Source organism: Triturus cristatus, chromosome 7 (genome assembly GCF_964204655.1).
Source record: "Triturus cristatus chromosome 7, aTriCri1.1, whole genome shotgun sequence".
Lineage (NCBI taxonomy): Eukaryota > Metazoa > Chordata > Amphibia > Caudata > Salamandridae > Triturus > Triturus cristatus.
In genome coordinates this window covers 1,624,212,859-1,624,284,947 of record NC_140590.1, presented here as the reverse complement: position 1 = coordinate 1,624,284,947, position 72,089 = coordinate 1,624,212,859, and positions in this window count along the sequence as shown.

Genomic DNA, 72,089 nt, shown 5'->3' with positions numbered 1-72,089 from the left:
TAGAATTATCTATGTTCACAAACTGGGCTGACTACAGAGGTTACTCGTCTACCCAAGTGGCACTCTGTGGCACTGCAATTGTTCTGGCCAAAAGGCTGGGGGTTGAAGTGGTGGGTTTTGCTAGTGATAATAATGGGCGCTGGTGTTGGGCGAATTGCTGGGTATTTTCCAGGCGACTTACATTGGTGTGCCTGCATGCCCCAGTGGAAGATAATCCTGGACCTTTTGAGGAACTTTTCCAGTCATTATTGCTGGTTCCAGGTGAAATTATTATGAATGAGGATTTTAACTTCCTGCAGAACCCTAGAATAAATTCCTCTGCATAAACGAAAAAACAGTTAAAGCTTAAAGTTGCAAATGTTTTTGCAGAATGATCAAAAAATTCTGACACTTATTGATCCCTGGAGGGAGGTTTTTCCATAAAAAATTGACTACACATGTTTCTCTAGCCGATTCCATAGTTCTTCTTGGCTTGATTTTTTCATATTCTCAAGGGCCCTGGATTTTAAGGGCCAACGGTTACTTCCTAACGGCTTGTCAGATCATGCAATTCTTGTTGTGGAGGTGCTGGGGGAGAAAGGTACACCTCAAATCAGGAGATGGGTGTTTAATAAATAGTCCCTACAGGAAGATGGATGGGTTCAGGTATGCAAAGAAGTGATAAAGGAGTTGTTAAGTAGGAATCATGGGTCGGCCCCTCCAAGTGTAGTGTGTGATGCTTTAAAAGCGTATGTAAGTGGGCTCGTGATAGAAAAGGTTTCCACCAATACTAGAAGTAGAAAACAACAAAAGCAGATTTTTGAAAAAAATACTCAGGATAGTCAAGATAGATTTTTAAGGCATCCTTCGAGGGCAAATAGGAAGGTGCTGGACTAGACTGAGTGATCTGTATTACAAATGGGGCCTCATTTGGATGTCGGTTGGAAAGCCTCCGACCGCTGATTGGAGGCTTACCGACCGACTTATTACAAAGAAGGCAGTCGGAGTTTTAAACCGGACGGTCAATTCAACTGGCTTCCGACGGGCTAAAGGAGCCCGTCGGCCAGTCGTAAACTGATCACAATCTCTAATGGATGGCGTTTCCGCCATCTGGATTTTGATGTTGTTTTCCGACAGGCTTCCCATGTCGGGCTTTCCGACATGGAAAGCGTGATGGAAACCAACTTTAAGACTCCCTAGCAGGGCCCCCCTCCTTACGCGGCCTCCGGTTGTGGGCCGGGGGGGCATCTATGGTGCCCCCTTGTAAATCCCTGCACAGCGTGGCCAGCACTGTGAGGTGCCTGCCACACGGTGCAGGGATTTACAGTAACTTCTATTTCTATATGGGAGCTTGTTCTGCGGCCGGTTCCGACCGCTGCACAAGCTCCCATAGGGTAATGAGAGTTTGCGGTTCCAGACCACCAACCCAAGGTCGGTCGGATCCGAAACCGCAGAGATGTCGGTCGGAGACAACTCCGACTGACATCATAATCAGGCCCTAAGTGTAGTGTAGTATGCTTATACGCAGAAGGTTTATGAGGACATCAATTTAACGGGGAGATTTTTAGCTTAGCAGGCTCAAGAACAGGTTGCTAGCAATATGATTTATGCTTAGAAATGCCCAGGGAAAGTGAGTAAAATTATGCTCGAGCATAACAGACATATATATAGTCCGAGCCAAGCAATGAACGAGGAGGCTTTGAGGAACTTTTTTAATGGGCTAACAATTTCTACTTTATCGGAGGAAGATATGAAAAGTATTATATGCCCCTTCACCAAAAATGAACTGGTGCAGTCGGTCAAAAACCTCCTGAATGATAAGGTTTGTGGTCCAGATGGCTTCCCCATGGAATTTTAAAATCTTTTTTAGAAGTATTGGTAGACAATTTTTTATTGGCTGCCAATGCAATGCTGATGACGGCCCTATTCTGGCATCATTCAGTTCGGGGAATGTTGTCAGTTTTCTAAAGAAAGGAAAAGATGGGGAAGACCCAAACTTTTACCGCCCAATAACGCTGCTCAACTCTGATTATAAAATAACTATGAAACTTTTGGCAAATAGATTTAGGGGCAGATTATGGGTCTGGTGGCCGCCCTATTCTGATGCAGCCATTCGGACCACCACCTCTGCACCAGAAAACCACAGTTTCCCGACGGTGGCACAGCAGACAGGGGTATCCAATATGCAAGGCGGGACCGCCGAGGTCCGCCGAGCATATTATCAGTTTCCCCACCGCCAGCCTTTTAATGGTGGTGAACCCACCATGAAAAGGCTGGCAGTGGGGAAACAAAGGGGGCTCTACAGGGCCCCTATACCCCTGCCACCATGGCAATGCACATGTGCCCTCCTGTTTGCATGCACCCCAAAGTTGCAGCACAGATAGACTTTACAGTCCATGCTGTGCTGTAACTGCTTTTGCGTTCCCTTTGCGGTGTCCCTTTTCAGGGCACTTCCGTGGGAATAGCAAAAGAAAAGTCCACCAGACACGAGTTGAACTCGTACTCTGGCGGGCGGACCATGCACAGCTTTGGTGGTGCTGTGCCGGTGCAAAGCTGGATCAGCACTTCCAAAGCCGTAATCGGGCCCTCAATCTGATAGCAGCAAAAGTAATTCATCAGGACCAGAATGGCTTGATTGCCGGACTCCAGCTAAGCACAAATACACATTACTTAGCTGAAGCACTGGATTATTTCTCACTTAACAGTACTTCTGCCATAGTTCTTTTACTCGATGCAGAAAAGGCATTCAACCTCATGGTGTGGGAAATGCTGATTGGTGTTTTAGCCAACTTTGGGGGGCCCTCCCTGAACTCGGGGTTGGTGCATAGGATGTATCTAAATGCTGAAACCAATATTATAATCAATGCCACAGAGGTGGGTACATTTTCAGTTTGTCAAGAAGCCCAACAGGGGTGCCCTTCATCCCTGATTATGTTCCCTTTCTTTTTAGAACCATTGGTGATTGCAATTAGCCAGAATATGGATTTTCGTCCTCCCTTTGTACAGATGGGGAAGATAAAACTGTACTCTGATGACATCATGCTGATTCTCGATAGCAATCTAAGTTTGCAGGAAAAAGCTTTTGAGACTTTTTTGAGGAAGTGGGGGCTATAAAATCAATAAGAAAAAACTGATTTTTTTTTAATGTTGGTCTAGCTCAGACCGATTAATCCCAGAAATAGTCTCCTGTATAATGCTCCTCCAAAAAGGTACCTGGGTATTAGTAACTCCTCAAAGATCGATGATTTATATGATCTTGATTTTGCCCCTATGCTTTTAAAAGTACAGGCTATGTTTGCACGGTGGAAGTCGCTTCCTTTAACTATCCTTGGGAGGGTCGCTCTGATTTAAATGTTGAGTCTTCCATATGTATGTTAACTACATCCTTTTTTAAGAAAGTAGAATCAATGTTCATATCATTTATTTGGCAGAATAAAACTGCCAGATTCGCATTAAATACTTAATATGAGGAACTGGACAAGGGCGGTATGGCATCTCCTAATATAAAAGACTATTATTCCGCATATTTTGCATAATATATGTCCAGATTTAATGCAAAGCTTAGATTAGGCAATCTTTTTAAGAATGGTTTTATGGAGCTGATCCTCAATGAACATGATATTTGTGATGTATTAAAATGAACAAAATCACCCATAAAAGATTGTTACAAAAGCTTAAGCTGTTTTTTCAGGACGCGTACGGATCTCTATAGGAGATGCGCTATTCCCCATATTAATGTGGCTACATCTTTCTCAGAATTGGCTGGGAATCCCGGTATTAGGTTGGACCCCATTTTAGTGCAAAAATGGGAAATAGTTGGATTCAGGAAGGTAGCTGACTTTATTTGGGTAAGAGGTGGAAAAACCTTTCCGAAATGTGAAGCAGTGCAAGGCGATTATCTGCTACTTGGTTCCTTTTTGTGCATTGCACAGTATATTTAAATATTTAGACTGTGGGCAGATCTGCGATCGACAAGAAGTAGGAACAGCATTGGTGAAAGCATCCGGCTATAAGCGAGCTGGAGAGTGAAAAGTTTGCCAGCCTCTTTGAAGTGCCCGGGTCTCTGCCAGAAAGCAAGTAAAAAATGGGAAAAGTATGAAGGGTTAGACTCAACGAAAAAGATGTGGGATGACATTAATATGCTACATTTTAGGATTTTGGGAGGAACCAACTGGTGCAGATTTTTTTTTTTATTTGTTTTTTTTTAGTAAATAGCTCCTTTACAGAACTCCACAGTTTCTAGCTCAGGTTAACATTAATTGGTCTGGTCACTGTTTCTGGTGGAATTTGGGGGATGTCAGAAATTGGTCACATGTTACTGGTTTGTGTGCCCCATTCAAGAATTCTGGAAATAAATATTTAAGTACTTGGAGAGGGCTTGGCAGATAAAACTAGCCCCAGGTACTTGGTGGATAGTTATGGATTAAATCTTGCTATTCGATCAGCCCCAAATATGTGAATCTATTACACATCGCAGTGGTAGTGGATAGACTCTTATTACTTAAAAGTTGGCAAACACAGTCGATCCCCACAAAAGGGGAATGGGTGATAAAATTGAAGCAATAATAATAATAATCTTTATTCGATCTTCCAAAGACAGATCATAAAAGAAACACAGATAAAAACATACAATAAAAAGACAAAAAGATAAAATATCTACAATAAAGTTCATTAAAAACTTCCACTTGAAATGAAATGAAATAGAATTTATATAGCGCAGTGGCTACCCTGAGGCCTCCCAGCGCTGCGGACTAACACAGAGAGACAGGCAAGGAGAGGATTAGGTACAGTCATTGAAAAGAACGGTTTTTAGGAGCTTTCGAAATACCAGCAGGTTAGGCTCCTTCCGCAGATATAATGGGAGGGCGTTCCAAGAGTTGGCAGCGTTGTGAGAAAAGGAGCGCCCACCCCATCTGGCTTTCCTTATTCTATGTGTGGTAACTAAGAAGGAAGACATAGAGCGGAGATCTCTAGGAGGTTGGTAGGGGGTAATCATGGATTGGATTATCGCAGGGCCCTTCTTCCAGAAGGCCCTGTGGGTCAAGCACATGGCCTTAAACTGGATCCTCGCCTTGATTGGCAGCCAATGCAGGCTCCTTAGTGCAGGTTTTTCAGATTGCCATCGGGGGATCTGAAGGAGCATGCGGGCAGCACAGTTCTGAATGATCTGGAGCCTATGGATGGTATATTGAGGGGCTCCCAGATAGAGGGAGTTTCCATAGTCCAGGCGAGAGGATAAGAGCTTGAACCATTATCCTTCTCGCTTGGAAAGGGAGAAGGGGAAGAATCTTGCGAAGCATCCTCAGAAGGTTGTAGCAAGCAGCTGAGATTTTAGCAGCCTGATGATTGAAGCTGAGCGAGCGATCAAGCCACATGCCAAGGCTCTTAATCTGGATCTTCAGATCTGGTACCGGACCGAGACAATTAGGCCAGGCCAGAGCAGCACAGGATTGAAGGAGGGAGAGTTGCCGAGGAGCATACGCTCAGTCTCATCCCCATTGAGTTTAAGGCAAGAGAATTCCATCCACTTGTCAACTTCCTCTAGGCAAGGGCCTAGGCGGCTAGGTGACCTCTCGGGGTGGTTCAATGCCACCACGAGCTGCGTGTCATCTGCATAGGTGATGACTTTGATGCCAAATGGTTGGACAATCTCTGCCAGGGGTCTCATATAGATGTTAAACAGCGTGGGGATACGAACTTGGAGGGGGTAAAAGGGCATGGATCTTAATTCAGCAGCTGAATAAGTAACTAGCAGCATAGAATACAAATAGACTTACTACCAATATATTTATATTAGCATTGACTTCCTTCACAAATTTCATTGCACAACATCAACTTTGGGGAGTTTAAAATACACAATTTAAAGTTCACCATCATAGTAGAAGACTAGCAGCTCAAAGTGCAATTATATATACAAACACTATATTTAAAACAGCATTCTCCTCCTTTGTGTTAAAATGCTCTTCAGAAAACAAGCAACTAAGTAGCATGTGTCATAGTCATTAGGTTGCTGTAAAAGAGTAGGGCGGCTTTGCACTTAGAACATTTATACCTACGCAACAACGGTAATAAAAGCCTAATTGTGAACGGCAAATAATAACCACAAAGGAAAACAAAATTGACTTGATTGCTCATAACATGGGCATGTGCTGATGTCTGCGGTAGAGTATTGTCCTTATGGAAAACAAAGCAGCCATCATATGGAACCTAACCTAAATCCAGCCAATAATGTTCTCTCATACACATTTGTCTTAAAGTGTAAATAGGGAGCAGTCACAGGCACCGTCTGGATTACACAATAATTTCTAGCCCGGGGTTTAGCCACTTCCACTAACTCCCTAGTGGCCTGTATATGCTTAGTAAAGCTATCTAGTATTTATCTTTTTTCATAATGGGCTCGGGGTGCCCGAAAAATTGTACAAAAGCCCAGAGGTAAAAAGAAGTCTTTGATGTATTTTAACCATGCAATTGTCAGGCTATGGGTGCAAGACAACCACTCTCTATTGACTGCCCGGTTAAGCTCAGCTTCCTTGTTTGCCTAAATTCAGCACCAAAGGACCAGTATTAATAATATCTTGCACGTACTTCATACCTAGCTTCTGGTCCTGAAGTGTTGAAGGGGAAACTCCTAGTAGCCGGCGGCAGAATCTATTCTCCGCCTGCATTGCCCCCACATCTCTACATCGGCAAATATCCATACCGTATGTTAGAATTAGCAGGCATTTCCGGTTGTATAGCACTAAAATCGGGGCGATCGTTTTTTTGCCAATGGATGTGGCGAGCAAAAAGATTGTGCTTAGTGCTTGGGTATTGCGGATTATCCTACTTTTTTATGGAGGAGGACCAGATGCACACGTTACCGAACTCCAGGCCCAGGTAACAAAATGAGCTCACCCTATCCAGTTTTTTCCACCTATACGTAGGGTGCGAGTTTTTGTATTTCTAGGGACTTATAACATTGTGTATGTTTTAGTAAAATTAGTCTCCAATTCCAGATCTCTCATAAATCAACAAAATTAGAAATTAAAACCTTGAGAGCGTCGGCCGTTCTGGCAAGAAGAACCACGTTTTCCCCATAGTTGATGTTGTGCAATGAAATTCGCGAAGGAAGTCAATGCTAGTATAAATATATTGGTAGTGAGTCTATTTGTATTCTATGCCGCTAGTTACTTATTATTAAGAAAAACAAGAGCGACCCATACGTCCTTGTGAGCTGGGTAAGTACACTAGTACAAAAAACAATGTTCACAAGAAACTAATTTCTCTGAAAAATTAAAAGATCTGCAACTCAAGTGATTGCTCAGATTAAATCAAAACAGAAATATTGTATACAGTTATGACCCTCTATCGAGTCCAAGTAATATTTACATACCAATTAATCAAAAACAACCCATACACATTTTGTCAGCAAGACTACCTGACTTCAGCCGAAGTAGGTAATTTAATTATGCAATAGCAATATGATTACATAAATATCCACATTAAATATTTCAGTGTGCCCCAGTGAAGTGACCATAACCTATTAGGTGAATATTCAGTGACAAGGTGAACAAACAAGGGAAAAACAGGTTATTGGTGAAGTACAAAAGGATGAGCTAAATACATTTAAGATTATTTAATTTTTTAAGCTCTCTCTTTTGTCTGTAGTCGACGGCGTTTCGACCCTCTCTAGATACGGGGTCTCTTCAGGACCAAGTTACTGGGGTATATAGTATGGCAGAGTACATCCAATGTAGTGTCATCTGTAGCGGATCAATGCTGCGATATTGGTGTGATGGTTAACCCAACAGCCCACATAATGGCTTCATCATATCAAATAGACGATAGCGAGACTTAGTCAGACGATGTTAAAAATAGGTCAACGATGTCCATTCCTTAATAGGGAAATCTGCGATCAGTTGACAAAGGTAAGGAAGTCGATTGTGACTATACGAGCGGCGGCGTGATATCAAAGCATTGCCAGCTATATTAGAACCTATCCGTGTCTCAATATATACAATTACTTTGTCAACTGATCGCGGATTTCCCTATTAAGGAATAGACATCGTTGACCTAGTTTCAAAATCGTCTGACTAAGTCTCGCTATCGTCTATTTGATATGATGAAGCCATTATGTGGGCTGTTGGGTTAACCATCACACCAATATCGCAGCATTGATCCGCTACAGATGACACTACATTGGATGTACTCTGCCATACTATATACCCCAGTAACTTGGTCCTGAAGAGACCCCGTATCTAGAGAGGGTCGAAACGCTGTCGACTACAGACAAAAGAGAGAGCTTAAAAAATTTAATAATCTTAAATGTATTTAACTCATTCTTTTGTACTTCACCAATAACCTGTTTTTCCCTTGTTTGTTCACCTTGTCACTGAATATTCACCTAATAGGTTATGGTCACTTCACTGGGGCACACTGAAATATTTAATGTGGATATTTATGTAATCATTTTGATACTGCATAATTAAATTACCTACTTCGGCTCAAGTCAGGTAGTCTTGCTGACAAAATGTGTATGGGTTGTTTTTGATTAATTGGTATGTAAATATTACTTGGACTCGATAGAGGGTCATAACTGTATACAATATTTCTCTTTTATGATTTAATCTGAGCAATCACTTGAGTTGCAGATCTTTTAATTTTTCAGAGAAATGCTTTCCTTGTGAACATTGTTTTTTGTGCTAGTTGCTTATTAAGCTGCTGAATTAAGATCCATGCACTTTTATCCCCTCCAAGTTCTTATCCCCACACTGTTTAACATCTATATGAGACCCCTGGCAGAGATTGTCCAACCATTTGGCATCAATATCATCACCTATGCAGATGACACGTTTTCCGGTCCTTGGATGCTTGTTTCCGGTCCCGTGCTCTCCATGCCACTGGAATCAAGCTATCCAAGGCTGAAGAGGTGTGAAACCACGAAACCGGTCCTAAGATGCTGGTTTCCAGTCCAGGGAAGACCTAGCTTGGCAGTTCGGGCTGGACTGTTCCCATGAGGCACAGGGTCAAGACTGATTTGCATATGGCTGGGTTCAAAGTGGAACAGCATGGTGAGCAAAAAAACTATGGATTTAGGCCCAGATCTCTGTACTGGGGTGAATGTATGACATTGTTCTGCATTCTGTCCATCAACTGTTGTTTTTGCATTTGTCACCCCGAGTGGGACGGGTATTCCCAGACGTGGGTCCCGTGTTCTCCATTCCACTGGAATCAAGCTATCCTGGCTGAAGAGGGGTGAAACCCCGAAACCGGTCCTAGGATGCTTGTTTCCAGTCCAGGGAGGACCTGGCTTGGCAGTTCGGGCTGGACTGTTCCCATGAGGCACAGGGTCAAGACTGATTTGCATATGGCTGGGTTCAAACTGGAATAGCATGGTGAGCAAAAAAATGATGGATTTAGGCCCAGATCTCTGTGCTGGGGTGAATGTATGACATTGGTCTGCATTCTGTCCATCAACTGTTGTTTTTGCATTTGTCACCCCGAGTGGGAAGGGTATGCCCAGACGTGGGTCCCGTGCTCTCCATGCCACTAGAATCAAGCTATCCTGGCTGAAGAGGGGTGAAACCCCGAAACCAGTCCTAGGATGCTTGTTTCCAGTCCAGGGAGAACCTGGCTTGGCAGTTCGGGCTGGACTGTTCCCATGAGGCACAGGGTCAAGACTGATTTGCATATGGCTGGGTTCAAACTGGAACAGCATGGTGAGCAAAAAAACGATGGATTTAGGCCCAGATCTCTGTACTGGGGTGAATGTATGACATTGTTCTGCATTCTGTCCATCAACTGTTGTTTTTATCATTTAATGTATGCACTGTAAATAAGTTATTTCTTAAACTATTTCCTCTCACTGATTCCCATTGAGACGTTGTTGCAAGTTACTATATAAATACCCAGCATTCGACAGGGACTACAGGTGTCTCCTGTATTTTTTAACATGAGCATTGTTGTATGCCATGCCTGGATGATGCCTGATGACCATGCCCTGCGGCCAACCCCCACTGCACACAGATGAAGGCCGAGTGAAGCAGGGGTTGGTGCCTGTGAAGGGTTGTGCATGGCCTGGCCAGAGGCCAAGCCCTTATGTTGACTCCCACAGTCGAAGGGGGTTTGGTACCCTTAAGGGTTGAGGCGGAGCCTTGCCTTAGCCAAATCCTGTGACCAACCCATGGCTGTGCACAGCAGGGGTTTGCGCAGGTGTAAGTTGGGTGCAGGAGATTGGTGGAGGGCAGGCCATGCGGCCAACAGCAGCTAGCTTTCAGCTGCACACAGCCCGGATGGCCAACCAGAACTGTCTGGGTGCAGAGCCTTGTCAAAGACTAGTTCCTGTGCGCAACCCCAAAGTGCATGGCTGGATGCAATGTGTAGTGGGGGTTCAAAGTCTGGTTCCCTCAGGCCTCCATCTCCAGGGGGGCGTTGAAGAGCTGCCGACTACACCCTGTGTCTGCTCCCATTACAGATCAAATCTCGTACTGAAGCATTTAATTGTCTGAACCAGGCAATCAGACAATTAAATGTATTGCTGTAGGTACATTGTGGGGTTTGAGGGAAATGGAAACAATGTCAGATCCATCATACATGAAACTCCGGTTACAGAGAATATGGATATGTTGCCTCCTGCAAAAGACCTCAAAGGTATGCATAGTCAGAGGCTGCATATTAAGTGCATAATAAAACAACATTCCTATCGCTAAAACAAAATACAGTTGGGTATTGTTCTGTCTCAAATAGGACAAACCACTGAAATTCGCTAACTATGGTTTACGGCACAAACCATAACTCATGCTACCCCATTGTACTGCATCTGACATCCCAAATTACATCACTTATGACTAGGGCTCCCAATTTTATGGTATATATTTTTTAATGTTTCCATCTGTATTTATCCATATTTATTTTTCGGCCACCTTTTGATGTTTATCCATATTTGTTTTGAGTTTCGAAAATAAATGGAGTCATAAAATGGTATATTTTCACATTTATTTAACTGATAAACATGATCTCATCCTTTCATACCTGTCACGTTTTAGCAAATTAAGCATCCAAATATAACAAAACACTACACTCAATGGTAAATATCAGCTATATATACAAATATATATTAAACATATGCTTGTGTTTAAGGAAATCTCATCCTGATTTTGAACTCTTTATGATGTCTATCTGCTCAGCGGTTGGGCTGGAAATCATGAAGGGCTGTATGGACAGTCATTCACAAGAAGGATAACGTTCTGTATTTTTCCAATTTTAAAAATAAATGCAGACAGGAAACACATTGTTTTCTTTCTGTATTTATCTGTAAAATCTGTAAAAATGGAAAACTGGGAATTTTTCTTATGAGATCCTAATTGACATTATCCATTTGACCACCAATGACATCACTAATGAAATCACTGGATCTAACAAAGACCATCATGGAACAAAAAAAAAGTGAGATAGCCATCGATTGGATTGGGTACACTGAAGCACACAACCCATCCGATCAAACCCCCGATAAGCAGGTCCGCGAATAGAGTTTTTGGTCACCCAACACCAGCTGTGCATGGCCATTTGTATTAAGTGTTGTTTGCCTATTGCAGGTTGGACTTAGGGCCTGACTAAAGGCTAGACCCTGTACCAAATGCCCCCACAAAATGGCTCAATGGGCAGTCAAAGGCTGTGCAGCAGGAGTTAGTAATTAAGTCCATGAAAAAAAATGAAAACTACACAGCTAGTAGTATGATAATAAAAGTAAAGGATACAACCAATACATTATTTTTTAATAGTACACACTTTTCAAAATGGAAATAATTATTTTTTTTGTAATAAGCTGGGTACAACCACCCACAACAACATCTGAAGTGAAACACAAAGCGCGCAAAAAGTAAAGAGTAACATTATCACCCACCAAATCTGAAAATGAAATAATTGTACACTTCACAAGATGTATACAAAAGCAGAAGAAGCATTAGGGTACTTGCACAACTACACACAAAAAACATGAATCCATATTTAGGGATATGAAAGCAAGAAAAGAATGAAAGAAAAAATTAGAAGAAAGGTGTTCAAACGGTTATTTTTTGTAATTTGGCATGGAACGTGGCAATTTTAAGGTCTGAGCTCAAACCCATAAAGCATCTGTCCCCCATTTATAATATTCATTTGTATTTGTTTATCTTTCCAAGCTCTGGCAACAGCTGATCTGGCAATGCCAAGAGAAAAGCAGAGAAGCATGTGCAACCTCCCATCTCTATTAGCAGGATGAGCTGTAATCTCCAAGAATGCTACTTTTAAATTTTGCTGTAGTGATATCTTCGCAACAGGAGCATTCAAAATTATTGTGCAAATGGAATTTACATACTTTAAAAGGAGGTAGATAAGTGTGATAGAGCCAGAGATCACCGTCAACTTGTGGTTCTTCAGTCTTCCACTGTAACATCAAAGTTGTTTTCCATTTCCCCAAGATCAATATTAACTTGTCATAAAACTGAGAAATAAAACCTTTTGTGTCTACAGATATTCATTAATCTCTAAATGTAGTAAGACGCTTTCTAGCTGTGGGCAATATAAATGTACACTTGATTTAATTCTTCAAAATTGTAAATGCTTATAATTATCAAAGACCAACTCAATTTGTGGCAATGTCTTCTTCATAGTGGAATTCACTTGGGTCTTAAATCCAGGAAAACGTGTATTTCCTCATGCTAGGGTATGGTGTGTAAATCTCGGCATTCTAAACACCTATTGCTTATCTCACCTGACATGGGTCATATCCTACGTAATTTTATATTTCTTTTTTCTAAAAACTTTGCGTTATTGTACTTAGGATGATAAGTTGTTGGTGCTAGGAGATATATAATGTCATGAAATTCGAGTCTGTTGCATCTATTGCAGTAAGAAAAAATTGAATGCAATGTAACCTGGTAGCTAATATTTCTGTAAATATGGGTGCACTAATCCTGCTCCTTTTAACTTCCATGATAACTTTCTGTGTGCTATTCTAAGTACTTTATTAACTCTGAAATACGGGACAATGTTGGTTGGGAAGACTAGAATGCCAACCACCACAGATGGGGCAGGAACTTCTAGATCATGAATTCACTTCCGGGTCATTAGTGGACAAGCATATTTAACTTCGCTTCAAGTATATATCCTTGCCTTCCAACAATTCTTAGTTGTATTGCATCCCTGCTTTCACCTAATTCTTACATCGATCCAACATTCAGTACCTTTGATGTTTTTTCCCTTCACAACCCTTACCTTTGATTTTTTTTTATCCTTCTCAGCTACCTCCCATTAGGCTTTACTAGATAACATTTTGTCTTGTTTCTTTTTGTCTATATTGTGTATTGGAGAACATCTTTTTGCTGCCATTCGTTTTGTCTCCATTTCCTGAGTGTCCTGGAGGCAAGAAATGCTGTTCTGGTCGATGTCTGATCTCGTAACCGTATCATCTGCCTTGGAGTCAGGTAAGCACACTGACTAAGTTGTGCTAATACTTCATTAACTATGATGTATCTGAGTAGTACCTGCCTATTGGCCTTTTCCATCTTTCTCGTACTCATTTAGCACTCTTTTAGTAAATCACCAGAGAATAAGTCAGCTCCCAAATCCTTAAGCAAGCGCTATTGCATCATTTGATAGCAAGAGCTCATGTGTTTTCTCTTTCTTTTCTCCATTTTCCCCTTCTTTCACTTGTTAGGGTATTCAGGTGGTCGATATCTATGGAAACAATATTTCTGGATAACTCGATGACAGCTGGCTTCCTATGTCGGAGCCTCTTCGAAGCATCTGTCGATATTGCTATGTTATGCAGTGCACTGATGATGACGGAAGTTGTAATCTTGAGGAAACCAATAAAGTTTGTTTAAATCTAAAAAACAAAAAAAAACAACAAAAAAAAACTCGATGACAGCTGGGGCTCTCAACAAATGTACATCTTTTACCATTCCAGACACATTCTAATTTAATTGTCGAATAAGCTTTTCAGTATGTAAAAGATTTTGGAAACAAGATAATAGTTTTGGAACAATAGTCATCATAATATTCCCAATCAGTGGAATGGTAACTTTTGAATATGATCCAAAAATTGCTTATTCCTAACTACTTAAAATTAACTTCTTTGGGATTATCACTCTAAATTTCTCACTCTTCCTTGGTCTTTGGTGGGAACCTCGTACTCTTGCAGGTTGTAAAGCATAATCCCCCTTTTATCAACATGGACCTTGTAGCCTGAAGTTAAACCAAGCCACTCAAATGTAGCTATGAGTTCTGGTGTAGATTCAGGATTCAACATAATACCAAAACATCGTCTATATATACCTTAACCTTATTTTCTTCGGTGTCCTTTGGAAGGTGTTTGGACAAAATATCTGGAAAAAAATATTGTGATATTAACATATTGTGTCAAAAATTTTGAGGTTTCAAAAATATCATCGACAGGACTACTGAAGGTAAAAATATCATTTTAAGTGGTGTTTTTAATATACTTGTAAAAAATATCGATTTATAAAATATCATTGTATGTGATATCGTTTCTAAGTGTTATTTTGTATGCAATTTATTGTAGTGTGTTTTGTATGTTTATGTTTTTTATTTTGTGTTTTTAGTAAGATGATTTATTAATGGAATTGTTGTAATGTGTGCTTTTAGTTACATAATGGATTTATAATTGTTTTTAGCAGCGGGAAATTGGGTTTTCAGGAGCTAAAGGTGGGGAGATTTCTAAAAAGTGGATATTTTAAAGTAAATTGAATGTTAATTATGTTATTGATATGCAGATTCATTAAAATGTATAAATGTATTTTGTTACAGTAAAATTGTTTATGAATAATAATTTGTAATTCATGAAAATATATTAATTAAAATAAATGTAAAACATAAGTATTTTATTGTATATAATAAAACAAATAATTGAATAAAGATACATTTAGAAAGTAATTATTTTTATGTTAAATACATTCCATACAGTAAATTATTTTGAAAATGTTTTACATTAAAATAATTTTGAATGTTTAATAAAAATTATAATTAAAATGTTGTTAATTTTGTATGCTGAAAATTGTCATTGTAAAAACGTTTTTTTTTACATTATAATATATTAAGTCTTACATATATTTTATTATTTTATGATTGTTAATTTTGGATTATAATTTCATTTTTTATTTCATGGTTACAAGTGTGGAACTAGCTAAATCTGAATCAAAAACCAAAAGCTGCTTGTTAGTGATGGCATGCAACCTTAAATCTGTTTACAATTATCGGCATAGGTTTGTTCTGACACGATTAAGGGCCGGCCTGATTACGACTTTGGCACAGTTGCGCCGGCTCTCCACTGGTGGGGCTGCGCCAAAGCCGCGCAACCACCACCCACCTGATTACAAGTTTTTCTCGTGCAGGCGGACAGTCTTTTTGCCGTTCCCAGGGCAGTCCCAGAAAATTAGGCACTGCAATGAGAACGGCAAAAATGTTACATCACAGCATGCATAGTGACCTCCATGCCGTGCTGGAAGTGAGGTAGCAAGCACATGTTGTGCCCCCCCCCTTGAATGCATCCCCATGAAAAGGCTGGCGGTGGGGAAATTTGTCGTAATAAGCTGGGTGGGACTGTGCCAGTCCCGCTCAGCATATTGCATTGCCCCGCCGCTGTGCCACCAACTGAGAACAACAGTTCCCTTGCGCAGCCGACGGTCCACCGCTGGAACGCTCTGCCATTTTAACTAAATGTCCATGTGATGATTTAAACAACTAACTGGCACATGCATCAACAATGCCAATTGCGATTCCTTATTAGCGAAAAATAAGGATTCGGTAATAAGGAATAGCAAAAGGCTATGCATGTAGAAATCGCTTACAAAATAGCGATTTCTAAACATTCCTTAATTGCGATTCGCAAATTGCGAGTCGCAAGTAAGGAATACCTCCCCATTTATTCCTATGGGCCTAGAGGCCCATAGGAATGAATGGGAAGACTTTCTCAATTTGCGACTCTCACTTAGAGAATCGCAAATTGCTCATGCAATTTCAAGGGTGCCAGGGTGTCAAAAGGACACCCTGTTGCACCCCTGAAATCTGCATATGAGTACATCTTGCACACACACATGCCCCAAGGGCATGTGTGTGTGTGAAATGGAACTTTGAAAAATGCACTTTAGTGCATTTTTCAAAGTTTTAGCAAATTACCATGAAGTTCAACTTCATGGTAATGTGCTCCCCATATTAGAGAAATCGCTAATATTTTTACTTTAATGCATTGCATTTAAGGAATCTCAATTTGGGATTCCTTAAATGCAATCGCAATTTAAGTAATTGCAATTTAGAGATTACTTAAATTGCGATTTTTACATTTGGGATGATGCATCCCAAATGCAAAAATACCGGTCACAAAGGGGCAGATTCTGAGAATCTGCCTGTTTGCGACCGGTTTTTGCTTTGAGGCATGTGGGCCTAAAGCACTTAGCACATCATTTTTTTTGCACATTTTACAAGACATCTCCAAATTATTTCATTCTACCCATTTTACGTGACCACAATTTTAAACAATGTTGCCCTGCCATATTGGTTTTGCAACAATTACCTTCCTTACCAATTTGTTGCAAGGTATCTAGTTATATGTGGTCTGTGATTCACCTTACCAGATATGAAGAAATGGCTCCCTCTACTCTGTGCAATATTGTCATGCTGTATATATATATATATATATATATATTTTTTTTTTATAAACTTTATTTTCCATTTTCTTCATTTCAACAGCATTACACATGTATGTTCGTACATCATTTCGTAGTCAATAATTGTCTTATCAATTCAAACTGAGTGTCCTATGGATTATACAAATCGATGCGAACAGGCACCAGATGGTAGAACCAACAGCATTAATAATCATATGTTACATTAGGGTCCAATTTGTATCCTCCCCACTCTCAATTATAAAAGAGTTCAGCAAATACAGCCCTAGTTTCCCCACAGCAAACACACATCTCGATTTGTCATGCTGACCGTTGTACACTTAAAACCACTGCAAGCGGAAAAACTGAATCACCCCACTCCCTCCGGGACAATGCCACGTTCCAACTGTCGAAGGGTCTCGATGTACGACCTGTAGGGTCCCCAGATGTCTTTGGGGCGGGTGGTACTGGGCATCATACTTGCATAGAGCTCGCTATTTACATTGCAATAGGCGTGACTGTGTAGCCAACTCTGGGTATTTGGGACAGTCTTCTGCCCCCAATGCAGGGCCACCTCTTGCTTTGCTAATAAAAGACCCAGTGCAGCGAACCTACGGAATTTTTGGGGGAAGTTAACTGTGTACCCTAACAGGGCAACTTCTGTAATTGGAGTCAAAAGGATGTCCAACATCTGCCCAAGCGTGCAGTGTACATGTTCCCAGTAGTCGTGTAATTTCGGGCATGTCCAGGTGAGGTGTGCGAAGTCCGCGTGTGGTGCGGCACATTTACGACAGTTGTGTGGCTTGGATGGGTCTATTTTGTGTGCAAGTGCTGGAGTAAAATAAATGCGGCGTATGAATTTAAAATGTAAAAATTTGTGCCTGCTGTTCAGGGAGACATCCTGTGTGACTGAACAGCATTTGACCCATTGCTCATCTGTAATTGTGATTCCCAAGTCTTCTTCTCATGCGCTGCAAATTTTGCTGTTGTGAACAGGTTTCAGTGAGGCACATGCCTTGTAAAGCTTAGAGATCAAGTGAGCGCTGTCCATATTTTCTATGACCAGTGTTAGGGGGGGAAACAAGACCGGCTCTAATGGGAATGTCGGGAAAGTGGAGTGTAAGGTGGAGTGGATGCGGCCCAGGACGAATTTGTCCATGATGCTACCAGAGATGAAGCGTGTATCTTCTGTGGGTGAATATTCTCATGCTGTATATTAAATAGAATATTATTACTTAATATTGCATGGATTTTAACACATTTTTGTAATACTGTTTTATTTACAATGTATTGATATCGTAATTTATTGTATGCTTTTATGATTTTAAGAAAATTAAATAAAGCAAAGTATTGATTGATTGAAATGTGAATATATATGTTTGTATTTCTCGTTAGTGTGGTTTTTAAAGTACATTTTCGTTTAATTTAATTATTCTAAATTTTGTGTGAGTATGGAGTAATGATTGTGTATATAAAACTTTTAGGGCCTGATTTCAAGTTTGGGGGTCCGTAGACTGCCAAACCCGGGGTGGCACAGCGGTGGCGGTACAGCTACCACTGCACCAGCGGTCTGACTGCCGTATTACAACTTTGGCAGTCCGACCGCCATGGTTCCGCCGCAACCGCCGGGATCTGAGATCCATTATTGGTGGCGCTGTGGTCTAGGATGGCAATATGCTGGTGGTGCCCTGTGGCACTGCCAAGCATATTACGACTTTCCAGACCTCCACACTTTTCATGGCAGTGAGCGGTCAGGAAAGTAAGGAGGCCATACAGGGCCGCCTGGTGCCCCTGTGCATAGGAGTGCATGCAGGAGGGTACATGTTGTGCCACCCCTGTGTGAATGCACCCCTGTTCCTACATGGCATGGACTGCATTGTCCATGCCATGCAGGAAGCGGTTTTGGTGCTCCCTCTGTGCAGATGTCACATATGAGCCTTAGAACTGTATTGCTGCAGGACCACCATAGCACCACCAGCCAGACCACGAGGAAACTTGTAATCTGGCAGGTGGGCGGAGGCCAACTTTGGTGGTGTGGGAGTGGGGCGCTGGCTTGGCGGATTGCTCTCACATCACCAAAGTCGCAATCAGCCCCTTAGTTTATAGCCTCTTGCATAAAATGTTTTAGACTGTTGTGGAAATAGTCAATTTCACCCCTGTAGTCTACAACACGTTCCCCAGTTTGGCTTAGATTGGAGTGGGACTAATATATGTCACCCCTATAGTGTCCAACACCTTCTCCAAATTGGTATAGATTGGAGTGGGAATAGTACATGTCATCCCTTTCGTGTCCAACACCTCCCACAAATTGGTATAGATTGGAGTGGGAATAGTAAATGTCGCCCCTTTCGTGTCCCAAACCTCCCACAAATTGGTATAGATTGGAGTGGGAATAGTAAATGTCACCCCTTCAGTGTCGAACACTTTCTACGAATTGTTTTAGATTAGAGTGACAATAGTAAATGTCGCGCTTTGAGTGTCCCAACGCTTTCCCCACATTGGTTTATATTTGAGTTGAAATAGTAAATGTCTCTCTTTTAGTGTTTAACATCTTCGCCAAATTGGTATAGATTGGAGTGGGAATAGTAATTGTCACACCTTTAGCGTCCAACACTTTCCCCAAATTGGTATAGATTGGAGTGGGACTAGTAAATATCACCTCTTTAGTTTCCAACACCTTCCCCAAATTGGTATAGATTGGAGTGGGAATAGTAAATGTCACCCATTTAGTGTCCAACACTTTCCCCAAATTGTTTAAGATTGGAGTGGGAATTTATTATTACATAAAACATTTAAATCATATTTAAATTGTATTGCATGTTGTATATTTTCCACTTTTATCCCCATTGTTTAACATTTTTTTAACTTTTCCTTAATTGTTCCATATACATATTTTCAACATCATTTTAACATAATTTATTTTAGTATATATTAAATAATTATAAATATGTTATACTGTTATTTAAGTTATACATTTTTTTACATGTTTTACATGCATATTTAGTATTTGTTAATATTTTTTAATACATTTGTTCAACATTTTTGCATTGTCTCTCATTATTTTCTATAGGGAGATAGTCTCTTATTTAGTTTCATTTAGTGGCCATTTTTTTTTACCACTATCTTCGATTTTGTAGTCTATTTGTATCATTGTTAGTCTATTGTCTGGGATCAAGGTTGTGGAAGGTGCTTCTGTTCTTCTGAACAGCTAAGCCCTTTTTAAAGGTTATTTTTACGATTCTGAGAGCAGGCGGGTGTATAGGAAGGTCTAGAGATTAGTTATACTGTTGTTTGTGGGATTTTTGTACATTGAGGGCTCGATTACGATGTTGGTCGGAGTTGCCTCCGACTGACACCGTCGCGGTCGCATACTCCCATTTCTCAATGGGAGCTTGTGCTGTGGCCGTAAACTGGCCGTAGCACAAGCTCCCATAGAGAAATGGGAGATTCTGTTAAACCTGCACTGCATGGCAGGCACCACAAGGTGCCTGCCACGTGGTGCAAGGATTAACATGGGGCACTATAGGTGCCCCCTCGGCCCCCAACGTGCAGCCGCAGGGAGAAGGGGGCCCTGCTTTACGACAGGCTTTCTATGTTGGAAAGCCCGGCATGGAAAGGCTGTCGGAAACCAAGCATCGTAATCCCAACGGCAGAAACACCGTCCATTGGGATTATGTACCGTCTCCGACTGGCCGACAGGCTCCTTAAGCCCATCGGAATCCAGCCGGAATGACTGGCTGGATTCATTTCTGACCACCTGCATTGTAATGCAGCGGTCGGAAATGAAACGTGATGAGGCTTGGAAAGCCTTTGACTGCAGCGTTCTGAGCCTCATTGTAATAAGGCCCTCAGTGATATTAATAGTAGTGTTTTATACTAGTATGTATTTTGGGATTTTCGTACATTGTTTTAATAATGTTTCATTATGTTATGTTACGTATTTTTTGATGATCAAGTGTAATGTATATGTATTTATGGGAGTATTATGAGTTTTGTGGGTGGGTTTTCTTGTATACTTTACAGGTCAAGGAACATGTCCTATGTGCATCAGTTACCATTTTGTTTTTTAAGGAAATCACTTATAATAAACCAGTATTTTTAGCTTTGATTTCCTTTTTTTGGGTTTCCATGAGCGTTTATTTTTTAAACAGTTTTTCAGGTTTTTTATGGTTCCTTCATAGTTTGGATTGCTTTAAGGGATGTCATTTTTTGGGTGTATTTTGGGAAAATGTTATATTTTATTGTTTGTGTAAATATTATGTGATTGTTATTTGGAAATGTATGGTTAATGTGTTGTATTTATTTTACATGATGGGTTGAGTTTGTTCTTTGAGCTTTTTGATTAGTCAGGTTTGTATTTTTCATGTAAATAATTTATATATTATTTTATGATCTTAGTTCTATTTATTGCAGTTTTAGTTAATGCTTAGACTGATGTAACACAATAGTATGTTTATCATTGATATCATTGAAAATGATTTGTCATCTTGGGTTAGATTTTAAGACAGTTTTTTGGGACTTTTGTAGGTTACTACTTACTTTATACATTTGTAAATTTAAATTACATATAGTAAAATAATCTTCGCCTTTGTTTTTATGTAGAGTTTGAATTTAAATTGTAGCATGTTGTACATTCTTTTGGTTTGTTTGCTAAGTTTAGGTTTGATACGGCGAACAGATTTCTCCATTCATAGTTGTTGGTAGCTTTTCTATTTTTGTAATGATTCTATAAAGTTATAGAGTGTATGGTGAGTTCTGCTGAGGTCCATATTATGAGTTTGGTGGTCCGTGCACCGCCTTACCCGCCGCAAGCTTGTATTACGAGTTGGTCTGATTGCCTTTGCAAAAACCGCGGCTGAACCACTGACACCACCAGCACTTCGTTGAGCTCACGGTCAGGGGAAAGCAGCTGCCATAGGGCGATACAGAGGAGCCATACCGCCATCCATATGATGAGTTGGCTTTTCCACGAGCTGACCACGGTGATGCGACTGCCGTCTAAAGGTCGGCAGAAGTTAAGGATTTGGAATGCATACTCATCCCTTTCCTGTTCTTTCCAGTAGCAGTTGATGTGGATCCCTTTTTCCAGGTCCCCCCTTCGCAGCAGCTTCTTCACCTCAAGGAATAGGATCCTGTCTGCAGCAATCTACAGGTAAGTCCTTGTTGTACCATATACCTATTGCTCGGACTGGCCACACATGGGCCGCACTCCGGCAATGGGTAGGTGGTATTTTTCCACATGTATCAAGCATATGTGTGCATTCAACACACACATGGAGTCAAAATACTCACACCTGCATCGATATTTATGGAAAAGTTCTCACCACCACCACAAGACCACTGCCACAACACCACAGACACAAATGTAAAATTGTTATACGGCTGTCTGAAGACCTCCAGTGCTGCGGTCTTCTAGCGGTCGCGGTGTTCTGGCGGTCAGACCGCTAAACTCTTAATCAGACTCTTAGTTAGTGGCAGCCATGCAGGTAAGCACAGTGGGGTGGTGGGAGGGTGGGGATGGAGGGTTGGAAGTGACAGATGACGGAATAGGGGAAAAAAAAGACATTAATAAATAAAACCACTGACCTTGCGCTCGCCTCTTCGCCGACTCGGTGATGCAGCGGGTGCAAGAAAAGTGGGTTTATTCATTTATTTTCCCTATTGTGTCGTTTGTAAAACCTCCACGCTTACCTACACGGATCGCAACTGCCCTTAGAGTGGATTGGAAGGCATTGTGCCATCCTTTCACTCTGTTGTTTGTTTTGACATCCTGTGCAAGGTGCTATCATACACATTCCACCATGGTATTTGGAATTTGGTTTGGCGTATGAATCTGGAGCGATGCAGTCTTCCAACCCAAGTGTCTTCAAAATAATCCATTAGATGTTAGTTTGTCCTTGTTTTGCTGGTAGAAAGGGTTTTCTATAAGTAAATTGTAGTGCTTGGCTACCTCTGTGACAGGGACATTGGCTAGTGCTATAATTTTGTTTTTATTTTAAATGCAAATTGACTGTAGCATATTTTACACTTAATGCAGGTTGTTGGAGGTGTCTCTGTAAGCTTTGATTGAAATGATAGTAACAGCTTTGTAAGGCTGTGTGGGGGCACATTTTTAAAATGGTCTGAATCATGGCTTGTTAATTATAATTATGATTATATTTTGTGCGCAGTAGTTATTTGTTTTATGTTGAATGTGGTTTAAGGTCGTTGTAAGTGCTGCTCTGTTTATTTGGCATTAGGGCATATGCAAAATGGATATTTGTGTTTTGATAGTTACAATGTATGGTGTTTATCTAACTGAATGGTTTGGGACACATTATGAAGGTCCTATCCATCATCCAGGTTTGACAATGGCTTAGTTTTAGTGAGTCATTTGCTATGGAGAATATTTGTATTTGTTTCTCATTGTTTAGGTTGTCATAAAAGGAAATGTTCCTCGTTATGCCATTGTTAAATGTTCAGGTATTTGTATGTCTTGGTATCCTCTTGTGGCAGGAGGATAATTTCTGGTGGCTTTTTTAGTTCATTCAATTAAACGTTTTAAAGTGGGATAGGTGGTAGTTGCCCAGTGATGTGCTTGGGACTTTAGGCAGTATATGTTTTAGGATTTTGGCTGTGGGTTATAGGAAGCTTGTGCTTGCCTCTCTTATATCCTGCAGTACCTCCCTTACTTATATTTCTATCACATTAGAATAATAATTAGTATATTTCCTATTCACATTTTCTGTTGATGCACTTTCTTGGTTGTAAGTGTAACCCATGTGCCTTAGTTATTGCTTTCCTTTCTGGGATGTTATATATTTGGCTTGCTGTGCCGTTTATATGTTTGTTATTTACATATACATTTATGCAGCTACTTCTATTTTATATACGTACCTGTATATTCTTTTTAGATGTTATACACTGTTTTGCAGCTTTTTCATTTAAGGTGTTGTAATGTGGAGCAGGTGATTCCTTTTCTATTGGAAGAAAAAGAGCATCAGTTTTATTTTAAATGTTTATTTGTTGGTAGTTTGTATAGGTTGAGGTTGTTAGGTTTATTTTTACTTGCTATGAGGGTGAGTTTTTATTTTTTATTCATATTGTATGCTGGGTTGTGATTAGTGTTTTTGTTTCTGCCAGCGATTACTTTTTTAAGTCGTAGTGTTTTCTTTTAGATAGTACATGTAAAGAGAAAGAAGAAGTTGGAGAGCGTTTTGTTAATTAATTGTTATTCTATATTTTTAAGTTAATTTTCAAGTAAGTTTTAGTTTAAATATAAGTTTTACTTACTTGGTTTGTTAGTTGCTGAGATGCATATATTTCTTCTTTAAAGGGCCTGGTTAGAGACTCCGGCAGAGTTTCCTCGTCTTCCAGTATAAGTATTTCATTGCCGTTTATATTGTTGATTTAATTGTTGTCTGATTTTATTGGTTAAGATTGTTTAAAGTTTGATTTTATTGGTTAGTTTAGGTTGAATGTTTTTATCAGTTATGTCGTTCTATGTTAAAAGGCTAATTTAGATTTTCTTTATAAATTTTGATACATAGGGGCCTATTACGATGGGGGGCGGACTTTGTCCGCCCGCTACCGTAACGGAACACGGGACCGACCGCCAGAGGTGCGGCGCCGGCGGTCCCGCTAGGGCAATTAGGATGCACCTGCCACACTGGCGGGCGCATCCTCGACTTTAACATTGCGGCAGGCGGGGCCGTTAGCAGCACCCGCCGCAAGGTTAAAGCCCATGTTGTGCCTGCCACCTTGTGCATGGCAATGGTACCCCCCAGTGCAGCAACCCTCCCCCCCACCGCTCCCCCGGGGGCCTGCAATGGTCCCCCACATTGATTTCCCGCATGCCTTTCCATGGCGGAGTCTTCGCCATGAAAAGGCAGGCATCATAATATGGATGGTGCCTGCAAGCCACTGCCACCATATTGTGTGCATTTTCCACCCGGTCGGCAATCTGACCGGCGAAAAAGTGGCGGATCGCCACTGCTGGGCTGGCGGTGGCCACCGCCGGCACGGCGGTGGCGATCCGCCCCTGATCCTAATCGACCCCATAGTTTTGAGTATCATTTTATTTATATATCATTATTAATATTTAAGTTGATGTATAAATGTTTGTAGTTAATGGCTATAGTTCTTTTTGTTTTATTGTTATGAACTTAGTTATATATTTTTTGGGGTGAATTGTAAACATTCTGGTGCTGTAATATGTTTATTTTTAATTTAAACATGTATGAAATGTTTCGTGTTTACTTTAAATATTTGTTTTATGTAAAAAGTGTTTGATTTAATATTTATTTTTGATATTGTAATTATTTTGGCTATATTGTAGTCGTGTGTGAATCAATATTTTTGACATATGTTTATTTAAATGTGACAATATTTTTGTTTCCGATATTCGTGTTGTGATATGAGTAGAAATTGATATTTTTGATTCCGATATTTATTTTCCAATATTTTTGTGTTTCGATATTGTGTGCATCAATATGATGTCAGCGGTCCCATTGGAAAGCAGTTAATAATTAATTTGTACAAAGTGAAGTTGTCAAAGGTTTGATAATAAGGTCAAACAGCAATGGGGTCAAAGGTCACCCCTTCCTGGTAACATGCCTAATAAGAACTGGTTGGCTAGTGGACCCTTTCGGAATATTACACACACTGGGAGCTTGAAAAATATCCCTCACAGCTTTCACAAACTGGGCTGGATACCTGTTGTGTATCATAGTGGGTTACACATCTAACTGGCGGTCAAGGTCAAAAGCTATCTCTGCATCTACTAAAACCACTCTTACCAACATAGACTTGGTAGTTGCATAGTCAATGTAGGAACAAAATCCATAGATGTTCTTACTTATATTTCTGCTTTGAATAAACCCTGGTTTGTTGGCATCTTTCAGGTCCCTTAAATGGTCTTGCATATGATTTGTTAATCTTTTGGGATACACCTTATGATCACTAATTAATAGTGATGTCTGGTTATATGATGCCAGGATTCCTGTGACGTGCTTATCTCTATGTGTTTGTCCTGTGCGGAGACACAACTCTGAATCTCCAGATCATGCATATCATAAGGATCAGAGGAGGATGACTGAGTGCACGGAGTGTAAAGCGTCCTGGACCAAGGCTTGTGTCTCAGATGGATGCGGGGCAATAAACACCTGATTGAAGGTAATAAGGACAACGCGTTCCATTTATGACGACCCTAAGAATGCTGCTCGGAGGATAGGGAGGTTAATATAAACTTCTCGCTTATAGGTGGTCCCACTCCCTATATCACACTCCACAAGAGTAAGGAGAAACAGTTGAAAAAACATGAAGAGTGGGTGTGGGATTAGAGAGAGAGATTAACCAGGATTGTTGTTAGAAGAGCTGGACTGTACTATCTGAAGTACAGGCTTGCAAAGCATTGAAGGGGCACACTACGACTCACTGTCAAGAGAGGAAAACAGAAGACAGTGACTATAGAATAACAAAAGAGGTCTATAGCAGGTAAGTGTTATGGCGAAACTTTGATGCAGCTTACCTGAGGTGAGAGAAGGTGTTCACTGTAACTTGCCCCCGGCAACCCTGGAAACTTGCCTGGGAACCGAGGGTGACTTTAACACCTTTCTAATAGAAGGTAGAATCGTACTCGTCGAAATAAAAAGGGAAAACCCAAAGTCAAGTCTAAAAAACAGGTTGATAGTCACCTAAGTATATTCACAGGGATAACATCAGCAGGTACAAAAACTAAAGCCAAATCAAGTACAGAGGTCAGTTAAAGACAAACAAGGTTCTGTGGCAGGAATAAGAGGAGGGAAAGTGAGGGAACCTACACAGGGGAAAAACAACAAAGGTTAGGGAACCGAGTTACGGGTGAGAACAACTGATATTGCCAGACACGGTCTTCAGCCTCCACTAACATGTTTTAGGGCTCTGCCCTCTCTGAACTGAAAGTCAACAACCAGGCATTTGGTGGCTGGGGCAGCATGCTTCCGACCCTAACCTTGAAGCTATTGTCTTCCACGACTGTAGTCTCCACTGCCCCGTTTTCCCTTAGCTCAGTGTGGTACATTTCCTGACTCTTAGGTCAGAAAACTGACACGATGGAGCCAGATGATTCTCATGAGACTTGCAAAGAGTGGCAGCCATTTTAAACACTTAAGAGTATACATTCTTTGTGGTCCATAGCATCCTTGAGAGTATACATTCTTTGTGGTCCATAGCATCCTTGCTAAACAATCGTTATACATAGTTGCCACAGCTGGGACCTGCTGTATAGAAGTTTGGAATCCTCATAACCTGTTATTCTTGGAAGTCGAAAAAAGACATCTCTGGAGTCAAAGAAATATTCTAGCACAACACTCGCATAGGGAAAAATACTTACACTTGAATATTAGCTAAGCACTTCTTCATTAAGGATTTTGAACTATTCTATCGCACTTCTTTATTTTTCATAAGAAGTCATCCATTAGGACTACAAACTCTTTCTTTCCACTTGTAGCTTACATATGAAGTTATCCGTTAGGATTAAGAATCAGTATTGCGCTTGTATTTTTTCTACAGGAGGAGTCACAGGAATCTCGTTTTGCACAGACTTTATATTAGTATTTGTACGCGATATAGACCAGATAGTCACGCTAAAACGTCCCATTAACAAGTCCTGGAATGGCATGATGGACTTGGGGATTTTTAAAGATTTGTATTGATCATCTCTGAAAGTCGTGCAATAAGAAAGAGTCTATCACTCAATTTTATATTAACATAGAGGACTTAGCTAGAGGTTTTTCGTAGATAAAATCTAGAGATAAACCTGTTTGATTTGTATCCCATTTGATCATATGAAATTTTATATCACCCAATTCTTCTCCAGTCTAATTGATTGGGTTATTCCAGTACAAAAAGTGCACATATTGATGTTATGTCCCAACTCCACTCGCTTAAATTGCAGTAGTACTTTACTATGAACCTGATGAAACAACATCCTTCTATTGTAGTTATTACTCTGCTATCATTATGCATTTTGTTTGCGACGAGCCTCAAATGTAATTTATGGATTGTGTCATATTTTGTATTTACTGCTAGTGTTTTAGTATGTTAGATGTAATGCTGCTACTAAGATGCAGTGACTTACTATGGAATTGTATGTGTGCTCTTATGGTTTTTTATTAAACTGATTAAAGATTTTGATTGAATTAATATTCCTCTTAGAACACATTGTAATAAGGCATTATATGACCCCTGTATCCTTGCTCAGCAAAAGTGTTGAGTTACATGCCAGAATAGAGAGTTTTAAGATATAGATTGTCAACAGCAAATACAATACCATAGCCTTACTAAAGGCCCTCATTTGTCTTTAGAAATCAACACTCCTGCAGTGCAGCTAAGGCTCACCAGCGTGTGATGTCCCATTCCCTTTTCCTGGATCCAGTACTAGCATACATGTTGTTAGCGTAAGGTTGGAGGTGGATTTAGAGAAATGTGAAAGCTCACCTTGCTCGTATCGGATATGAATTGCAAGGTCAGTGCATGTTGACATGTGGAGAGCCCTTGAATACAGCCTTCTGACATTTACAAAAATGCAATCAGACGTAGAAGAGAAGCCAGTCTGAAAGCATTCTTGGTAAACCAACACAAAATATTAGCAATTTGATCTTGTCGCATTCCATCTCTCTATTGGTCGTTCACGATCCAATGGCTTCCCTATTTTCAAACTTATCCATTTTGTCTTTTACTGTTTTCGTTTGAAACTGGTCTTTATATCTCTGCTATAGTAGTAAGTAGTAGATGTTTATATTGTTCTGATTTAGAAAGGATTTAGCAGTTTGTTTATCAGCTTCATTGGTTTCAGAGCATAGCGGTGTGAAATATATATGCAAAGCCTATATTGTCTGAGATGAGATGCAGTATGTTATGTTTTGTTAGTTAATCTTGTAAAGCGCACTGCTACCCAAAAAATGGTGTCCTTGCTCTGTGACCAATATACCTCTCCATCCTGGTGCATAAGGGTTATTTGATCTTTAGAAATGTTTACTTTACCCTGGCAGGCATCTTTCAAATCGCATAATCTTTGCACAATAATCCCAGGATGAGCCTTTGGTATGATGTGTGTTTAAAATGGTTTGAGTTTCTGGAAACTTTGCCAAATCATTTTTCTGTGCTTCTAAGTCTGCTGTGTTCTCTAAAAAAAAATCTGTTATATAATTTTTTTAAAAGTTTTTAATAATTCCTCTTCAATTGATTTTTCTTTCTTTTTGTTTTCACTGACACATTTTATTATATCGCCCCTCAAATAAACTTTTGGCTAACCCCATACTACAAACACGAGTAGATTATAACGGATTTTAAAGAAATTCATGTGTCTTGTCTTTAATATAGGTTTCAAAGTTTCATCTTCTAATAGAGCTCACTTAAACGACCAATTGCATTCTGCTGTTCTATAACAACTGGCTTTTGGATCGAACATTATATCCATTTTGTTGACACTAATGCATATATTTTTAGTCAAAGGTGAGAAGGATAATAATCTATAATCTGAACGATCCTTTGGATTGCCCTTATTAAATGGCGTATGTGAAATTGATCCTTTCCATTGGCTCGAGATGAGCCTTCTCTTTTAGCAGGCCCAAAACAAACGCATGCATTTTTCCTGTACATAATTCAACATTCTGTTTAACAATATTGATTTGAACACCCTTAAGTCCCATAGCACCAGAGGCATGGCTTACCGTTTACAAAATGTTGTGTGCGGGCGTGAACTACTCCAAATCCCCTTGTGCTGAGTTCATGTCAGAAAAGGTCAGATTGGTGGTGTTCAAACAGTGTGGGAGCTGCTCGGTGAAACACTTTGAGTATGTGGAGAATACACTACCTGATGACTCCCCGGTGATGAACTACATTTCCCAGGAGTCCTTGAACCCTCACTGTATATGACAATGGTGGTGGCCATCTTGAATTATAGAGCTTTCCTCATGTTTCACAACGTCCTAGTTTGTCAATCCTTCTACAATGTTACTGCAACCACTATCTTGTTACTTGTTTTCAGGATTTCGTTTAGCAAAGCCCAGTCGCATCTCTGAGAGTTTGCTGGAGGATAGTATTATGAATGCATAGAAATATTCTGAAAATTCAGCTCTGTTGAGAAACGACCTTTGACCTGTTTTAAACATTTGACGTTAAGCACTGTTAAAGAGTTTGGGAATTATTTGTATTTGAACTTGTGTATTCATCCTGTGAAGAAATGTGAAGTCTCACTTCAAGAAAATGGTGGCACATTAATTTGATTATGCATAAGCTACAATGATAGGAACCACCGGATATTAATCTCTGTTTACTACTTTTCCATTAGCACAAGAGACAAATAGAAAAGAAGCTTATCTTAACGAGAAAGCGCGTAGTTGCAAAGCTTGTTATATGCTTCAGGAATATTAGCTTCATAACAGAACTCAGAGTTGGTGACATTGGTTGGCCCGAGGGATAAACAAAAAGTTTGTAGACTGCGCTTCAGTTCAACAAATGCACATACTATGCACTTAAACAACTTCTCGAATGTGAAAGGCAGGATTGAATGCGGTCTGTAATCCTGGGGAGGTGTAATCTGACCTGTCAAGCAGAGAATTATATGTGTTTAAGCTGTCAATCCAAAGCATTTAAGATATTTAATACATTTTCAGCGGTTGCGGGCTAGTAAAAAGAAATTGACTACATATGAATCAGGAAAAATTGAATTTGATTGATGCACATTTTAATTCTCAATTTTAAAGTTTAAACTGTTACTAATAATTTCTATTGATTTATATCATTGTTGAAACTGATTTTTAATGTTTTAGTAGCTCACTGTGTCTAGTTGGATTGACTATATTGGTAAGGTGTTTTATAAAATTATGCCCCAAATATCTTGATTTGAACTTGAATTCAATTGGAGCCAGACATAATCCTAATTACGTTGGCCAACTGGGTTTTTGTCAGCCATCAGATTGGATGGATTTTACATTAATAGATGTTTGAAGGGAAAACATTCATAACTCTCTGAATTATTTGTGAAATATATCTTATTTACTGTGCAAGACAATAGCTGAAAGCACCATCAAGGAACCCATCCAGAGACGACTTGAACAATAGGACGATTTGAGACTCTAAACACCCCCCACTTCTTGGGGTCAACACATCTGGACTTCAGAGGCTTTGTTCCTTTGAAACATACCGTGGTGAGCTGAGGCTATCAGTCAGCCCCTAGGTCTGTCATAGGAAAGGAGGAAAGGGCCTCATTATGTTAGGATTAATGTTTTTGCTGGGTTGTAATGCTCCACTGGAAATGGATTACATTAAATAATCCCTCTCCAACAATCAGCAGTAAAGAGCTGTTTTCTCCTGAGAGTGCTACAAGCGGTAAGGTTTTAAAGGACATACTGCAGATTCAAGATTAGCTTAGGGCAGCAATCGGGTCCTTGTGCTAAGGGCACTCCTCCGCATCGCCATGCATCTCATACACATAATGAGCTGTTTTTCTGTGACTGATTTTGGGTTCAAACTGGAACGGCATGGTGAGCAAAAAACCAATGGATTTAGGCCCAGATCTCTGTACTGGGGTGAATGTATGACATTGTTCTGCATTCTGTCCATCAACTGTTGTTTTTGCATTTGTCACCCCGAGTGGGAAGGGTATGCCCAGACGTGGGTCCCGTGCTCTCCATGCCACTGGAATCAAGCTATCCTGGCTGAAGAGGGGTGAAACCCCGAAACTGGTCCTAGGATGCTTGTTTCTAGTCCAGAGAGGACCTGGCTTGGCAGTTCGGGCTGGACTGTACCTATGAGGCACAGGCTCAAGACTGATTTGCATATGGCTGGGTTCAAACTGGAACGGCATGGTGAGCAAAAACCGATGGATTAAGTTTTTCCTCCTGATTTGGAAATTACATACAGAAGCACGTTGAGGGAGGACTATACAATTATATGCAGGTTTTTATTGGTTCTATTCAAATATTTTTCTTTCAAACTATGAGAGTTTATCAATTTGTCTTGAGAAATATGGATTCATTTTATACCCATCGAAACGCGTCGACGCCCTTCTAACTACATAATCCATGGACATGGGCGAGGAAACGAGTGTAAATTACAAAAACACCAAGTTCTGCGCCTAATGCATTGTTATATCACGGATATGTTAAATTTTTAAAGACATATGTTTTGTTTGTCTATTTTATACTCTCTTTTTATTCTTTATTGTTTATGTCCTTGGTTAAATTATTGTATTTATTATTATTATTATTATTATTATTTAAAATCTTATATAGCGCGCAGCTACCCTTGGGCATCCCGGCGCTTCCAGACAAACATCCAATGGTAATGGGGGACAGAATTGACGCATTATACAGGAAACAAAAAGGTTTTAAGACCTTTGCGGAAACGCAGTGTGCAGGGCTCAGCGCGTAGTTTTAGAGGAAGCAGGTTCCACAGCTTTGCCGTATTAAATGAGAATCTTCTCCCGCCCGTGCGGGCCTTTTTAACTCTAGGAACTAGCAAGAGATGTTTCCTCTCTGATCGCAGCGTTCTACTTGCTTTGTATGGCGTCACTAGGTTTTTTAAAATGAGGGGGCCTTTACCTGAGAGGATTTTATGGGCAGTACAAAGTGCCTTAAAAGTCACTCTCTCCCGCACAGGGAGCCAATGCAGCGCCTTCAATGCCGGTTTCGCTGATTGCGTCCTCGGAATGCCCATAAGCAGCCTTGCCGCTGCATTTTGGACCTGTTGAAGGGTCTTGAAGGTCGATTCAGGGGCGCCCAAAAAAATGGCGTTGCTATAATCGAGTCTAGATGTTATAAGACCCTGAATCAACAACTTCCTCGATGTTAACGGAAGGAGAGGGAAGATTTTCCGAGCCGACCTAAGCAAGGCATAGCACACTCCTGCTGTTTTCTTGGCTTGAGTGCGAAATGACAAGTCTGGTTCTAGCCAGACTCCAAGGCTCTTAATCGCTTCTTTGGGGGCCGGGGGATCACCCATACAACCCGGCCAGCTGAGCGAAGGGAAAAGGGTAGTTTTACTCCCCAGCAGCAGTATTTCCGTCTTTGAGCCGTTTAACTTGAGGGAGGATTCTCCCATCCAAGTATGAACATCCACCAGGCAGGAGTTCAAGGTGTCCGGATTGTCGGCCAGATGGGATAGGGAAACCACTAGCTGCGTATCGTCAGCATAGCTGACGATTTTGATGTCATATGGGGATACTACATCCTCCAGGGGGGCCATATACACATTAAATAATGTAGGGCTCAACGAAGAGCCCTGTGGCACTCCACACTGGAGGGCAATTGATTTGGATCTCTCAGAGCCATCCCAAACCTGGTAAGTTCGATCCAAGAGATCTCAGCCACTGCAGGGCCACCCCAGACACCCCTACCTCAGCCAGCCGTCGAATCAACAACTGATGGCTCACGGTGTCAAACGCCGCGCTGAGGTCCAGGAGGATCACTGCCACTGATCCTCCTGAGTCCAGAATACGTCTGGCTTCATCCACGACCGCCAAGAGGGCCGTGTCGGTGCCCTGACCTGGGCGGAATCCAGTTTGTGATGGCCGAAGGAGTCCATTCGACTCCAAAAAGGCTGACAGCTGCTTGTTGACCAACCGTTCAGCAATTTTGCCGAGGCCCGGCAGCAACGAGATGGGCCTAAAGTTCGACAGGACGGTGGGGGTCCAGATTGGGTTTTTTTAAAAGAGCCTTAACAACAGCCATTTTCCAAGTGGGTGGCACCAAACCCTGGATAAAAGAGGAGTTCATTAGATCTGTCACGGGAGCTGCAATGGTCGCTGTTACCTGTTTGAGGAACTTCATGGGAACCGGGTCCATGGGGGAACCACTTTTAATCGAAGATAGGGTTTTGGCGACATCGCTGAATTGCTTATGTGTTTATTATTAGATATTAGGCTTATGATTATACTGGGCTTTTTTCATTAATGATTTTGTGAATACATTTATTATTTTTTGCATATTTTGTTTGTTTTTCTTATATTATTTTACTGTCCCTTTTGCACTTATTGATTATATATGGTCAAATCATCTCCAGGTAGGATGAGTGAGTGATTAGAGTGAGGTTTTGAACAGGTCTCCAGTGTGACAGCCTGTTAAGTACGTAGTTGACGTAGCTTGGTCCAAAGGACTCTCTTTTTCTGCACTGGGGTAAATGTATGACATTGTTCTGCATTCAGTCCATCAACTGTTGTTTTTGCATTTGATTTTGAGTTAAGACACGCCCACAGTGTACTACTGACCACCAAACGCCTTATACAAATCAGTCTACACCACACTCAAAATGGGACATCCGGCACAAATTACTAGGCAACGTCCCCTCTATATAGGAATAGAAGCAGCTACAGACATCTTTTGTTCTTTTTTGAGCTCATCAATGAGGTGCAGTTCAAGTACCTGTGGCATAGTGGGCTACAAGATCCACTTTGGGCACACCTGCCCAACACTGTCCATGCCATGTTGTAAGAAACTGGGTTGTTGGTCGACTGGGCTGTGAACCCAGGTCAAGCAGCAACCACAATCCTTGTCAGGGTGATGCACAATCCAACCCCAAATTAACCTGTGCTCAACTCTCTGGTAGCCTGGCACAGAACAGTCAGGAATAACTTAGAGACAATGTGTAAAATATTTGTGTGATATTTCAAACAGTACTAAAGTGAAAAACACAACATAAAAAGGATCCCAGACCCACTTAGTAAAATAGAACTTTATTTAATAAATAATACAAGATCAAATTTACAAAAATCCAATTAGTAGAACTGCAGATATGCAGTTTTAAATATTTAAGTGAAAATAGCACCAAAAAGCACAAAGTGCCAACTGTAGCTATCTGGTTGCGCCAGACCCCGACAAAGTAATAAGTTCAGGCTGACCATGATGGAGCAGCCTATGCTCAGAACCCAGTTAGGCCCACTGAACAGAGTGCCTTAACTCCTGGTTTGTAGAGTGTTGAGAGGACCTGCGTTAAAGATTTGTTGCGTAGCCTAAGCGATGCATCGGTTCTGAGATGCTACAAGGCTGTAGTGCGAGGTCCTGTGACATCATCGAAAATCCCATCAACGAGGGTTTGCGATGCAAGGTCCTGCAGCGAGGATGTGTTCCACAGTGGCGGTTCGAAAGGAGGTTGCAGGCTGTAGTGGTGATGCGGGTCTTTGCAACGGGTCTAGTCCACGCAGCAGTGGCAATGAGTCAGTTGTGCATGAGGCTGTGCCACGAAGCAGAGGAGATGCATTGGTTCGGTTGGATCCATGAAGGCTGGCAAAGCACCTTATGCCCATTTCTAAGGATCCAGGACAGGGGTGACACCACCTGGCGGGGTAGACTCATAGATGGCAGAGTCCAGGTGTAGGTGCAAGGTTGTTGGAAACCTGTTGTGTCCCTGTCTGGAGTTCTGGGTTCAAGAGATGCAGGTCAGGCCCTTCTCACCCAGACAAGAGGGCAGCAGACAGCAGGTCAGCACAGAAGGGCAGCAGTCCTTCAGAGCATCAGCCCAGCAGAGGGGCAGTCCTTCCTCCTGGCAGAGTATGCACAAGTCCAGAAGTGTACTGAAGAGTCGGTGTCTGAGGTCCAGTATTTATACCCAATTTTGCCTGGGAGAAGCTTCTAGAGGCATTCCTTTGAGGTGCACAGGTGCCCTGCCTTCCTGGTCCTGTCCCCATATTTACTACAGGGGGTATGGAGCCCTTTGTGTGGAGGCAGGACACAGCCTTTTCAAGTGTAAGTGGGGCTGGGTCCAGGTCCTCCCTCCCATTCTGCCAGTGATGGCCCATCAAGTCAGACCTAAGCCTTTGTGTGGTTGTCTAAGAGGAATACACAAAGCCCAGTGGTCAACTACACCCAGTCATGTGACCCAGAGAGAGAGGCTGCAGGCACCAAATGGCTAATGCAGGAACATGCAAACTTTCTGAAAGTGGCATTTTCAAAATTGTAATTTAAAATCCGACTTTACCATAAGTTAGGATTTTTCATTACAATTCCAGGGACACCAAACATGAACTGGTTACCTGTTCCTGTTTAGAAATTACACGTATATAAAATATAATACAGTAACTCCAATTTTATCCGTTGGGAGAGGTAGGCCTTGCAGTAGTTAAAAACGAATATAAGAGTTTTTCACTACCAGGACATGTAAAACATAAAAGTACATGTCCTACTTTTTAAATACATAGAATACACAAAATGTATATTGATTCTAGAAAATTACAGTTGGAACAAATAATACAAATAAAATTTATGTAGAGGGAAACCATGCCGAGGATGCCAGGTCTATCTCATATCCTGCCCCAAATTCAGGGTTAACTTATATTAGGTATATCAAGGGTGCTGTTCAAGCATTGTTCAACACTTTGCATATTGGTCAATTTGGGTGCAGGAAGCTTTAGGATGCAAGAGCTTTGTTTATGTATGGTATGATTTGTATTGGGCATACCAAGGTACAAAACAATAAAGCACTATGCAGTAAAATGCAAGGGCATAACAAGTACAGAACAGTACAGAAACTAGCAGAAGTGGGGTTATGAAGTACAAAGCAATGAATTTGGTAGCACATCAGGAGAGAATGGGGGTGTTTTCTAAAGCCTAGGAATTTGGACTCCCGGGATGCTGTCAACCTCTTTTTGAAGTTGACAATGAAGCGAGTTACTGAAGGCAAACGATTGATACCCATTCAGGCATCTAAGCCATGATCCTGATGCCGTTAAAGTTTACAGAAGGGTGCTTGCCCATGGATTGGAACTCTGTTATGGTCACCTTTCAGTCAAACATCCAGAAACTAAACCGGATGCTGACTAGATAAATCATGAGGCTGACACCCCTGGCCAAAAAGTGGGCAGTCTTCTCCGTGAGCACCTTGGTGAAACACCATGGGTTGGAGAGCAGAGTGAGGAAGGATCAACATACTCATCTTACTGTATCGAGACAGAACTGGAAAAACACAGCAACAATCTCACTCATAAAGCAGAGCATCGCAGAAAGTATAGTTACACACCTTTTCTCGGTTAAAACACAACCTTTTTGTGTTAATTGTTCCACATGTGTGCATTTTTAAATCCATTTAAATCCATTTCTTGGTGCCTCCCTTCTGGAAATGCATGGCCATCGGGGTATGCAAGTCATCATCAGTGATCATATGTCCGCGACCCCACAGGAATGAGATTTGTGGGGTTTGGATCAGAATGCCTGTTGCACATCACTGTTAAAGTCAATGGAACCAATGAGAATGGTCTAAAGTGAGGCTATACCCCAAGAAGTAAGATACACACACAGTGAGTGGGACTGCACTTCAGTTTCTGAGATTCATGTCAAATGAGTGAGACTGCAGTAAAGTGTGGGTGATGCACAATAGTAGACCCCCGGCTTCTAAACCCGACTCCGAATCCTGTAGCGCTCTTTAAAATTGTCATTTATCTATCTCTTCTGCAGCATGCCATCTGTCGACCCCTGCACTGGGATTCAGACAGTACACCTTGGTGCCTGTGAGTGTGCAGGGGATTATTTCAATAGCACCCGACAGCATTTGATCCCACCTAGAAACAGGTATAAATAACTCTATCTCGAAGTAGTTATGTGAAACATAGTTTTTAGAATATAATTCCTTGTTGCAGAGTGTAGTTCTGAAGCATTACAAAAGTATGTTAGGTCACAGATCTGTATTCTGTATAGGATAGCAACTCCCCTCAGCATACAAGATGCATGTGTGCTGTTTAACCATAGCTCGTCAAGGGCCTCTACCCATGGTCTTATGCTGGGAGACTTTATCGACAGTCTTCAAGGTGTCGGCACATAGTGCTTATCTGTATACTCCTCAAAGATGACCGTAGACTTTTTCTGCAACCTACAATACATCTGTACACAGGACATGCCTGTCCTCTTACATATATCCTGCTGGGTATGCGTGCAGTGTGGCAGTAGCATAGGAGTGGCCCATACAATGTGCTTGAAGAAGGTACCTTTACTGTTTCCATGCAGCCTGTGCTCTAGGGCCAGGTTATAACGTCTCCCTGGGACTCCATCCTGCCATGCGGGCACAGCTCTCCATCATGCGCTGGTCTTACACACCCAGTGGTCTGTATCTGGGATGCCTCTGACTGCGCTGATTGCCGCCCACATCCTATCCCTAAGCAACTCAGGAGAATTCCACTCTACAATTATTTGTTCTAATGTCCAGATAAGTGGTGGTGAGGATTCTTCAGCAGACAAATCTGAATTCCTTTCCCAAATTTGACATCCTATATATTACTGGAAGAAGGAACCACATGGCTGATTCTTTGCCAAGGCTGTTGTCAATTGACCCTGGTGATCAGTCAACTGAGGAAGAGAGCGATGGAGAGGAAGAAACAGTGAAAGTGTGTGAGATCGAAAGTGGGATAATCATGGAAGAAAGCTGGAGAGCAGGTCTGGATACTGATCATGAATTACAAAAAGTTACTTCACTTCTAAAGGTGGGATGGGATTCCAGAGACAACGGCAGTGAAATGGGTAGAGAATTCTGGGAGGTTAAAGATAAGTAATGAAAGAAGAGTGGGCTGAGCTTTAGAAGTGCGAGGTTGGAACTCTTGTGATCTTAGAGAACAGCTAGTAGCTAGCGCATGCAAGACACCAATGCATGTCCAAAACCAATGTAAGGCTGTGTTTGTCCTATTGGTGCCCGTGAATGGATCTCCAAGTGGGGAGAATAATAAGAGAGTGCACGCAGTGTGCAATGAGTGAGAAACCTTAAAACTTAGGATTCAACCCATGGCGGTTAAAAACAATTCCATTTCATGCCTTTGAGGAGGTGTCCTTAGAGCTAACAGGTCCCATACATGACGGGGTGTGTGTGTGTGTGTAATGGTGTATTCCAGGTAGCCAGTAGCATTCTTCACATATGCCATTGAAACCAGACATGTGCTGAGGTTTTTGAAAGACATAATTGGAAGAGAAGGGATACCCGGTGCCATTCTAGCAGATAACAGGGACTAATTCGTTTGCAGAGAAATTGAGGATTTTTTAAAGAAACATGGCATTCAGCACAAACAATGTGCATTGTAGCAGGAAACATCTATTACAACGCAGGCATTACAACATAATGCCTTTACAATATAGTAAGTACCACAACTGCAACATTACCACAGTTCCATTACAAAGCAAGTCATTTCAACGACTTGCTTTAGAGAATGCGGTGTTGGACTGGGGTTGGATTTCAAGCCCAACACCTTTCCTACTGATACACCGACTGGACTTGGAATAGTAGTTTTTTTTTTATTGGTTACAACATACAACAGTACAGATTACACAGGTAATGCTGCATTTAAGTCACCATAATCATTGACGCGAAACACATGGGTCAATTTCAATAGATAACCCCTCCCTTGGTCACATTGCTCTTGCATTTCTAGATTATGGTTCGTCTGAGTAGGCATGCAACGGTAATCTGGGCGGTACACATCTCCCACCTGTATGCATTCCATTTACCCCATATTTGCATCCACTTTCTAGGGCACCTCCTGGATACATATACTGTTTTCTCCCGGAACATGCACCGGTCCATATAATTTTCCCATTCCATCACTGTCGGTACATCCTGTGCCCCCAATTTTCTTTCTATGTTTCTCTTAGCGACCATCTCACCCAGCGACACTCATGTCCTCTCTTTGCTACCCAAATCTGTTGGTTCCCATATGTTTAGCAAACAGCGTTTGACCTCGGGTGATAGTCTCTCTCCCAGTACTTCCCCCACGCATTGGATGACAATTCTCCAGTACCTACTAATGTATGGGCATTCCCATATGATATGTAAGAACGTGCCGTCCCGGCCACATTGCCTTATGCAATTATGGTCTTCTCTATATCCCATCTTGACCAGAGCTGGCCCCGTGACATATATTCTGTGCAATATTTTCAATTGCACTATCTTCAGTTTAGAGGATATTACTACCTCCTTTGGCGATACCAGTGCCTCCTGCTACTCCTCCTCCTCTAGCCCGACAAGTCCCTCTCCCACTTTTCACGGAGTTGCGGAAGAGGATCAGGTGAGTGGTTGATCAATTTTGAGTAAGTCAGGGAAATTGCTTTACGTGGCATATACCCATCCAGGATCCTATACTCAAGAGGCGAGGCCTCCGGAGGGGTCACTCCCATTGGGATCACTGTCTTCAAGGCATGTCGTTCCTGTAGGTACCAGAATCTCTCGGTTTCCACCAGTTTGTGGTCTTGTAGTGGCGCGAAGGGCATTACCTCTCCCTTTTTCCAAAGGTCTCCGACCCCAGATATCCCAATGGTATCCCATTTATCAAAACCCTTCATTCTCCAGAGGCAGCCCAATTGTTTCCTATCCCACAGCGGGGTGGCCAGTGTTATGGTCTTTGCACATCTCATACTCCTATGTACCGTATGCCACACCTGAACTGTGTGGTTTGTGGGGCCTGTTAGACTGAATTTCTTGGGTCTAGAATATAATGCCCATATGTGATTACTCCCGGGCCAGAGCCACCTATCCATAGCATATCCTGGATTGTTCTGAGGTCGGAATACGCAGTAATTGATGGCGGCTAACTATGCCGCCCAGTAGTACTTTTTAATATTTGGCAGCCCGATTCCCCCATTATACCAGCCTTTTACGAGTTTCGAGAATGAGATACGTGGTGGTCTATTTCCCCAGAGCAGCGTTCTCTCTGCACTTTCCACCGCTGCAAAGTAGTCAGGTGAGTTTTGAAGGACGTACAAGTAGCGAGGCAACGACATCATCGTGAAGAGTGCCGCTCTACCTAGTAGTGATAACGGCAGCATCTTCCAGTGCCCCACATTGTGTCTTAGCTGCTGCTGCAGCGGAAGCAAGTTAGATGCATAGTACAGTTTGGGATCCTTAGTAATAAACAGTCCTAAATATTTGAATCCGTCTTTGGCTATCGCCGCCTTGCAGTCCTTGGGCAAGGCAGGCAGGTTTCCATTCAATACAAATATAAGCGATTTTGACCAGTTAATGGTGTATCCGGAATAAGTACCGAAGTTAATAAATATATTAAGAACCCTGTTTCGGGATCTCTCTGGAGAGGCCAGGTATAGCAAGATGTCATCTGCGTATAGTGAGATACAGTCTTCCCACTCCTCTGCCCATTGTAATCACCGGATTATAGGATCTTTCCAGATCCAGTAGGAAAGGGGGTCCAATGTTAAAACAAATAAGAGCAGAGACAAGGGACAACCCTGTCATGTCACTCTGTGGAGATGGAAGATGGCTGACTTTTTGTTATTAACAACTATTTGTGTGAGGGCGTCAGCATATAGGAGCAGTATCCAGCTAATACATTTTGGACCAAACTCGAGTTTCTCCAGGACGGCAAAGAGATATGGCATTCTATGGTATCAAACGCCATGGTGGCATCCAAGGACACCACCATCGCATCTTCTCTTATGGTGTCCACCCTTCCCATTACTCCTTGTAGTCGTCGCAAGTTTAAAGATGTATTTCTAGACGGCATAAAGCCAGATTGGTCAGGATGGACTAAACCGGAAATAACTCGGACCAGTGTGGTGGCCAGCAATTTGGCCAGAATTTTGACCTCTGTATTCAGCAGTGATATAGGATTGTACGATGAGCATTTATTTTTATGTTTTCCGTACGATGAGCATTTATTTTTATGTTTTCCGTCTTTACATATCACTCCTAGAGTAGCTATCCTCTGGTCTTGCGGAAGGTGTACCTTCTCAAGGCTCTCCTCATACATCGCTTTAAGGTGGGGGGCTATTCTATTCGGGCTCAATTTGTAAAGCTCAATTGGGAGACCATTTTGGCGCATCGCCTTCCCTGTCTGGAGATTCTGTATGGCTTGAGCTATTTCTTCCTGGGCGAGGTCACTATCTAGCAAAGTTCAATCATCCTCTGCTAGAACCGGTAAATGATTTCGGACAATAGCCCTTTCACTTCCCTTTCCTGCCTAGTGATCTTGGACGTATAGAGTTGCTCGTAATGTCTGGCAAATTCGTTAGCAATATCTTGCTTGTCTGTAAGACTGTCCCCAGATTCCCCTAAAAGTTCTGCGACCATCTGACTTGCCAATTGTCTCCTGTCTAGCCAAGCCAGCAGTTTCCCGTCTTTGTCCCCTAGCTCATATATGCGCCCCAACTTGTGCCTATTCAGTGTTCTAACCATGTCTCTCGCCTCACCCCTATACTCCTCCTTCTTCAGATTGAGAATGTTTGTCCTCTCCCGCCTGTCTGATGCAGTGAGTTCACCCCCTAATTTCAGTATCTCTTCTTCTAATCTGAGAAGCCCTGCATTCTTTTCCTCCTTTGCTTCTGCTATCTGGGACACCGCATGTCCACGTATTACCGTTTTGAAGGCTTCCCAAGGATCTAGGCTGATTCTACCGAACCTTCATTTTCCCTTAAATAATTATCTATTTTCTGAGTGACCGTCAGTTTGATATTCGGGTTTCGGAGGTGTGACAGATTTATGGGCACCAATCTAGGACTGCAGCCTTTATCAATCTCCACTTGCACCCATACTGGAGAGTGATCTAATATGCCCCTTGCTAAGTGTCGCATCTCCTGAACATATCTGACGTGATCCGCCGGCGTGAGAATATAGTCAAATCGAGAGAGACTATTAAAGGCCCCAGAATAAAATGTAAAGTGTGACTCAGTCGGGTGATGAACCCTCCAGGCATCGACTAGTCCCATTGCGTCTAGGAAATGTGGGAGTATTAGCAGCGATGGGGCTAACTGTCTAATCTTCCTGACAGCACAGAATAAAGGTCCCCCCTATTACCGATTTCCCCGTGTGGAAAGTTAACATCACTTTCCCTAGGTCTCTGAATGCCGCCTCCTGCACGTCTGGCGTTGAGTATACCAATATTATGGTAAGCACTTCGCCCTCCCAATTTCCAGACACTGCTGCATATCTCCCCAAATTATCGGTACATATGTGATCTATTGCGATGGGGAACGACCTTTTCTTCATGATACCCACTCCACGCGACCCGAGTTAAACCCTGAGTGTGCCACCAGTTGATAATCCCATCTAGCCAGAGCCTTGCACATATTACCGATTAAGTGAGTTTCCTGGAGAAGTACCACCTCTGGGGTATGTTGTTTCATAAACTGCAATACAATTCCCCTTTTGAGTTTGCCCCGTAGCCCGTTTACGTTCCAGGACAGGAGCCTGAATCTCTTCTCACCCGAGGTGCCCATGGTTCTGCCCACTACCCATTACCAAATATGGCGGTCTACCCTTCTCCCCATATCGCATGCGTCCAACCAAGGGGGGCTGGCTGTGTTCAATTGGTCCCGCTAAGCCTGTTCGCCCTCCCGTTTTCACTCTTATATCCCTTACCATGTGTGAATCTGTAGCAAACAAACAATACAACGCTAACAAAACCCCATATATCCCCCTCCCTGCTCCCCTGCACTCTGGGCTCTGAACTGCCCACATCCCCAACTATGCAGAGTGCCTGTCGCCCCATAAGGAACTAACTAAAAGTAAGGTTGGGGGGGGCCCAGGACGGATTCCCCAGTTCCCACCCCTCTGAGTGACGTACACTCATGTCCCTATCACACATCAGTTCTGTTTCAATATAGCCACTTATCGTTCTCTGCTCAACTCAGTTTCGCGGTGACGCCAAGTGTGTCTGTCCCTCAGCCATATGCACCAACCCCCTCGGTCTCCTTTGTTGATGCATCTGGCCGCCCACCTTGGTGTGAAGATTTAGTGTTCGAGCTGTGTTCTTTTCCTCTTCTGGGATTGTGGTCTCTTGCTGGTCTTCATCCCTCCAGCCAGTCTGCCGCTGATTCCGGCGTGTCAAAGAACCAGGACCTTCCCTCTTCCTCTTCCTCGACTCTGAGCTTCGCTGGAAATAACATCGAGCACCTGATCCCTTTATCTCGCAGTTGCCCCTTGACCTTTAGGAAAGTCCTCCTTTTTTTCTGCACTGTGATCATGAAGTCAGGGTAGAAGGTGACTTCACTGTTTTCATACTTAATCGGTGGGGCCATGCGAGCAGTTTGTAATACGATGTCTCGGTCTCTTGAAATTTAACAGTCTCGTCAGCAAGGGCCTAGGAGGGGCATCCGGTTTGAGCCTACCTCTGGGAATCCTGTGTGCTCTTTCAACTGTAAAGAAGGTCGACAAGGTCTTTGGTTTCAAATATTATCAGATGAGGGTTCCTACAAAGAGGTCAGCTGCCAGCCCTTCCGCCTTCTCTGGGATCCCAATTATCCTGATATTATTCCTTCGTGACCTGCCTTCATAATCGTCCAATAGTCTCTCCATTTTTCTGCTGGCAATCGGTAGATCCTTGATTTCTCGTTGCATCTGTCTTGCCTCCCCGCTTAACTCTTTAGTGACCACTTCCAAGTTCTTAAATTTTTTGTTAATGTTATACATGTTGGCCCTCATCAGCATCACCTCAGCCGTTATCGAGTCCATTCTTGTTTTCAGAGATGTACGTATTCCAACTATGGCCTCCACGATATCTTTCAGGGACGGTTCTCTGCTGTCAGGCCCCTGCTCCGTTTCTTCTCCTCCCTTACTGAGAGCGTCGGGCTCAGTCCGCTTCTGCATTGTAAATTTGTCCATTTTGGTCTAGAGGGTTCCCTTTGCTCCTTTACCCCCTGACATCGTGGCCCGTTAGCTGGTGACCTGCTGGGGCCCAGACAGGTGTTAAACACTCCCTGGCCCGTGGGCTCCCTTTGAGTTCTTACTTGCTTCTTGTATTCAGCATCAGTGAGCCTCTGTACCCTCCGTTTTTTCACACTGCTAGATGTGCTCGCTGTTCCCTGCCTGTAGCCATGGTTCTGACTCTGTTGGGGTCCTTACGGTGGTTTCTAGGCCCCATTTTGTGCTGCAGAGGCTTGATTTGTCTGGCTGCCCACTAGGGATCTCCGCTTCTCGTATCTAGGCCCCTCCAGGACCTGGTTGGTGGATCGTCTGGCTTCCGTTGTTCCTCGGACCAGCACTATTGCTTCTTCCCCTCCATTGCGGCTTCGGGTAGTAGGCGCTGGCTCTCCTCCACGGTGTTCCTTACGCCCGCTATATTTCCGGCCTCTGTGTTTTCGGCCGTTGGGTCCACTACCACCCCACCGCTATGCTGCACTTCTGTTCGGCCTGGTGATCCAATGTACGTTGGAGGCTTCTATTTATCTAGTCTCCCACTGCCAGATTAGGTCCACTTTGCCCCTATTATCAGCATTCTGATCGCTGCCCACCTGCGCCATCTTGTGACTCTAGGGCCGCTCTCCTGTTCTCCTCACCGTCACCTCCTTGTGTGTCGTGCTTGTGCCCTGGCCGAGACTGTTTCCAGTGGGCCCTCTGCCCTCGCATATACTCACAGGGGGTTGCATGCCAGTGTTAGCACTCCCTCCGCATTGTCTTCTTCAGCGGCCAATGGTGCTAGGCTTCTCCACATCCGCTAGTCCGCATCTACCCTCCTGCGTCACACACAAATACTCGGTTTTCAGGACTTATGACAGAGTCCCGGGTCTTGCGGTATACAGTGCTGCTATTTTCCCACACGTTTTCTGGGTCTCCACGACCCACACCAGTCTCTCCGATGTCGCCGCCCGGGCTCCTCCGTTCTAGGCCTTAGCTCCCGGCCCGGGCTGACTTCACCCTCACTGGTCGCCGCTCTTCCGGCGTTGCCTTCCTCTTGCTTTCCGACGCTTAAGCGCTGAGTTCTGATATGAGTTTCGGATTTATTTCCGGATTAATTGCGGGCAGAAGCCTGGGGAGTCATGGAGCCTCACAAAACTGCAGCCATCGTGATCGGCGCCGAAGCCACGCCCCTGGAATAGTAATTTAAACTATTCCACAGTCCAGCGCTTCCCCAAAGCAAGTCGTTGTAATGACTTTCGTTGCAGTGGAACTTGTGGTAACTACACAGTCATGGTATTGATTGCATTGTTAAGCCACACATTGTTTCGGCATGCGTGGTAACAAATGCTATTCCATTGTAAAACCCAGAAACCAATAGAATGGTGGAGTGTTGAAGGAAGCTATTGAAATAACTAAAGATAATGGTACAGTGTGGTGGTACGAAGTTTGGAAAAGAGTCAAAATATACAGGCTCACCACACACACAACCACAGGAAGTCACCCTTTGAGTTGTTCAGGAGTAGGAAGGGTAGGACGCCAAATACAGTGGTCTCTCCTGCATGAGCAAATGGTCATGAGTCAAGTATGAATGAGGGTGATGAGATAGAGAGATTATTTTCATGCTTTCCATTGGAAAAAATGGAAGACAGTAAAAAATGGGTTGATGCAAAAAAGAGGGTGAAGAAACAGGAAAGTTAAAGTTGGTGTCTGGGTCATGATAAGGAGGCATGTTTGCAAGCAAGGGAGTCCTAAATTCTCAAACCCAATCAGAGCCTTTAGGCTATTCATCAATGTGGTTGAAACAGAAGAATGCCATATATGAACTTAAACAGAGTAGAGGTATTCAAAAGTGTAGGTGTAAAGGACATGGAACATGAAAAAGAGGCTTGTGTTAGAGAGCATAATGACAATGGGAACAGTGAACAAACAGTCCCGGCAAAGCATTTACTTTTTCACATGTATTTCCTGTAAATAGTTGTCTGTATACTTACTCTAGCTGGCCAACATTGTAAGACACAGTATTGTGATTGCCATTCTCTCAGACTGTAATCTGGGAACCTGTAGTGTTTGTTGAGAAGGAAGGTGTGCAATGTTGTGCATATTTCTTTTAGCGTGTATATAATGGAATCGCTAGTATGTAGTAGTGGAAAGTGGAAGGTTGAGGTGTATTGGAGGGTGGAAGGGAGCCGGTGAAAGGGAGCCTGGGACTTGAGGAGTCGGTTGGCTGGGACTTTCTGTCCTGCAAAGTTAAACTAATGAAGTTTGCTCAAGAAATCTCAGGTGATCTCTGCATGGAAAGTATAAGAGTTGTTTCCAAAACTCTGCCATGTCTACCTATAACCAGCTCCTCCCCAGTTCAGTGTGCTTCTTCCAACCCAGATCATGATGACGCCTTGATAAGAACCTGAGGGCTCCATCATGATGGGCTGCGCGATCTTAGCGCACAGCCAAGTGGCTATTTGTTTTGCTTGTGAAGTGTCTAAAATTCATACATATAACTTGGAGTTAATGTAGTTAAATAGTCCACGTCAAAAATGTGAGCAGAAATTGCCTCTCTCTGTTTCAAACTTTTTTTGTTTAAAATCAGTGCTTAATTTGATCCGGTAGTTTCCGGTGCTTGCACCAGCACTTAATTATCAACACCGGAGCTTAACAGTCTGCCACAAGGCGGTGTTGTATGGCTAATTTAGAGATTACCACAACAACAGTTACTTATTAAATCAATATACATAAAAAATTACTATTTTATGTTCCGCCCAAGCCATTCTTCTAGCTTTGGGGAACTCAAATAGTCCGAACTGTCACACTTGTAAGAGTGTGATTGTGAATAGTTGTGTTGTTACTATCATTTGCAGCATTGCAGGGGCAATGTGTGGTGCAAGCTGCAGTGGCCTCCTGACAAGAGCCCTGGCACTTATTTTTTTTACAAATTAAGCACTGTTTAAAATTGACGCATTGACTCAGAGAAATTCTGAGCTATATGTTTGAACATTAGACACCCCACACCCAAAAAAAAAAACTGTTGCTCAGCTCTGGTCTGAGCCCCGCAGCCCATCGTGATACTGCCCCAGGTGTTCTCAGCCATCATCAGCGTAGTTATTCCCCCTGAATGCTAAATCATGAAATGTCCTTTGCGCCACATTGACTGTGCTGCTTCTCACTCTTTACCCCACTATATGGGAGCATAATGTCTGAAAAGTGAATGTGCAGCACTGACATCAGAAAGAACTTGGGTCTTTCTGCAGTGGTTGCAGCAGACCCCTGTGCAGGTCTGGGATGCTGTACTGTCTACACATGTCTAGATAGGTTTGAGCTTTAGGGACCGTTATTGGACTTTGGTCAATGATCATGGTCTGGATTGGTACTCTATAGAGTCTTACTGGTGACACCATGTAATCCCTGCTGCTGTAAAATCTGTCATGTCTGCTGAAAGAAAAATTTTTCATTTCTTGGATTGAATTTCATAGCTGAAGGTGTTTTTAAGACTTAATGCACTTGTTTTGCAGTATGCAGAGGAATGGTTCAGTTTTCCCTTTGGGTGAAGTGGGAAGCTGCTGAGAGAAACTTAAAGGACTGTGATTTTTACATGTATCTGGTGAAGGTGTATACCCCAGTGCTGGAGGTCCTAGCATCTCTGTATTCTCTGTAAGTGTGAATGTCAATGTCTATTTTCCATGAGTGGATTAAGTCAAGCCTAAAAGATGTTTGTAAAATGGACCAGTGATACCAAGTCTTTCAATAATACCATGCACCTACCATACCGCAAAGGTTACCAGGGGTTTGCAATAAAAGAAATCCAACTATGGAATAGTTTGCACTTTACTTTACACCAGGAACACAAGCACCTCAAATCTTGGTGCCCTCTTGGTCACATCTGCACCACTACCTCATCTAGAGATAAGTTTACCGTAGAGTGTGCTATATAGTTACAGCGTATCTTCCCATTTATCCATTTGGTTCACCAAAATATTCTTTTGTTATGCCCCTTCAGTGTCTCCTGTACCGACATAGAGTTACCACCTATAAACATGACCATCACCTCTTCCAGTGCCATTTATAGAGGAAGGCAAACCTGAAAGGACGAACACAACCAACCAAGATGTTTGGAAAGGCCTTGAGATGCCTGTAGATACCATGGAGAAGCATCACTAATGACTGATTCTAGATAAATTTAGAAGATGCAGTGACTTGTCTGAAACCCAGCAGAATGCCTTCCTTTCCAAGAGGTGCTGTTACATGTCCTACTGGTTATATCTGGGTTTTGCTTTAGGTTAAAGGTAGTGTCCCTGGCGAGGACTCATTGACCACTTATGTTTTCAGTCTTAAGTTGGGGTTGTTGGTAACTAACTTCAAGTTCGATAAAAAGGTCCTAGCATTTACTTCCTATGTATCTTAAAAGCAACAACGCCGAATAGTTCTTAAAAGCCCTTTTCCTTGTACTATGAAGAAATTCAAAGGGTGCATTGGGGATTCTTTTACATGCTTCAGGAGGAGGGAGAAAAGTAACTCAGATGGAGCAAGGACCATGGTAGCCTCAAAAGGGCTACGTATCCAGGCATAAAGAATCATAGATCAGATAAAGCAGAGGCACAGGACAGGATTCTCTTTACAAGGTTTGGTGAATTGAGTTTAGATGTTGCAGGTTGACATTCACACATTGGGGGCAGTTTTGTTTGTAGGTTTGGTGGACTTTCCCAGCTAGTGTAAAGGGACAAATGGAGCAGAGATATAAGATACCTCCAGGGATCGAGATCTTTTTTTTTTTTTTGCATGACCATAGAAGATATGGAGAAGCTGAATTTGGTCGTCTGTCCCAACCAGCTTGCAAACCTTTTGACCTTGTGCCTCAGAAAAATAAAGGGGCAAAGAGACCTTGGCCAATGGATTTCTTTTCCACTCTCCCAAAATTGGGGATCCCATGAAGCTAGGAGGCAAATTGTCCCAGAAGATGTTTATTCCATGTTTGGATGGCGATATCTCAAGGCAGTCCCTTGGTATGTATTTTTCCAGTTGAGGTCCAAAGATAAAATGGGGCATGGGGATAATGAAAACACATAACACATTTTAAAAGACCTTAGCTCAGTTGATTGAAGAAGGAAAGAAGATAGCCTTAGTAGAGCCAATTTATTCAATGTTTTGAAGAATGTACAGGAACACGGTCCAAGGTGGGCTGCAGAGACAGGCTTCCTTTACAGGTTTGGATGACAGTTCCATGAGGTGATTGGTCAAAATAGCGGCATAGTGGAAGGCGTTATTATTTTCCACCTTTGGAGGACCTGGCAGATAGTGTGGAGGCAATAGAGTATCTTATTTTTTACAACTTAAGTGTTAGTTTACCAGGAGGTGGGGACAAAGATATCTCAGAGAAGAAGGCATATTTTTCAGATTTGTTGGTCCACCTTAGATGTAGCTGGAACAAGGTTTGAGGATACTGAGACAAGAAACAAGCAGCTGGGTTGTAGAGGACTGCACTGCCAAGACAAGTCACAAAAAGTGGTATGATATTGCCCGCCTCAGATGGCCAGCTGCCATGTGACCATAAATCACAATAACATTCACAGGGGTATGAGAGGCAATATTTATAGGAATTTATCTACAGTATATATATCCAGTACGAAAAATTAATGAGTCCACGTCGTTGCTTGTATTTCTTTTGTTTTTATTTGTGATGTGCTCAAGGTGCAATACAGCCAACGCGTTTCACCCAGACATGGACTTCTTCAGGGCAAGGTAAGTAAATGTAACAGCGCCTTAGGCGGAATTTGCATCAACGAAAGGTCTAGTCCGTGTTTGATTCAAAAGTCTGTATTAGAGAAACCTCTCAGTGGTAACTGAGGTGATCCTGGAAAGACGAGGAGACTGAAATCTGCGTCCAATGGGCTGATCCGTAGTAGGGATTTTGAAATTTGATTATGAAGACAGGTTCCGTGTGCAGTGAGCCATCAACGCCGGTTCGTCCTCGTGGGTCAAAGGCAATCAATCCTCTATCATGGTTGATTGAGGTGTGTAACGACACCACATCGATCGTCACCAGGAGGTAAGTTGGTTGCCATTGGGTATCCATCAGTAGGCGTAAAAAATCTCCAGTATCTTTTATATAGGAGCTAAGCGTTGTAACAATTGGTGCTAGAAAATAATCCACATAGGTTGACACATTCTCATATAGGCTTCCGCAGCTCGAAAAAATAATTGGGCACCCTTGTGGTTTGTTTAGTGTTTTATGCACTTTCGGAAGAAAGTAAATTGTTGGCATGATTGGACTCTCCACCATCAAGAAGTTCTTCTCATCCTCTGTTATTAATCCCTTTTCTTGCCAGGTGCTTAATTTCTTATTCAGATCTGACATTAGTTCGTTAATGGGGTTCTTAGACAGAATTTTATAGTTCTTTACTTCATTGAGTTGACGCATCGCTTCTTCTATGTAGTGTTGTTTATCCAGCACCACAATATTTGCCTCTGGGTGTTTGCTGCTCCTGGTAGAGCAGCTTCATTTCCTCTAAAAAAGAGAATTTTCGTAGGCCTGTTGATCTTTGTTCCCCTTCACCTAAATCAGATTCAGACTCACTTGTTAGTTGACCAGTGAGGGGGTCAACATTTACTTTCTTTGTTTCCCATTGTTGTTTAAAAATTTCTAACCTTTTTGCAAAGGTGAAGATGGTTCCAAATTCGTAGTCATCCTCATCCCTACGAAATTTTCGTTGTTTCCTCTCCTGTACTTCATCCTCATGCTTATCTAAGTTACGTTCCATATCAGCTCGCAGTTTTTTTATAACCTCACTGTTCTCATTGGTTGCCAAGATCTGGGTTTCAATTTCCATTATCTTTTGATGTAACTCTTCTACATCCTTCCTTGCGTATTTTATAATGATAAGCATCATATTTCTGGAGCATTCCATATTGTTCCTGCCCCACTCCTCCAGCATTTCTGGTTTAGTGTCTGGATGGTTTGGAAGGGTAAATATGCGGAGCCCTCTTGGTACCATCCCGCATTCAATGTATTTTTCAAGAGTTATAGTTTCCCAGCCTCGTGAAGTCTCCTTCCGTAATAATTTCTCTAGTTATATGAAGAGCTGTTTAATGGTAGTGATTTGAGGTTGCAATGTCCTATCCGTTTCATTTGTTTTCCTAGATGTTGTTGCTCCCCTTTGGAACATATTCTCTGCTTTCGATATTCTTTTTGCCGCTCTTTCCTTCATTTTTAAGGACAGTATTTTTTAATTTGTAGCCCAGGTTTTGTGTTGCAAACAATGTTTGTTGCCCGTTTCTGTTCGTTTTGTATTTGTTTTTCAATTGTTTAATCCTTTCTTTTAACCCCTAGGGCGCCAGGCCTTTTCCCCTCCTGTGCCTGGCTCTTCCCTAGTGGGTGGGTGTCATGACGAGATAGTCTCGTCATGGGCACAGCGCGACTGTGCTCCTTGACGAGACCATCTCGTCATGGGCACAGAAGAGGTTAACAATGTTAAGGACCAAGATAACACTCCTTGAGGTTCTGTTTGAAAACAGGGAGATTTTAGAATTAACCCGAGTCACGATTTTTGTGGAAAATATATAGATATATACATATATATGTATATATATATATATATATATATATATTCCAAAACACAAGGTTGCCCTTTTGAGGATGCCAAATACACCAGGGTTACTGCACTCGACGCCGCAGGCAGCAGTGTAGTACGAGGCTGCCTCCCCCCTTCTGCAGCCAAACGCGTTTCGGGCTCCCATGAGCCCTTGATCACTGGCAGGAAGGATACAGGATGAGGAAAGGAGGAACAATTAATTTATTTGCATTCAGAGTCCCGCCCATGTGGGCCAAGGGCATGCTGGACAAGGTAGTTCAAAGTGCTTCCCCTGGACTCGCAGTTCCTCTCACCAAGTGGAAACCGCTCCTGCGCCTCAATTGAATGATTGTTCCTAGTCAGGAGAAAGGTTTTGGCAGCAACGCTTCCAACTGCCACTGTACAGGGAACATTATTTTTAGCATGAGGTTTCAGCGGAGTCCACTTGGTTAAAGAACTTTGAGTCTTACATGAACTACTATGACCAGCATGCCATCTGGGTGACGCCCATTGGGGCGGGACTCTTACTTGAATAAATGAGTTGTTCTTACAATGCCGCTGTATTCCTCATTGCCGCCAGTTATCAAGAGCTGCAATAGCTCGAGACGCGTATGGCTTTGGAACGTTTGTAGCCTGCTGACCTGACTGCTGCCTGTGGTGTTTTGTGCGTATACCCCGATACGTGTGGCATCTCCTAGAGGGCAACCTTTGTGTTTGAAAATTTTAAGCGGCTGGTCCGGTCGCGGAGATGCCCCGACGTTGTTGAAGCGTTTCCGAAGCACTTGACAACACGAGTGCTTCATGGGCAGAGGGGGCCTCAACTACAGGAATATATTGGCAGAGGGAAGGCGGATACTGATACTGCTTTCCACCCTACAGGGAACATTATTTTTAGCATGAGGTTTCAGCGGAGTCCACTTGGTTAAAGAACTTTGAGTCTTACATGAACTACTATGACCAGCATGCCATCTGGGTGACGCCCATTGGGGCGGGACTCTTACTTGAATAAATGAGTTGTTCTTACAATGCCGCTGTATTCCTCATTGCCGCCAGTGATCAAGAGCTGCAATAGCTCGAAACGCGTATGGCTTTGGAACGCTTGCAGCCTGCTGACCTGACTGCTGCCTGTGGTGTTTTGTGCGTATACCCCGATGCGTGTGGCATCTCCTAGAGGGCAACCTTTGTGTTTGAAAAAAAAAAAAATATATATATATATATATGGCAAACACACGGTGACTCACTCGAGAAGCACTCGGGAAGCGTGCAAGGTCACCAGCCTAAAATAAAAAGATATTGACAAGTTCAGGAGCTGGTACGTGATTGGCAGCCTTTCTTTTAGCCTAACGCGTTTCAAAAATTTCTTCCTCAGAGGCTCAAGAAGGTAGGTGCTATTTCTCCTCCCCCAGCAGCATTTATAACATGTCCCGCCCTTGAATAGGGCAATCGTCATTCTTTGGCATTCTGGGAGTTGGAGTATTAAATCTTTCAATATTTTCATGCACAATTACTGCTTGCGATAAAGCCCAGATTGGGCCCCAGCTGCTGATCAAAGTCATAATTCTGCTTCCCGAGTGCTTCTCGAGTGAGTCACCGTGTGTTTGCCATTGAAAAGCGGCCGCTCAGCCGCTGAGGATGCACCACCCCAGTATCCAGAGGGGGCCGCGTGGAGTGATTCACCCTCCGCATTTTGACAACCATAGATACTCCAATACCAATAACTACACACCCACTCGTTGACTTTTAGGTCTACATACATGTCCACTCACTCACCTGTACAGTCACTCATACTTACAGTCACTCTGTGCATTTATACATCTATATAGACACTCACACACCGCCAATCATCCATTGAGGTACTGACACATCTAGTCAGTCATGCAAATAATTAATCACAGTCCAATTTACTCACCTATACAGTTAAACACATTCAAGTTCACTTACTCATAAAAATACTAACAAATTCTGTGTCTTCCTGCAGAAAAACAAACAGCACATGACACAGATATCCTTGCACTATGGCGCATAAAGCCACTCCCAAAATCACACACTCTCACATATAGATAGTTATATACTCTTACACACATATACACTGCGTTTCACATATGTAGTTACTGACAAATGTAAATTAAATCACTAACACACCCATACATACACTCACCCAACCATACAGTTCATCACAGATGCACTCTTAAAACCATGCACCCACTGAATCACCCACTCACACATCTAGTCACAGAGTCACACACACCCTACCCACACAAACACTCAGGCACCCATACAGATACTCAGACAACCAATCAATAACCCATATAGACACTCCTATAGCTATTCACAAAACCATGCAGCCACTTATACACCAACACACAGACACATACAGACATTCACACAGTTTAGTCACTAGTCTGCAGTAAGATACATTTAATGACTCACTTATAGAGTCAGTTACGCACCTAGAAAATCATCCATTCACACACTTGTACACCCACGTATTTTTCAGCAGGCCTTTCCCTATATATATTAAACATATTAAAACTGTTCAGAAACACATACTCAATGGATGATGTCATCAGTGATGTCATCAGTGATGTCATTTGAGATGTCATCAGTGATGTCATCAGTGATGTCACTGACCATGTCATGAGTGATGTAATATGTGACTTTATCAGTAGTGCATTGCGGGGGCGCGAGTTATAGTTAGCTGAACTAACTATAACAGGGGAATTTCTAGGGTTTTGTACGAGGGAAATGTCCAGCTAACTATAACGCCCCTGAAACCTATGTTTTTTTCAGTGAATTTCTAAGGTTTTTTAAATGCTAATTCCTAACTATAACGTGCCTGAAACCTATGTTTTTTTCTGTGAATTTCAAGGGTTTTTTAAATGCCAATTCCTAACTATAACGTGCATGAAACCTATGGTTTTTTCAGTGAATTTCAAAGATTTTTTTTTTTTTTTGATTTTTTTTTATTGTGCATAGAAAGGGTTACAAACACGGGCCTACAACCACCAGGGCCGGCCGCTAGTAGTTGAAGTGTTCCAGCAGATCAGAAAACAATGACTGGCCCACAGGGGCTCCGCTATATCACAGTAGATCAGACTGCACATAAGGGAAATCAGAATACACACTTTTAATATAAATAACAACAAAAATAAAAATTCAAAAAGCAAGGCGAAACGACTTGAAATGGGCGGCGAACCACAGCCAGGGAGTCAACACCCAACCACCCGAGGGCGGTCAATAAAAGAAGACCTGAGAGGGAGGGGGGGGCCACGGGAGAACCAAATCTGTACTCCAAAGTACGAGATACACAAGGAACCCTCAAGGATCAGGGGGACGAGGCAACCCCAGACGTCTCCACCAAAGGGGGAGCACAGATAGACCCACAATACACGTTCCACTGCCCCCAAATTCTACCCCAAGCCCCCGGTTTACCACGAGCCACATACACAGTTTTCTCCCTGAACATGCACCAGTCCATGTTCTCCTTCCATACGGACACGGTGGGAGGCCGTTGGGAACCCCAAAGCTGCGCTATGTCTCTCTTTGCAATCATGTTCCCCAAGGCCGCCCACCGAGCCTGAGCCGCATTGTAGTCATTGGGCTCCCATACATTCAGCACACAACGACGCACCTCCGGCAGCAGAGCGACCCCGGTGACTCGTCTCATAATATCATGCACCTGGCGCCAGTATTCCGCCACAACGCGGCATTCCCATAGGATATGGAGAAAAGTGGCACTGAGCCCGCAGCCACGCTTACAGAGTCCGTCGGCAGAAAACCCCATCGAGACCAAGCGGGGGCCCGTCACATATACACGATGGAGAATCTTAAGCTGGACCAGGCGGAGACGGGCCGGGATGGCCACCTCCTTAGGGGATGACAGTGCAGTCTGCCAGTCCTCGTCGTCCAGTTCCACCCCATCTCCCGTCCATGCCTCCCGAAGACGCACCAAGAGGTCAGCCCGATTGTTTATCAGTTTTTTGTAGATCAAGGAGATAGTACTGTCGGGGACGTGACCGTCGAGTATGCGGTCCTCGAGAGGCGAAGAAGAAGGGACCGTGGTCCCCTCCCCAAAGACCGAGATCAGGGCGTGCCGAACCTGTGCATAACGGAAGAACTCTCTTTCACTAAGCTCGTGTTCGCGCTGGAGCGCCGCGAAGGATTTAACCGCACCTTTAACCCACAGGTCCCCCACTCTGCTGATGCCGATCGTATCCCAGCGCTCGAAGCCTTTCGTTGTCCAGAGGCTTCCCAAGCGGTCTGAGGCGAATAAAGGAGTGGCGCACGTTAAACGCTCACTCCAGCCCATCGCTACGTTAGCCGCCTTCCACACACGTACCGCAATCCTGGTAGGGCCCGTAAGGGTCCTACCAGCGGATCGAGAGTAAAGCGCTCTGTTATAGTTACCGCCGGGGAGCAGGAATTTATCCATCTCATATGCCGGGTTCAAACCAGGAGCGTACGTAGCATGATTAATGGCAGAGAGCTGGGAGGCCCAATAGTACCGTCTAATATCAGGAAGCGCGATGCCCCCGTCATACCAGGGAAGAGTCAGCTTGGCCAAAGCGATACGCGATCGCCCGTCCCAAACCAGTCTCCTCTGCAAACTCTCCACCTCCCTAAAGTAGGCCGCAGGAATGCCATCGAAGGAGTTCTGGAGTGCATAAAGGAATCTGGGAAGGGACATCATTTTAAACAGCGCCGCGCGACCAAGTGGAGACAAGGGCAGCTTACACCACCGAGCCGTATCTGCCCTCAAACGCCGGAGTGGAGACAGGAGATTCTGCTCATAGCGGACCGCCGGATCCAACGAAACGTACACCCCCAGGTATTTAAAGCCGGACTAAGATATTTGGAGCGGAAGCCGAGGCGGCAAGAGAGGAAGACCACCAGAGATAGGATACACACAAGATTTGGACCAATTAATGATCAGACCCGAGTTTTTCCCGAAGGAAGTAAGGACATCAAAGAGAACATTGAGCGACTTCCGCGGTGAGGTGAGATACAAGAGAATATCATCCGCGTACAATGAGACCCGATCCTCGAAGCCCGGGGCCCACCGGAGCCCCCTAATCGAGGGCTCCCAACGGAGCCAGGCAGCGAGCGGTTCCAGGGCGAGAGCAAAGAGCAGCGGGGACAACGGGCACCCCTGCCTAGTTCCCCTCCCGAGAGCGAAAGGCCGAGAAACCCGCCCATTAACAACAACCTGAGCCATTGGTCCAGCATAAAGGAGCTTCACCCAGCTAAGGAACCCTTCCCCAAAACCAAACTTCGCCAAGACGGCCCAAAGGAATGGCCATTCAATGGTATCAAAGGCCATCGTGGCGTCTAAGGAAACCAATATGGCCGGTTCAGCGAAGTACTCAGCCCTAGCGAGGACGCCGTGCAGACGCCGCAAGTTGAGAGCGGTATTACGATGTGGGATGAAGCCGCATTGATCCGGATGTATCAAGTCACATATAACGCTCAGCAGGCGATTGGCGAGGACCTTAGCAAGGATTTTGGGTTCGGCATTTAGTAGGGAAATAGGCCTATATGAGGCACAGCGGTCACGTGGCTTACCCTCCTTGGGAATCACCACTATAGTAGCCAGACGCTGGTCGTCGGGAAGGGAACCCCTCTCGAGCGATTCCTGAAACATATGACGGAGGAAAGGCGCGATTTTATCCGGGCGCAACTTATATAGTTCAATCGGCAGGCCGTTGGGGCCCATAGCCTTGCCCGAGCGGAGGGAGCGAATCGCAGTAGCAATCTCTTCGACAGACAAAGGGGCATCCATCAGCTCGCGGTCTTCGACGGATAAGCCGGGCAGGGCAATATCCCGAAGCAGAAGACGAGAGTCGTCCTCATCTCTATCAGACACCGGGGAGTACACTGCCCGGAGGTGGTCAGCAAAACACTCCACAATCTCACCAGGCTCAGTCACACACACTCCATCCGAAACCCGAAGCTCCGGAACCACACGATTCACTCTCTCCTTCTTGTCCAACCAGGCAATCAGCTTACCCGCCTTGTCTCCGGCGTCATACAACCTACCCTGGTGCTCCCTATACATAGTCTTGGCAGCATCAGTGACGAGAGACTTATATTCAAACTGCTTCAGGCTGAGGGCGTGCAGCCCATCCGGGGTGACACCCGCCTCCAAGGCCGCCTCCAGCCCCGATATTTCAGTCTCCAGCGTCACCACCGCCTCTCTCTTAACCCTCTTAGCCTCCACTATCTGGGACAGGGCATGCCCGCGGAGCACTGCTTTAAAAGCTTCCCACAGGGACACCGAGGACAACACCGACCCCTCATTCTCAAGAAAATATTGATCAATCGACTTAATCAGGCTATCACAGATCTTGGGGTCTCGCAGGTACCAAGGGTTAATAGGAGCGATCCGCCCAGCGGACCGCGACCCAGTGTCAAAAAGCAACCACAGTGGGGAGTGATCAGAGATACCCCGGGCCAGGTGTTTGACCTCTCGAATCCGAGTAGCCTGGGCCGCGGGCATAAGGAAATAATCCAATCTGGAGAGACTCCCATGGGCCCCAGAGTGAAAGGTGTACTGACACTGTGTCGGGTGCATTAACCTCCAACAATCCACCAGACCGAAGGTCTCCAGGAGTCCGCCAAGCCATGCCTGGGCAGCAGGGAGGGCCCTGGGCGGATGACGATCCAGGTCACCCGAGACAACCGAATTAAAGTCCCCACCCATAAGCAAAAGACTGTCAGGAAGCCCAAGCAACATACGACCCAAGTATGAGAAGGTGGAGTTCTGGAGGCCCGGGGGAACATAGACCGAGATCAAGGAAAGGGACTGCCCCTCCCACCTCCCAGTCAGAGCCACATAGCGCCCTCTATCGTCTAGGGCCACCCTGGTGATCTCCAACGGAAGTGAAGCTCGCAAGAGAATGCCTACCCCTCTCGAACCAGTGGTGAAACCAGAGTGGGCCACGAGTCGATATCCCCCCCTGTTCATGGCCTGACAAACATTGCCAACCAGATGCGTCTCCTGTAAGAACACCACATCAGGAGTCAGACGATGCAGATATTGCAGCACAACACCCCGTTTGATACGGTCCCCCAATCCATTGACGTTCCAAGACATCAATCTCAACCCGTCCCCCCCCATCCCCTCCAGTAGATCAAGGGCCCCCTAGCAAAGAGCGCAACACCCAAGGATGAACCATAGCCAATACTTCGCCTTGAAAACAAAAAACACAAATCCAAACAACCCCACCCACCCACCAACCCCCCCCAACTCCCACACCCCCCACCCTGCACCCCTGCGGTCCAAAAACCACCCCAACTTGCAGTGTGCCTGTCGCCCTACAAACCCCATTCTACGAAAAGACCCCGGAGGAGGAAAGGGACCCGTCCCCGCCCGCCCCCCACACACAACATAATGAAACAAAATGCACAAAAGAAGTAGAACCCAGCCGAACAGTGCAACATGGCAGAGTCAGGGACCATAAGTCACTCCGAAGGAGACCCGCCACCCTCGGTACCGGCAGAGGGCCCAGTCCGGTCACCCCGGTCCGGCAGCGAATCCAGCCAGTCACTCACAGTCGCAGGAGAGTCAAAAAAGGTAGTCCGATCTTCATGTTCCACTCGGAGCCTTGCAGGAAAAAGCATAGAGTACTTGAGACCGAGGTCCCGGAGACGCCGCTTCACCCCCTGGAAGCCCATCCGCTGTTTCTGGACAAGTTGGGTGAAGTCCGGGAAAAAGTTAATGGACGAGTTCTCATGTCGGACCGGGCCATGGACCCGTGAGGCCTGCAGAATCGCGTCTCGGTCTCTGTAATGGAAAAGTCTCTCAACGATAGGCCTCGGGGGGGCCCCCGGTCGCGGCCGGCCACCTGGGACCCGATGGGCCCGCTCCACAGCGAAAAACTTACTCAGGCCAGCGGGGGAAAGATGTTCGAGGATGAGCTCCTCGACCAGGAGATCAACCGGGCGGTTATCGGAGGTCTCCGGAACGCCTATGACGCGGATGTTATTGCGTCGGGCCCGTCCCTCGAAGTCCTCCAGCCGCCGGGCCATCAGATCGTTGGCCGACTTGAGATCGCCGAGAGTGGCCTGCAGGTCCGATACGTCCGTACCAAGGGAGGACGTCCGCACATCCAGCGATTGAACCCTCTCGTTGGTCTTAGAGAGATCCGCCCGGATTAGCGTAATATCAATGGCCACCGTGTCGATTTTACGGGCCAAGGCCTCATACTGCGTAGCGATGGTCTCCCTGATGCCCTTAATGGCGCCCATGATGTCCTGCAGGGACAAATCCGGAGAAACGGACGGGCCACCACTGGTGTCCTCCGGGGGGACATTGGCCGTCCCAGGGGATCCTTTACCCTGAGTGTAGCGGTCCATGTTGTTCGTCTGGACCGGTCCCCCACGTAGGGATGTTTTGGTCTTACGCCTCTCGGGGTCTCCCTTGCCTCCCATGAGAACCTCGATCGCTGAAGGGGACCACCGAGGAAGCGTCGAGGTGGCACAGGCCAGGCAGACGCGGTCCGCACCACAGGCCGCAATGTGGCGGAGCGAAGGGACCACCGTCGATGAGCACACTGGCAGCGGGCGAAGACACAGGCATCAAGCGAAGGCAAAGTGAAAGCCCAGTCACACCAAGCAAGTCCACTGTCCAGCCCCTCAAAGACCAAAAGTGAAACCGAAAGTGATGTGACGGCCACTGGCACAGCCCCGCTGCCGTTGTTGTTCAACTACGCCCCGGCTCCACAGATCACCCTCACATCGGGCACAGCCATCGGTTGGGCCTCAAAAGTTCAAACCACCATAACTCCGGATTGCCAGGTCCGATTAGATTTCCAAAAGGAGTTTAGTGTTCAGCCAGCATTCGTCTTCCAGATTCCATCAACCAAGTCAGGATAAAGTCAGGATAAATTCCAAGGAGCAGCGAGGGTCCGGGGAGCCCTGTGCTCACGCGACCATCTTGGATGCGCGCTAGGCTCCTCCTCAAAGATTTTTTAAATGCTAATTCCTATCCTAGGAGATCAACCGGGCGGTTATCGGAGGTCTCCGGAACGCCTATGACGCGGATGTTATTGCGTCGGGCCCGTCCCTCGAAGTCCTCCAGCCGCCGGGCCATCAGATCGTTGGCCGACTTGAGATCGCCGAGAGTGGCCTGCAGGTCCGATACGTCCGTACCAAGGGAGGACGTCCGCACATCCAGCGATTGAACCCTCTCGTTGGTCTTAGAGAGATCCGCCCGGATTAGCGTAATATCAATGGCCACCGTGTCGATTTTACGGGCCAAGGCCTCATACTGCGTAGCGATGGTCTCCCTGATGCCCTTAATGGCGCCCATGATGTCCTGCAGGGACAAATCCGGAGAAACGGACGGGCCACCACTGGTGTCCTCCGGGGGGACATTGGCCGTCCCAGGGGATCCTTTACCCTGAGTGTAGCGGTCCATGTTGTTCGTCTGGACCGGTCCCCCACGTAGGGATGTTTTGGTCTTACGCCTCTCGGGGTCTCCCTTGCCTCCCATGAGAACCTCGATCGCTGAAGGGGACCACCGAGGAAGCGTCGAGGTGGCACAGGCCAGGCAGACGCGGTCCGCACCACAGGCCGCAATGTGGCGGAGCGAAGGGACCACCGTCGATGAGCACACTGGCAGCGGGCGAAGACACAGGCATCAAGCGAAGGCAAAGTGAAAGCCCAGTCACACCAAGCAAGTCCACTGTCCAGCCCCTCAAAGACCAAAAGTGAAACCGAAAGTGATGTGACGGCCACTGGCACAGCCCCGCTGCCGTTGTTGTTCAACTACGCCCCGGCTCCACAGATCACCCTCACATCGGGCACAGCCATCGGTTGGGCCTCAAAAGTTCAAACCACCATAACTCCGGATTGCCAGGTCCGATTAGATTTCCAAAAGGAGTTTAGTGTTCAGCCAGCATTCGTCTTCCAGATTCCATCAACCAAGTCAGGATAAAGTCAGGATAAATTCCAAGGAGCAGCGAGGGTCCGGGGAGCCCTGTGCTCACGCGACCATCTTGGATGCGCGCTAGGCTCCTCCTCAAAGATTTTTTAAATGCTAATTCCTATCTATAACTTATCTCTAAAGATATCATGAAAAGCATTCTTTTTTAAAAGTCGGGTGCACATTAGTTTTGTGGAAAAGCATCTTTGTGATTGGTTAAGAAAAAGCAATTCCAAAGTGGAGTACATATCATAGGATAAAATTTGCTCAGCTCAACCACACCTGCTACTTGCATTTGGAAGGCACTGTTCGAACTTAAAACAATCGTGAACTTTTAACCTGCATGTGTCGTTAAATGTTCAAGAAAATATTGCAAAAAAATATTGTTAAGTATTAAAAAATGTATGAACTTTTAACCTGCACGTGTTGTAGAATGTTCTAGAAAGTGTGTTGATAGAATACGATGCACTTCTGACTTCTATGTGTTGTTGAATATTAAAAAACGGTTCATATGGAAAATTAAAAAGAAACCAATAGAGAAGTTTTGAAACCTAAAAGAATCAAGGAACTATTCTAATTTATTCTTTACATGTATTTATGTGTGCGGCAACAAAATTATAGACACAACAGCACTAGGAAGAGGAAGAAGCGGGGGAGGGGGGAGATGGGCAGAATGGCACACATGCACAATTAAGTACAACACACATATAGACTAACAATGGCCAAAATGAAACACACCAACAAGGAGCACAAGTCACACAACCCGCCAACATCACACCTCTGAACGAGCATAGAAGTGAAAACCACGCTGCATTCATACAGGATGTGTACAAAGGCCAGTCGTTTGTGTTGTGGGATGTCTGCGACCGTGGTCATCATGGATGAGATGCCCAGCATGTGGCACATGGTTGAGTTCACTGTGTGTTATGTTGCCAAACGGCTGCTCCTCCCTCACACGAGCCCCCACACTTTTGTACGGTGCGCTGTTGTATCTCGTGCACTCGTACGGCACACCATTGTAATGCCTATTTGCGCATGTCCTGCTACATTCCAACTACACCATCACAGTGCCGTTTGGAGGTGGTGCATGCCACTTTACAACATCGACTGCTGCGGCTCTTGTAGCAGGCCACACCAGAACACAGAGACACACTTACCGCACTTCCTGTACACGGACATGTCCGAGACACCCCGTTCCCCTTGCCGGATAGGCACATCCCTGCACTGACCTGTGACCCCCAGACCAGCACACGCCAGTTGTGCATGCAGGAGGATGCGTGCGTAGCTACACGTCCAGGCTCACTGCCAACGCTGAGGTGGCAGCACACTGTGATGTTGCAGGGCTCGTGCCTATCATGCTAAGACAATGACCACAGGGACACACTTACTAAGATGTGGGTTTGGGGGGCATTGGCGGTCCTGGAGTTGTTGAGATGAGTCTTCTGGCCCTCATGGGTATCCCTGTATCATGCTCATTGACTCTATGGCACCTGTGGGTGTTCTGGTGTGGCTCTTGGCTGTGTTCCCTTTCATGGTGCAGGTAGTTGTCCTGCTTAACACCAGCAGAAAGCAGGTGTAAAATCCCTGGTGCTAACGTGTCTTATCGCCGGAATTTGTTTCGCATTGCAATTGGTGTGAAAGTTGTGATGTGATTTTTTTTGTGTGCAGAACAATATACGAACTGAGCAGTGTATCTCGTCAAGATCCAGCACCTGACGCACTATTCCCAATCAATATAAATACAATGAGATTTCTTAATAGATTTTGTGTGTACACTGTAAGTGCAGCCAATACCTCAGTGCAATTCAATACAGGATTTTAGTATTTAGAATAAATTGGAAAGGTGCACCTCGTGTCTTTTTGCACGAGAACGGCTAGTCTCCATTTCATTATCAGCACTTTAACGGAAGTAAAGTTGAGCTAAATCTAACACACTATTCAGAAGTTGGTGCAAACTGCAGATATCACCAGTATTCCAGCGATAAGTGCCCCAAAATTTAACACCATGGTGGACTCCATCAAATAACAGTAATAAGAACAAGAAAGAGTCACACAGCAGTTAAGAGAACAACCCAAAACGTTATTAAATTTTTTTCAAACGTTATTTTTTATAATCATAAATATGTAAACGATAAACTATTTTCAAACTTAATTTTTTTATTAACATATATATGAACGATAAACTAATAAGCAAAATGTAATAACAATAATACAAAACAACAAGGCGGAACACTCCTGTGGGGACCATGGATGTCGACGACAGACATGGAAAATCAGAAAGATTGTTAAAAAAAAACCAACATGGTATTCTCAACAAAATACCACAAGAAACAAATCACAGATATATAAAATACATACAGCTAACAAAATTTTCTAAGTTTAACTTACAAAAACTGTAAATGTTGCCGCTTTAAAATATTTACCGAATCTGAGGAATTTTTTTTGCAGAAGGCACCACGCCCACAACGTTTTTCTTCAATGGTGAGGAAATTTTTTACTTTTCCCAAGGGGCAAACAAAGACCAATGCCACCTTGATAACGTGCAAGATTTGCAAAAGAGTTCTCTCACGAGGGGATCCTAACAAGAAATACTCGTACGGCACGGCAAGTATGATGAAACACCTAAGGACCCTTCATCCGAACAATTTTGCACGAGAAGAGTGCAAACAGATGAGAAACTCTCCTATTCTGTATCTGTAAAAAAGAATCACAAATAAATGTATATTAATAACTTTCAAAATTATACTATTCCATTACTGTACAAACACATTTTATATAAATACTGACTAAGAAACTATGTCCCTGAACCACAAGTGTGACGATGGTTAAAACACTACATGCATAGTGCATACTACTTTGAAGCAGTTCATGCCCTCAAGCCTACCTCACTAAAACTCTACATGCTAACTGACTAAATGATTACAGTACTATAAGGAGACACACTGGGTGAGTGACAGGGTGTTTGCTAGAAGAGTATGAATAGTAACTAGGGAATTGAAGGTGTGAAACACAACTGTGTAGGTGATTAGAGGACTGCATCCATACTGCATAGGCATTTAAAGCAGTCCATGTGCTAAGGCCTGGCTCACTGCATGACTACTTGGGTACTGCCTGAATGATTAGAGTACAGCAAGGAGAGTGTCTAGGTGAATTTATAAGTGCTAGGCTTTTCGCACAGGGAATGGATTAATACTTGGTACTGAATGGGTCACTAGAGGAGTGCAAAGGCAGTGACAAGTGCTGGACTGTATGGATACTGACTAGGAAATTGAAAGTGTGAAAGACAAGTGTCTAGGTGGTTAGAAGACTGCATGCATAGTGCATAGGGGTTTGAAGCAGTCCATGTGCTCAGGCCTGGCTCAGTGCATGAATACTTAGGCACTGAGTGAATGATTAGAGTATGACAAAGATAGTATCTTGGTGAATTTATAAGTGTTTGGGTTTTAGCACAGTGAATGGATTAGTACATGGTGCTGAATGGGTCACTAGAGGACTGCAAAGGGAGTGACAGGGTGTTTCCTGGAAGTGTATGGATACTGACTAGGGAATTGAAGGTGTGAAAGACAATTGTGTAGGTGGTTAGAGGACTGCATGCAAAGTAGATAGGGGTTTGAAGCAGTCCATATACTAAGGCCTGGGTCACTGGATGAGTACTTGGGTACTGACTGAATGATTAGAGTACTGCAAGGAGTGTGCCTGGGTGAATTTATAAGTGGATGGGTTTTGGCGCAGTGAATGGATTAGTACATGATGCTGAATGGGTCACTAGAGGAGTGCAACGGGAGTGACAGGGTGTTTGCTGGAAGTGAATGGATACTGACTGGGGAATTGAAGGTGTGAAAGACAAGTGTGTCGGTGGTTAGAGGACTGCATGCATAGTGGATAGGGGTTTGAAGAAGTCCATGTGCTAAGACCTGTCTCAGTGCATGAATACTTAGGCAGTGATTGAATCATTAGAGTACTGGAAAGAGAGTGTCTTGGTAAATTTATAAGTGTTTGGGTTTTGGCACAGTGAATGGATTAGTACATGCTGTTGAATTGGTCTCTAGAGGACTGCAAAGGAAGTGACAGGGTGTTTCTTGGAAGTGTATGGATACTGACTAGGGAATTGAAGGTGTAAAAGACAAGTATATAGTATGTTAGAACACTACATGCATACTGCATAGACATTTGAAGCAATCTATTTGGTACTTAGAAACTGACTAAATAATCAGACTACTTCTAGGACAGTGCTTAGGTAAAACTTTTACATTTTCAGTTCTGCCACAGTGAACAGAATAGTACATGGTACTGCACCTTAGTGTCAAACCCTGATTCATTTTATCAATGCATAAGCAAAGACTACCTTCTAATGCTACTAAAACTTGACAACATGACATGTTTTAAAAGAGTTAACTGCTAAAAAAATACACGATTTTACCAAATGCTTCTCTCACAGTGGTTCCCAAATGCACACAGACTCACAGTGTGATCAAAAATCATTCACTACTGTGGAAGTGGTAAGGGAACTGCACACAATCTTCATATATATCATATTTCAGGACTTCGCTTTTATGTCAAAGCCTGACTCATTTAATCAAAGCATAAGCAAAGACTGGCTTCTAATGCTACTAAAACTTGACAACATGACAGGTTTTAAAATAGTTATCTGTCAGCAAATACACGATGTTACCAAATGCTTCTCTCACAGGGGTTCCCAAATGCACACAGACTCACAGTGTGATACTAGACAACAACCACTATACCTAGGAGTTTACCAAAAATCATTCACTACTGTGAAAGTGGTAAGGGAACTGCACACAATCTTCATATTTCAGAACTGCACTTTTGTGTCAAAGCCTGACTCATATAATCAAAGCATAAGCAAAGACTGGCTTCTAATGCTACTAAAACTTGACAACATGACTGGTTTTAAAACAGTTATCTGTCAGCAAATACACGATGTTATCAAATGCTTCTCTCACAATCTTTACCCAAATGCAGACGGACTCACAGTGTGATTTTAGACAATCAACACTATCCTAGGAGTATACCAAAACTCATTCACTAGTCTAGAAGAGTTAATGGTACTGAAAACAATCTACATATTTAAGCACAGCACATCAGTGTCAAAGCATGACTCATTTAATCAACGCATAAGCAAAGACTGGATTCTAATGCTACTAAAACTTCACAACATGACAGGTTTCAAAAAAGTTATCTGTCAGCAAATACACAATGTTACCAAACACTTCTCTCACAGTGGTTCCCAAATGCACACAGACTCACAGTGTGATTCTAGACAAACAACACTATCCCTAGCAGCTTACCAAAACTCATTCACTACAGTGGAAGTGGTAAGGGAACTGCACACACTCTACATATTCCACGATTGCATTTTAGTGTCAATGCCTGACTCATTTAATCAACGCATAAGCAATGACTGGCTTCTAATGCTACTAAAACTTGACAACCTGACAGGTTTTAAAATAGTTATCTGTCAGCAAATACACGATGTTACCAAATGCTTCTCTCACAGGGGTTCCCAAATGCACACAGACTCACAGTGTGATACTAGACAACAACCACTATACCTAGGAGTTTACCAAAAATCATTCACTACTGTGAAAGTGGTAAGGGAACTGCACACAATCTTCATATTTCAGAACTGCACTTTTGTGTCAAAGCCTGACTCATTTAATCAAAGCATAAGCAAAGACTGGCTTCTAATGCTACTAAAAGATACCAACATGACTGGTTTTAAAACAGTTATCTGTCAGCAAATACACGATGTTATCAAATGCTTCTCTCACAATCTTTACCCAAATGCACACAGACTCACAGTGTGATTTTAGACAATCAACACTATCCTAGGAGTATACCAAAACTCATTCACTAGTCTAGAAGAGTTAATGGTACTGAAAACAATCTACATATTTAAGAACAGCACATCAGTGTCAAAGCATGACTCATTTAATCAACCTATAAGCAAAGACTGGATTCTAATGCTACTAAAACTTCACAACATGACAGGTTTAAAAAAGTTATCTGTCAGCAAATACATGATGTCACCAAATGCTTCTCTCACACTGATCCCAAATACACACTAACTCACACTGTGATTCTAGACAAGCACCACTATCCCTAGGAGTTTACCAAAACTCATTCACTACAGTGCAACTGGTAACGGAACTGCACACAATCTACATATTTCAGGACTGCACTTTTCTGTCAAAGCCTGACTCATTTAATCAAATCATAAGCCATAACTGTCTTCTAATGCTACTAAAACTTCACAACATGACAAGTTAAAACAGTTATCTGTCAGCAAATACACCATGTTACCAAATGCTTATTTCACAGTGGTTCCCAAATGCACACAGACTCACTGTGTGATTCAAGACAAACAACACTATCCCTTGCACTATACCAAAACACATTTCTTCATCTAGAAGTAGTACTACATTTTAGTATAGAAACATAACATAACTCATTTCACAAATTCATAAACAATGACTGGTTTCTAATTCTACCAAAATATAAAAACAACACAGTTATCTGTCTGCAAACACATGAAAAACACAAATGCTTATCACAGAATGGTTTCTACATGCACACACACTGTCAATAAGATTGTAGAGAAAAAAGTACTCCCTACACTTTAGCGGGAGAAATACATTAGTCTGATTAAAATCAAAATAGTCTACATACATCCCCTCACAATTAAATAACTCATCTTTCAAGTTCTTTTGTAGATTAAGAAGTATATCAGTCACTCACCATATTTTCTTTTACAGAATCTCTGCACTGTGCACCTCTCAGCAAAAACAAAGAATGGAAAAGTTTCCCTTTCATTTTCCACACATATACATGTAAACATCAAATCACAATCCTTCACACATAAACTCAAAAGCAAATACACGTTTCTATTGGTTAAACATTTCAACCCTTTCCAACGGAAATACATTTCAACCCTTCCCCCAATCTGCCTTCTGCCTGTTACCATAGAAACAGGTCATGGAACACTGCACTGAGCTCACAGGTCACAAGTTCAGCACACAATGTTACTAAACAAGACAGGAAGTGTGCTTGACTTTTCAACATATCAGCTTATCATATATAATGTTCCTTACAATCTGTTTTTGTTAACCAATAAGAATCATACCTTTAAAAAACAGAAATATACACCCTACCTTTCAGTGTAGAAAGTAGTCATACAACCAATGATTTCTTGTCTTTTTTCAAAAAACATTGCCGTGGATACGCGCACCCAACGCGTGAGAATCCGTGCACCCAACGCGATAGGATTTTTTTTAAAGGGGGCCCCAGGGGGTCCTTCTGGGACCCCCTAAGCACCTCTAGAGGGTCAGAGCATTTCCACTCTGCCCCCTTTATATGTTTTACACACTTATTCCCCTTGCTTCTTCAGCCTCGCTTCTACCGAGGCAGAAAATGGCCGCCAACAGTTCCTGGTTTCGAATGTAGAGAGACACTCGAAAGCCAATTAGCATTCAGCGCGCGATCGGGTGGGTGCGCGCTTGGTTCGGGGAGGGTACGCTTACGGTGCGGGTAGGGTCCGCGGATCCTCCCCAGCCATAGATATTTATGTACTTTTAACTCTAATTTTCTCAGGAACTACTAAACAGATTCACACCATATATGCAAAAGGCACGAGTCCGAACTGAGGACTACCTCTTTGCCAAATTTGGTGTCATTCCGTTCAGCGGTACGGGCTGTAGCTGCGACAACAAATCCTATGGGAAATTGCATTGGGAAAACGCGTTTTGGGACCCCCCTTTTTTCTCAGCCCCCGGTTGATGAATCACCACGAAACTTTCAGGGTAGGAGCGGAGCGGAGCTGGACAAAAGTTTGGAAAATTTCGCAAGGATTCGTCAACCGGCGCCAGATTTATTGGGAATAGAATGTTGCGGATTTCCTATGGAAAATAGGTCCTAACTATAACTACCTACTGGCAACCGCCAGTAGGTGATATATATATATATATATATATATTGGACATTCTTTTCCTCCCCCACACACTACCGATCCCAACCAGATGAACTCTGGGAACTGTAGTCAAAATTCCAAACTACAGAGGGAGTGCATACATGTGACCGTGGGGTGGAGTGCTCTAACCTATAAGAGCGAGGCAGGAGATCTAAAGATGTAGTTGGAGCAGCGCCGTGTTAACAGTGGAATCTGATGAAGGCGATGGAGCGCCGAAATGCATTATGCCCGATGTACGAATAAAGGCTTCCAAAAGGAATCTCCCCGAGTGGCCTCTTACTTCTCTGCACCAGAGGGGTTTGTGTTTGATGTTTTACACGCCTGCCAGAAGCGTGTTAAAGAGGCTCCGTTCCACTAAGCAGCCAGAGCTTTTGTGGTTCAGCTTTTGCTGTTTTGGGTCACCAAGGGATTGGTTTGCTTTGGCCCGCCTTGGACTGCAGACAAAGGACAGGGCTGCTGCCAGGAGCAGCTCATGACTTCACAAGGAGCCGGGAATCATTGTATCTCGACTCACGGCCCGCCGGACGTCTGCATGAGGGGCTGGAATGTCAAGGGGACCAGAGGAAGCCCCATGACACTAAACAAACTTAGGGCCATCCATCTTATTATTTTGCACCTTTGCCCTGGTTAGTGTTTGCCCACACGGGCTGGACATTCTTTTCCTCCCCCACGCACTACCGATCCCAACCAGATGAACTCTGGGAACTGAAGTCAAGATTCCAAACTACAGAGGGAGCGCATACATGTGACCATGGGGTGGAGTGCTCTAACCTATAAGAGCGAGGCAGGAGATCTAAAGATGTAGTTGGAGCAGCGCCGTGTTAACAGTGGAATCTGATGAAGGCGATGGAGCGCCGAAATGCATTATGCCCGATGTACGAACAAAGGCTTCCAAAAGGAATCTCCCCGAGTGGCCTCTTACTTCTCTGCACCGGAGGGGTTTGTGTTTGATGTTTTACACGCCTGCCAGAAGCATGTTAAAGAGGCCCCGTTCCACTAAGCGGCCGGAGCTTTTGTGGTTCAGCTTTTGCTGTTTTGGGTCACCATGGGATTGGTTTGCTTCAGCCCGCCTTGGACTGCAGACAAAGGACAGGGCTGCTGCCAGGAGCAGCTTGTGACTTCACAAGGAGCCGGGAATCATTGCATCTCGACTCGTGGCCTGCTGGACATCTACATGAGGGGCTGGAACGTCAAGGGGACCAGGGGAAGCCCCAGGACACTAAACAAACTCAGGGCCATCCATCTTATTATTTTGCACCTTGATCCTGGTTAGTGTTTGCCCACACGGGCTGGACATTCTTTTCCTACCCCACAAACTACCGATCCCAACCAGATGAACTCTGGGAACTGAAGTCAAAATTCCAAACTACAGAGGGAGTGCATACATGTGACCGTGGGGTGGAGTGCTCTAACCTATAAGAGCGAGGCAGGAGATCTAAAGTTGTGGGTGGAGCAGCGCCATGATTACAGTGGCATCGGATGGAGCGCCGAAATGCATTATGCCTGATGTATGAATAAAGGCTTCCAAAAGGAATCTCGCCGAGTGGCCTCTTACTTCTCTGCACCGGAGGGGTTTGTGTTTGATCTATCTATCTATCTATCTATCTATCTATCTATCTATCTATCTATCTATCTATCTATCTATCTATCTATCTATCTATCTATCTATCTATCTATCTATCTATCTATCTATCTATCTATCTATCTATATCAGTGCCAAAACATCTCCAACAAAGAGAAGCAAGAGGCCACTCGGGGAAATCCTTTGGAAGCCTTTAATTAGACAGCTTGGGCATGATGCATTTCGGCGTTCATAGCCTTCGTCAGATGCCGCTGTAACCAGGATGCTGCTCCACCTACATCTTTAAGTGTCCTCCCACACTCCCATTGGTTGGAGTGCTCAACCCCCCAGTCACCTGGGTCGCACACCCTCTGTAGTTCAGTTGTCAACTACAGATCCCAGAAGTCACTGTTACCGGGTAGGTAGTGGTAGGGGAGGCAAAAAGATTTCCAGCCCGAATGGGCAGTTGGTATTATATATATAAATGAAACCAGAATCTCAGTGAACGACCGCAACGGGTCAAATAAGAGCACAGACTCCAGTTGAAGATACAATGAATCAGTTTATTGCTTTAGCATGTCAGGATGACGCGTTTCGACCACAAGCCAGTGGTCTTGATCACAGAGCACGCTTTGAAAATGGACATTGTTTTTATAGTATCTATTAGTGACTTTTCTATGTTTATTGTGACATGGCAAAAACGTGGCCATTTTGCAGCATGCAGAAAAACATCATGTCATCAGCCGATAACTAGGCGCAAAAATGACAAGCGTACTTCAGTGACATGGCAAAAACATGGCAATTTTGGAACATGCAGTAAAAACATCTTGTCATCAGCCGATGACTAGGTGCAAAAATGATAAGCAAACTTCAGTGGCAGACA